The 72,089-nt window shown below is 44.3% G+C and overlaps 3 long non-coding RNA genes across 3 annotated transcripts; all 3 read left to right on the top strand.

Annotated features, from left to right (window-relative positions):
* Window positions 1–46,841: 46,841 nt before the first annotated feature.
* Window positions 46,842–48,257, top strand: LOC134943291 (uncharacterized). Its single transcript, XR_010181448.1, has 4 exons — window positions 46,842–46,873; window positions 46,998–47,027; window positions 47,163–47,192; window positions 48,208–48,257. It is a non-coding gene; the product is annotated as an uncharacterized LOC134943291 (long non-coding RNA).
* A 10,836-nt stretch (window positions 48,258–59,093) lies between these two features.
* Window positions 59,094–59,767, top strand: LOC134943290 (uncharacterized). Its single transcript, XR_010181447.1, has 5 exons — window positions 59,094–59,125; window positions 59,263–59,292; window positions 59,420–59,449; window positions 59,573–59,602; window positions 59,738–59,767. It is a non-coding gene; the product is annotated as an uncharacterized LOC134943290 (long non-coding RNA).
* Window positions 59,768–63,950: 4,183 nt separating this feature from the next.
* Window positions 63,951–64,295, top strand: LOC134943289 (uncharacterized). Its single transcript, XR_010181446.1, has 3 exons — window positions 63,951–63,987; window positions 64,109–64,138; window positions 64,266–64,295. It is a non-coding gene; the product is annotated as an uncharacterized LOC134943289 (long non-coding RNA).
* The last annotated feature ends 7,794 nt before the right edge of the window (window positions 64,296–72,089 follow it).

The raw sequence follows: 72,089 nt of genomic DNA, 5'->3' as shown, positions 1-72,089 counted from the left end.
AATTTAGATCTGAGCTAGGATACGCCTTTAAGTATAGGCATTGTATGTGCCAGAGTTCGTTTTATTGATAACAAAGGTTTAGAGAACGGAGGACATTTTATATGGCTGTAGTGACATAAAATTATGAATAGCAGGCTGAATGAAGCAGCTGTGATAAGTGGAGGTATCCATGGTAACAGTGGGCCTATGAGTTGACTGAGGAGTCTGGTGATGGGAGGGGCTTAGCCCTTATAAGCAGAGGACTGAATAGGTTCTCCCCCTTTTCCTCAGTGAAAATTGAACAGTGAAGTGCTCTGCATTTGTTTTGTATTGAACTGTGTATTATTTGTGATTTTGTGGTATTTTTCTTCTTATTTCCTTTCCATCTTTACTAATCTCTAATCTTTTCAACCCTCTTTTATTCTTTGCCTTTTTCTTAGCTATCTTTCCTATCTTCTAACATGCCGAGGCCTAGTCGTGCGGTGCGTCCCCCTGTTCGTTTTATTGACAGCGGGGAAAGTGATGCTGCTGTCTTAGTGTCAGGGAGGGGGCAGCAGCGGTCATTACAAACAAGAAGTCAGGCTAGGAACAATGTTGGTAAGGTCGCCGCCTGAGAGGGTTTTGGCGGGCGAAGCTGCGTCACGCAGAGGCCGGGTCAGTAGCGCGTCTGTGACGCGAGCTGCTGTTTTGACTAGTACTTTAGGAAATTATTCTGAAGAACCGGTTACCGTGAACACCATGTCGCGAAGTGTTGGGGCTATGGCGGCGTCGTCGAGAGGGGTGTTGAGGAGAATGGTAACATCCCGGGGAGTCACCTCAGGAGTGCATGTGCCTGAGGTACGACGCGGTCGCCCCGTGGGCCCACGGGGGTCCGTGGCTGCCAGAGGTGGTCGACGCAGTTCTGTTCTTACTAGAGGTGAGCACAATGGGAGAGGTACAAGGGTACAAGAGTCGGTGCAAGGAGAGGGGGCACCTAACAATGGTAATGGCGTTGACACGGTTGGAGCGGGCCAGGGCGCGAGCACATCGGGTATTAGAATGGCTGGAAGGCAGCAAGGAAGGCCCGCCACGTGTAATATTAGGGGTAAAAGAGGAGCACCAGAGGTACACTGTATGAGGGGCACAGTACCAGGGAAGTCATATGCTGATGCGGTGCGTTTTGGAAGTTATGGAGCTGGATTCAACTCGTCTGAGGTAGCGTCTATATGCACCTCAGTTATATCAGCGCTGGTCCCGGTGCTGAATGCTAATAACACTGAAAGGAATTTTTTGAGGGAACAGAATCCTGACGGTTTGCAGGGGAATGGCGTTGGTGAATTAGGGACGGCTGTTTTACAGCCCAGATCGGGTGGAAGTAATAGGGGCAATAGGAATATTAATGAGTTGTTGGTAGATGTTTCTCCTTGCATTTCTACAGAAGAGTTCTTTGCAGCCCCTGAAGTGCAGGACGATTCTGGGGAATCAGCGGCGGTGGTGGAGTCTGCACTGGACGAGGGAGATCTTTATTGTGAGTCGGTTGTGCACCCTGGAGCGCGCCAAAATGATGCAGTAGTTGGGTCAGGTAACAGGGGCGCAGTTACAGAGAAAGGATGTGGGAAGAAAGCGTCACAAAAGCGTAAGCATAGGCGCAGAGGTCACAGGGACTCATCTACTTCTTTCTCTGAGTCCTCAGTTTCATGTGATAGCAGATGCAGGGGTTACAATGCAAGACATAAAAGAAGGCGTAGACATAGTACATCCAGCATGTCCTCGGAGGAGGGTCCTGAGGATTCTTTGCAATGCGCTAATACTGCAGTTTTGAGAGGAATACGACCCAGAATTAGGGAACGGATTAGACAAGGAAAATTTGTGAATATGTTTGCTTTAACTAGCAAAGGGAGAAAAGCATTTGAAGCGGCTAAAAAGAAATCAGGTATAGGTGAGGAGGCTTTATAAGTCTTACTCTAACTGGCAGAAGGGCATGCTTATTTTTGCAGCTTGTTATTTGGAATCCAGGCCTCAGGAGCACATGAACATAATTAAATATATGTATTTGTTACACGAATTGGCCAGATCCGGGCGCGGAACAGCATGGAGGTCCTATGATGAAGAGTTTCGTAGAAAACAAAATGGGAAGGAGATCATGGATTTTGGTAAAAAAGATGTGGAGATTTTTGTAGATGTTACTCAACCTCTTAAGAGTGGTTTAGAGGGTCTGGCGGATAAACGAGGTAATTCCAGTAACAGATGGATGGTGGGTAAGAATTGGTCAGGCAAATGCTATGCCTTCAATAATAGTCAATGCACCCTAGGGTTCAAGTGTAGTTTTCGGCATGTTTGTATCCGCTGTGAAGGAACCCATCCCATTAAAAACTGCCAGCAAACGGCTAGTGGGAGAGGTAGTTGGCACAAGCAGCAACAACAACGAATCCCAGCAACGGGTGTGTCTAAGTAGGGCACCTACTCCAGTTAAGTTGAACAAATTATTGCATTGGTTGGATCACTATCCAAATAGAGACGATTCTGAGTTTATAAGGTTAGGTTTCTCAAAAGGTTTTCCGTTGCCTATAAAAAGCCAAGTTAAATGTGGTCGGATTGGCAATTTACGTTCGGCTCGGGAGTTCCCAGTTATGTTAAAAGAAAAAGTTGATAAGGAAGTTGCTTTGGGTAGGATGGTAGGTCCTTTTAGTTGCCCCCCATTGCCTGATTTAATTTTGTCCCCAGTTGGGGTTGTTCCAAAAAAGACTCCGGGTAATTCAGGCTAATACAGCATTTATTATTTCCAAGAGGGTCTTCAGTGAATGATGCAATTCCTGAGAGTTTGTCCATGGTAGTGTATCAGTCCTTTGAGGACGCTTTAGACAAGGTGAGATCATTCGGTAGTGGGGCTCTTATGAGTAAAATTGATATAGAATCGGCTTTTCGGCTGTTGCCCATTGACCCGGAATGCTTGTCGAGTTATACCCATGGGTAAAGTTTTTAGCAGGAAGTTGGAGAGATCCACAGCGGGTGTTAAAAAACCCAGTCATTTTATAAGATTATCCAAAGAAATTCGCAGGGATTTACACATTTGGGAAGAGTTCCTGGCCACCTTTAATGGTGTTCTTATTTGGCAGTCCATACCCATTTCCAATGTTGAGTTGCAATTATTCACCGATGCAGCAGGTTCTACGGGGTTTGGAGCATTTTTGGAGGGCAGGTGGTGTGCTTCCCCATGGCCAAAATCTTGGGTTGAAGAGGGACTCACTAGCAACTTGTTATTATTAGAATTATTCCCTATCATGGTGGCTCTGGAGTTATGGCATGAGGTTTTAGCCAACTTGTCAGTAGTTTTTTGGTGTGATAACTTGGGGGTGGTTTCAGGCGGTTAACAGTCAGAGAGCTTCCGGCATGCCAGTACTGCGGTTGTTGGCACAAATAGTGTTGCGCTGCCTTCAATCAAATATAAGTTTTCGCGCTAAACATGTTCCGGGCATTGAAAACGGCGTTGCGGATGCGCTATCGCGTTCGAGTGGCGCAGGTTTAGGGTGCTAGCTCCGGATGCAAATGTATCTGGTGACCCTTGCCCATCTTATGCCTGGCAGGTGATACGCCCGGATTGGAGGGCTTAGCTCTGCGATCCTTGGCTCCCTCCACCCTTCGAGGGTACAGAAATGCTCTCGGAGAGAGGGAAAGATATGTTCGCTTGCATCAGGAGCAAGGTAAGACCGATTATGCAATGTTATTGGATTACGTGTGGGAATGTTTTAGAGCAGGCAGATCAAGAGGGTTTGTAACACGTTTATTGTCTGCTCTTTCTTATTTCTTGAGACTTGATGGCCGGCATGATTTTACTAAGTCTTTCTTTCTAGCAAAGATTCTAAAAGGTTGGGCTCGAGTTATGCCCCCTGTACAAGATGCACGTAGACCAATAACCATTCCAATATTGCGGCACATGGCGGTCGTGTTGCATGATGTCTGTGCATCTGATTACGAAGCACTTTTATTTACATTGTGTTTCGTTATGGCCTTTTTTGGGGCCTTTAGAGTCAGTGAACTGGTGGCAGCTTCAAAATCAGCAATGTCACCTATGCTTTGTGAACATGTGTCATTGGAAGAAGGAGGCTTATGGTGCAAAGTACAACGTTCCAAAACGGACCAATTGGGCAAAGGTTGTTGGGTTGTTTTGAGATGTGTGGACGACAAAGAGATTTGTCCTGTGTCCTTGGCGAGGGTTTATGTGAAAACAAGGACTGATATTCCAGGTCCATGGTTGCAGCATTTGGTTGGTATGCCGGTGACTCAATTTCAATTTAGATGGGTGTTGGAACGTTGTATTTGCACGATGGGTTTGCCGGTATCGAGATATGGTACTCATTCGTTTCGGATAGGTGCGGCGACAGCAGCAGCCGCTGAAGGCTGTTCGAGCGGGCAAATTAGAGCTCTGGGGAGGTGGAAGTCTGATGTATTTCGGAAATATATCAGGTTTTGACCTGTTTAAAAAAAATAAATAAATAAATCAGACTTGAGGTTTCAGCCACTCGCCATATTTGGGGGTCTTGAGGAATTTTTTATCCTGTCAGGTGCCTTAAGCCTTGGGGTTCATACCCGTCTGGCAGGTGTGTTTTTCGCCTCTCGTCAAGTCTGATCCCCCTTACCTAACCTCCCTCCCTCTTTTTGTAATGAAAGGTAATTCCCGTTTCAAAAATTCTCACATTAGAGGCCAAATTAAACTATTTGATAAATTAATAATAAAACCATTTTAGCAAGTTTATAATGGGATGTTTTTGGGGTAATGTTGTTGCAAGATTTTGGTGTTAGGGGTTTTTTGTTCGATAAGTTTCTGTGAATGCTTTTGTATTTTCAGATTTGCGCTTGGATGAGTGTCCGATTTGGATTATGGGGCACTCATACGTGTATTATGGTGAAAGATCGGGTGTGGAGTGCCTTCAGTCCCCGGAAGCTAATCTGGTCAGATGGATCGGAGTGAGGGGACTTCGGTGGGAGCAAGTCATCCCGCTTTTTTGGCAGCAGTTGGAGAGGTCGGGATACCCCTTGAGGGTGGTGTTTCATGTTGCCGGAAATGATTTGACCAGAAGGTCTGGTTTAGATCTTCGTAAAACTATAGTTAGGGACTTCGTTAATCTGCAGAATAGGTTGTGCTTTTTGAGTGTAGGATGGTCGGACATTATCCCTCGTTTGGTGTGGAGAGGTGCGGACAGATCTGCTGCCATTGAGTTGATCCGGCGCCGGATCAATTCTGTGGTGGGCAGAGCTGTTAGCGAAAATTGGGGGTTTGTGGTCCCACATCCCTCAATTTCAGTTTCTGCTCCTCATCTTTATATGGCCGATGGTGTCCATCTGAATTTGAGGGGTATGGAAATTTTTATGGAGGATTTATTGTTAGCAGTTCTTACTCAGGAATTTTATTGATAGGTTGGAGGATTTTAGGAGTAGTTAAGGATAGGTTTAAGGTAGAGGTATGGTGGCGGGGGTTTCGTTGAAACTGTGGCGGGTTGGGACGGCCTGAAATTGTGGCTGTAATTTAAAGAGTTTTATAGGTGCTCAGGAGATGTGAAGGTGGTGGAGTTTGATACATTACGGGGCCGGAGTTCCATCGGACCAGGTGGGCTTCGGTCTCCGGTGGAGTTGGTACACACCTGAGCACCTTTGGGTGGGAGTTGGGGAATACCTTGAGTGGAGAGTTGGCCATGGTATTCCCGATAAAGAGCAAGTAACACAAGGGGTGGCAAATGGCCTATGATAGCCCCTTGTGATCAGTGGGGGGCTGGGCTGAAATTGGGCCCCTTAAAAGCCTCCCCTTGGGATGTATGGGGGCTGGGCTGAAATTGGGCCCTTAAAACCCCCTCCTTGTGATGCGATGGAGGCCGGGCTGAAGTTGGGCCCTTGCCTCCTCTTGTGTTGTGGTCAGCCACAGTTAAAAGGAAAGGTTAGAATAAATAGGGACATTTAAATAGGCCGTCCCTCCTTGCCACCATACCATTTGTTTTAATAAAAGCTGACAATTCTATTGGCAAACATATCCTGGTGTCAGTGTCAGTTATTTCTTTATGGATGTTGGTGTATGCGGATGGATGAAGAACAGTCTATGATAGACATTTTAATTGTGTGTAAGAGTCATATCTATCTATCTATCTATCTATCTATCTATCTATCTATCTATCTATCTATCTATCTATCTATCTATTGCTTTCTCTATCAATCTAACAGCATTTTGTAGGTCTGGCACTCTCAGAACTTGGTAGTAACTGCAGCCGGTGCCCTCGTAGTTACAGTATATAGACAAGCAAGGACGCGGCACTCGGAGCTTAAATGATTGCACGAATAGTTTGCAGTGTTTAATGTTTCAGTATTAGTGTATATATATATATATATATATATATATATATATATATATATACACGTGTACACACACACACACACACACACACACACACACACACACACACACACACACACACACAGTGAAACACTGTGGTCATTGTAACCATATGATCATAGCTGTATAATGGATTCTTGCCGGAGTTGTATTAAATACTGTTGCAGAGAAGTACATACCTTGGTCATTTAAACATGGAGGAGAGAAGACCATCCAGGTAACGGCCGATACTCCTGTAAAAGAACATCACAAGGAACAGAGATAATGGTATAATATCCAGAAGAGTCACCACATTTTGTACACAAGGTGACCCTAAATCCACAGATCACCCTCCCTAGGACATAAATGCTTGGGTGGAGGCACCTGTCATACTGTAGTATACTCATAGTAACATTGATAGATGTAATACGGGTTACACAGGGATAACAGTACATCTGTGGAATGTATATATACCTATATGTATACCAATGTATAGGAGACAGTGATTTATAGGCCTAATTCCCAAATAGATGCAAAGATGTGAAAATTAATCTGCAAAACATTGAGAACTATTTTATTACTTTTTCTACCAGCTGATCTTTAGTTAAAAACAAAACCCTGAATGTGTCACGACCCCCATTTATCCTGGCCTGTATCCCACACTGTAATCATGTCTCAGGAGCTGCTACAGCAGCTGACCATGAATGGTGATGATGTCACAGACACAGGAATCCGAGCGCTTGGTTCAGAATCTTCACTTCTCAGTACGAGTTGACGGAGTGAGGTAGGTTTTATTTCAGCTCTCTCATTTCTTTTATTTTCAGACTATTTTCCTGAATCTAAACTATTTTCTGTTACCGTCAAAGTCTTTTTAACACAACCCTGCTATTCAGCAAAGGGTTAACGGAGAAAGTAATGGAATTATATTCTCCATTCATACCCATCTGGCTGAATATCACACAGTAGGGATCACTCCATTCACCTCTACTGTGGTTTAACGTTTTATGTAATTCAGCAAGCATAAAAACGTTATTCTTCCTGAAAAATCCTTACTTTATATAACGCCATTTCAGAATGTCCTTATATAAGGAAGGATTTCATTTTGATGTAAATATTCCCATCAGCCCCTGCAGCATTATTATACTCTGTCCTTTTCTCTCATCTTCTCTGTACTGCGATATGTTCAGCTCTATCTCACTGACAGGGGCGTAGCCAGAACTTTGTGGGCCCCATAGCAATATCTTGAAGGGACCCCCATCGCAATGCTTCTAGAGAGACGCTTGGCTGCAGCAGTTGTTAATTTTATGCCCTATAATGTCCTAGTTCATTCTCTGACCCATGGTAGAGCCTTATTTAATGTTATACCCCATAGTAGCGCCCTAATTTTTTTTATGAATCGTAGTAGTGATTAAGTTTCCCCTATGTCACATTTCAGAGCTGGCAGTACACATTATGCCACACAGTACCCACAATTCACATTATTATATATAGTGCTCCCCGTTCATATTGTACCTCATTACAGAGCCCCAGTTCATATTATAAATCATTAAATTGCCCACCAGTTCATTTTATACCACCATACAATGAGTAGGTCCAGGGGCATACCTAGATATATAGCAGGCCCCAAGCAAAAGGTTTGAAAGGATCCCTATGTACCACCAAATGGCGAAAAATGTATATAACACATGTAACTGTGACAGGGAAGGTGGCCCCTCTCGGCTCTGGGCCCCATAGCAGCTGCACTCCCTGCACCTATGGTAGCTACACCCTGTATATAACACATGTAACTGTGACAGGGAAGGTGGCCCCATAGCAGCTGCACTCCCTGCACTTATGGTAGCTACACCCTGTATATCACATATAACTGTGACAGGGAAGGTGGCCCCTCTCAGCTCTGGAACCCATAGCAGCTGCACTGCCTGCACCTATGGTAGCTACACCCTGTATATAACACATGTAACTGTGACAGGGAAGGTGGCCCCTCAGCTCTGGGCCGCATAGCAGCTGCACTGCCTGCACCTATGGTAGCTACACCCCTGTATATAACACATGTAACTGTGACAGGGAAGGTGGCCCCTCTCAGCTCTGGCCCCATAGCAGCTGCTCTCCCTGCACCTATGGTAGCTACACCCTGTATATAACACATGTAACTGTGACAGGGAAGGTGGCCCCTCTCAGCTCTGGGCCGCATAGCAGCTGCACTCCCTGCACCTATGGTAACTACACCCTGTATATAACACATGTAACTGTGACAGGGAAGGTGGCCTCTCTCAGCTCTGGACCCCATAACAGCTGCACTCCCTGCACCTATGGTAGCTACAACCCTGTATATAACACATGTAACTGTGACAGGGAAGGTGGCTCCTCTCAGCTCTGGGCCCCATAGCAGCTGCACTCCCTGCACCTATGGTAGCTATACCCTGTATATAACACATGTAACTGTGACAGGGAAAGTGGCCCCTCTCAGCTCTGAGCCCCATAGCAGCTGCTCTCCCTGCACCTATGGTAGCTACGCCCTGTATATAACACATGTAACTGTGACAGGGAAAGTGACCCCTCTCAGCTCTGGCCCCATAGCAGCTGCACTCCCTGCACCTATGGTAGCTACGCCCTTGCTCACTGATGTATTATATTGTTTTCTCTGACGTCCTAAGTGGATGCTGGGGACTCCGTCAGGACCATGGGGAATAGCGGCTCCGCAGGAGACAGGGCACAAAAGTAAAAGCTTTAGGATCAGGTGGTGTGCACTGGCTCCTCCCCCTATGACCCTCCTCCAAGCCTCAGTTAGGTTTTTGTGCCCGGCCGAGAAGGGTGCAATCTAGGTGGCTCTCCTAAAGAGCTGCTTAGAGTAAAAGTTTTATTAGGTTTTTTATTTTCAGTGAGTCCTGCTGGCAACAGGCTCACTGCAACGAGGGACTTAGGGGAGAAGAAGTGAACTCACCTGCGTGCAGGATGGATTGGCTTCTTAGGCTACTGGACACTAGCTCCAGAGGGACGATCACAGGTACAGCCTGGATGGGTCACCGGAGCCGCGCCGCCGACCCCCTTGCAGATGCTGAAGAGAGAAGAGGTCCAGAAATCGGCGGCTGAAGACTTCTCAGTCTTCATGAGGTAGCGCACAGCACTGCAGCTGTGCGCCATTGCTCTCAGCACACTTCACACCAACGGTCACTGAGGGTGCAGGGCGCTGGGGGGGGGGCGCCCTGGGCAGCAATGAAAGTACCTATACTGGCTAAAAATACATCACATATAGCCTCTGGGGCTATATGGATGTATTTAACCCCTGCCAGGTTGTCAGAAAAACGGGAGAAGAAGCCCGCCGAAAAGGGGGCGGGGCCTATTCTCCTCAGCACACAGCGCCATTTTCCCTCACAGAACTGCTGGTGGGAAGGCTCCCAGGCTCTCCCCTGCACTGCACTACAGAAACAGGGTTAAAACAGAGAGGGGGGGCACTTATTTGGCGATATGATTATATATTAAGATGCTATAAGGGGAAAACACTTATATAAAGGTTGTCCCTGTATAATTATAGCGTTTTGGTGTGTGCTGGCAAACTCTCCCTCTGTCTCCCCAAAGGGCTAGTGGGGTCCTGTCCTCTATCAGAGCATTCCCTGTGTGTGTGCTGGGTGTCGGTACGTGTGTGTCGACATGTATGAGGACGATGTTGGTGAGGAGGCGGAGCAATTGCCTGTAATGGTGATGTCACTCTCTAGGGAGTCGACACCGGAATGGATGGCGTATTTAGGGAATTACGTGATAATGTCAACACGCTGCAAGGTCGGTTGACGACATGAGACGGCCGGCAAACAAATTAGTACCTGTCCAGGCGTCTCAAACACCGTCAGGGGCTTTAAAACGCCCATTTACCTCAGTCGGTCGACACAGACACAGACAGGGACACTGACTCCAGTGTCGACGGTGAAGAAACAAACGTATTTTCCTTTAGGGCCACACGTTACATGTTAAGGGCAATGAAGGAGGTGTTACATATTTCTGATACTACAAGTACCACAAAAAAGGGTATTATGTGGGGTGTGAAAAAACTACCTGGAGTTTTTCCTGAATCAGATAAATTAAATGAAGTGTGTGATGATGCGTGGGTTTCCCCCGATAGAAAATTATTGGCGGTATACCCTTTCCCGCCAGAAGTTATGGCGCGTTGGGAAACATCCCTTAGGGTGGATAAGGCGCTCACATGCTTATCAAAACAAGTGGCGTTACCGTCTCCAGATACGGCCGCCCTCAAAGAGCCAACTGATAGGAGGCTGGAAAATATCCTAAACAGTATATACACACATACTGGTGTTATACTGCGACCAGCGATCACCTCAGCCTGGATGGGCAGCGCTGGGGTGGCTTGGTCGGATTCCCTGACTGAAAATATTGATACCCTTGACAGGGACAGTATTTTATTGACTATAGAGCATTTAAAGGGCAAGCGGGCAAAAGGCCAGTCATATCTGCCCAGGGATAGAGGAAAGAAGACTGCAGCAGGCAGCCCATTCCCAGGAACAGAAGCCCTCCACCGCTTCTGCCAAGTCCTCAGCATGACGCTGGGGCCGTACAAACAGGTGCGGTGGGGGGTCGTCTCGAGTTTCAGCACGCAGTGGGCTCACTCGCAAGTGGACCCCTGGATCCTACAAGTAGTATCCCAGGGGTACAAATTGGAAATTCGAGACGTCTCCCCCTCGCAGGTTCCTGAAGTTTGCTTTACCAACGTCTCCCTCCGACAGGGAGGCAGTATTGGAAACAATTCACAAGCTGTATTCCCAGCAGGTAATAATCAAAGTACCCCTCCTACAACAAGGAAAGGGGTATTATTCCACACTATATTGTGGTACTGAAGCCAGATGGCTCGGTGAGACCTATTCTAAATCTGAAATATTTGAACACTTACATACAAAGGTTCAAATCAAGATGGAGTCACTCAGAGCAGTGATAGCGAACCAGGAAGAAGGGGACTATATGGTGTCCCTGGACATCAGGGATGCTTACCTCCATGTCCCAATTTGCCCTTCTCACCAAGGGTACCTCAGGTTCGTGGTACAGAACTGTCACTATCAGTTTCAGACGCTGCCGTTTGGATTGTCCACGGCACCCCGGGTCTTTACCAAGGTAATGGCCGAAATGATGATTCTTCTTCAAAGAAAATGGACGATCGCCTGATAAGGGCAAGGTCCAGAGAACAGTTGGAGGTCGGAGTAGCACTATCTCAAGTAGTTCTACGACAGCACGGGTGGATTCTAAATATTCCAAAATCGCAGCTGTTTCCGACGACACGTCTACTGTTCCTAGGGATGATTCTGGACACAGTCCAGAAAAGGGTGTTTCTCCCGGAGAAGAAAGCCAGGGAGTTATCCGAGCTAGTCAGGAACCTCCTAAAACCAGGAAAAGTGTCAGTGCATCATTGCACAAGGGTCCTGGGAAAAATGGTGGCTTCTTACGAAGCGATTCCATTCGGCAGATTTCACGCAAGAACTTTTCAGTGGGATCTGCTGGAAAAATGGTCCGGATCGCATCTTCAGATGCATCAGCGGATAACCCTGTCTCCAAGGACAAGGGTGTTTCTTCTGCGGTGGCTGCAGAGTGCTCATCTACTAAAGGGCCGCAGATTCGGCATTCAGGACTGGGTCCTGGTAACCACGGATGCCAGCCTGAGAGGCTGGGGAGCAGTCACACAGGGAAAAAATTTCCAGGGAGTGTGATCAAGTCTGGAGAATTCTCTCCACATAAATATACTGGAGCTAAGGACAATTTACAATGCTCTAAGCTTAGCAAGACCTCTGCTTCAAGGTCAGCCGGTATTGATCCAGTGGGACAACATCACGGCAGTCGCCCACGTAAACAGACAGGGCGGCACAAGAAGCAGGAGGGCAATGGCAGAAACTGCAAGGATTCTTCGCTGGGCGGAAAATCATGTGATAGCACTGTCAGCAGTGTTCATTCCGGGAGTGGACAACTGGGAAGCAAACTTCCTCAGCATGTTCCCTCCTCTGCTTCTCATACCCAAGGTACTGAGAATTATAAGACGTAGAGGAGTAAGAACTATACTCGTGGCTCCGGATTGGCCAAGAAGGACTTGGTACCCGGAACTTCAAGAAATGCTCACAGAGGACTCATGGCCTCTGCCGCTAAGAAGGGACTTGTTTCAGCAAGTACCATGTCTGTTTCCAAGACTTACCGCGGCTGCGTTTGACGGCATGGCGGTGGAACGCCGGATCCTAAGGGAAAAAGGCATTCCGGAAGAGGTCATTCCTACCCTGGTCAAAGCCAGGAAGGAGGTGACCGCACAACATTATCACCACATGTGGCGAAGATATGTTGCATGGTGTGAGGCCAGGAAGGCCCCCACGGAGGAATTTCAACTCGGTCGATTCCTGCATTTCCTACAAACAGGAGTGTCTATGGGCCTCAAATTGGGGTCCATTAAGGTTCAAATTTCGGCCCTGTCGATTTTCTTCCAAAAAGAATTGGCTTCAGTTCCTGAAGTCCAGAAGTTTGTCAAGGGAGTACTGCATAGACAACCCCCTTTTGTGCCTCCAGTGGCACTGTGGGATCTCAACGTAGTTCTGGGATTCCTCAAATCACATTGGTTTAAACCGCTCAAATCTGTGGATTTGAAATATCTCACATGGAAAGTGACCATGCTGTTGGCCCTGGCCTTGGCCAGGCGAGTGTCAGAATTGGCGGCTTTGTCTCACAAAAGCCCATATCTGATTGTCCATTCGGACAGGGCAGAGCTGCGGACTCGTCCCCAGTTTCTCCCTAAGGTGGTGTCAGCGTTTCACCTGAACCAGCTTATTGTGGTACCTGCGGCTACTAGGGACTTGGAGGACTCCAAGTTGCTAGATGTTGTCAGGGCCCTGAAAATATAGGTTTCCAGGACGGCTGGAGTCAGGAAAACTGACTTGCTGTTATCCTGTATGCACCCAACAAACTGGGTGCTCTTGCTTCTAAGCAGACGATTGCTAGTTGGATGTGTAGTACAATTCAGCTTGCACATTCTGTGGCAGGCCTGCCACAGCCAAAATATGTAAATGCCCATTCCACAAGGAAGGTGGGCTCATCTTGGGCGGCTGCCCGAGGGGTCTCGGCTTTACAACTTTGCCGAGCTGCTACTTGGTCAGGGGCAAACACGTTGAAAAATTCTACAAATTTGATACCCTGGCTGAGGAGGACCTGGAGTTCTCTCATTCGGTGCTGCAGAGTCATCCGCACTCTCCCGCCCGTTTGGGAGCTTTGGTATAATCCCCATGGTCCTGACGGAGTCCCCAGCATCCACTTAGGACGTCAGAGAAAATAAGAATTTACTTACCGATAATTCTATTTCTCGTAGTCCGTAGTGGATGCTGGGCGCCCATCCCAAGTGCGGATTGTCTGCAATACTTGTACATAGTTATTGTTACAAAAATCGGGTTATTATTGTTGTGAGCCATCTTTTCAGAGGCTCCGCTGTTATCATGCTGTTAACTGGGTTCAGATCACAGGTTGTACAGTGTGATTGGTGTGGCTGGTATGAGTCTTACCCGGGATTCAAAATCCTTCCTTATTGTGTACGCTCGTCCGGGCACAGTATCCTAACTGAGGCTTGGAGGAGGGTCATAGGGGGAGGAGCCAGTGCACACCACCTGATCCTAAAGCTTTTACTTTTGTGCCCTGTCTCCTGCGGAGCCGCTATTCCCCATGGTCCTGACGGAGTCCCCAGCATCCACTACGGACTACGAGAAATAGAATTATCGGTAAGTAAATTCTTATTATTTCATGTAATTAGGATAAATTCATATAAAAAATTTGAGGCTATTTATATTTAAATATATAGAATATTTAAAAAAAAATATATATTTTATTTGTCTATATCTACATAGGTTTATGTTCTAAATAGATATATAAATATTTATTTAACTATATATAAATGAGGCAGCACACATAGGAACTTATTATTCATGAATAAATGACATAAGAGCCACAGTGTGTGCTGCATATACATATATATTTATAGCTCTAGATAGCTATATAGCTATTTATCTCTCATATATACAGTATATAACATGCTCAAAAAAATAAAGGGAACACTAAAATAACACATCCTAGATCTGAATGAATGAAATATTCTTATGAAATACTTTGTTCTTTACATAGTTGAATGTGCTAACCACAAAATCACACAAAAATTATAAATGGAAATCAAATTTATTAACCCATGGAGGTCTGGATTTGGAGTCACCCTCAAAATTAAAGTGGAACAACACACAACAGGCTGATCCAACTTTGATGTAATGTCCTTAAAACAAGTCAAAATGAGGCTCAGTAGTGTGTGTGGCCTCCACGTGCCTGTATGACCTCCCTACAACCCACACAAGTAGCTCAGGTAGTGCAGCTCATCCAGGATGGCACATCAATGCGAGCTGTGGCAAGAAGGTTTGCTGTGTCTGTCAGCGTAGTGTCCAGAGCATGGAGGCGCTACCAGGAGACAGGCCAGTACATCAGGAGACGTGGAGGAGGCCGTAGGAGGTCAACAACCCAGCAGCAGGGCCGCTACCTCCGCCTTTGTGCAAGGAGGAACAGGAAGAGCACTGCCAGAGCCCTGCAAAATGACCTCCAGCAAGCCACAAATGGGCATGTGTCTACTCAAACAATCAGAAACAGATTCCATGAGGGTGGTATGAGGGCCTGATGTCCACAGGTGGGGGTTGTGCTTACAGCCCAACACCGTACAGGATGTTTGGCATTTGCCAGAGAACACCAAGATTGACAAATTCGCCACTGGCGCCCTGTGCTCTTCACAGAGGAAAGCAGGTTCTCACTGAGCACATGTGACAGATGTGAGAGTCTGGAGACGCCAAGGAGAACGTTCTGCTGCCTGCAACATCCTCCAGCATGACCGGTTTGGCAGTGGGTCAGTAATGGTATGGGGTGGCATTTATTTTGGGGGCTGCACAGCCCTCCATGTGCTCGCCAGAGGTAGCCTGACTGCCATTAGGTACTGAGAAGAGATCCTCACACCCCTTGTGAGACCATATGCTGATGCGGTTGGCCCTGGGTTCCTCCTAATGCAAGACAATGCTAGACCTCATGTGGCTGGAGTGTGTCAGCAGTTCCTGCAAGACGAAGGCATTGATGCTATGGACTGGCCCGCCCGTTCCCCAGACCTGAATCCAATTGAGCACATCTGGGACATCATGTCTCGCTCCATCCACCAACGCCACGTTGCACCACAGACTGTCTAGGAGTTGGCGGATACTTTAGTCCAGGTCTGGGAGGAGATCCCTCAGGAGACCATCCACCACCTCATCAGGAGCATGCCCAGGCGTTGTATGGAGGTCATACAGGCATGTGGAGGCCACACAAACTACTGAGCCTCATTTTGACTTGTTTTAAGGACATTACATCAAAGTTGGATCAGCCTGTAGTGTGTTTTTCCACTTTAATTTTGAGGGTGACTCCAAATCCAGACCTCCATGGGTTAATAAATTTGATTTCCATTGATAATTTATGTGTGATTTTGTTGTCAGCACATTCAACTATGTAAAGAACAAAGTATTTAATAAGAATATTTCATTCATTCAGATCTAGGATGTGTTATTTTAGTGTTCCCTTTATTTTTTTGAGCAGTGTATATATATATATATCCCAATTATAAAAGCGCAACTAAATTTGCTGCGCTATATGAGAAACTGTTAGTGAAGAGCGAGATAGAGTGATCTCTACACACGTCTTACTCGGCACTGCGATCTCCATAGCAGGTAACTTGCTCCGGTGTCCTCCTTGTGGGTGCTTGCCCCCAGTAATATGCAATCCAGAACACAGACAGCACTCGGAGACTGATGAAACCGTGAAACCCCTGATGATGTGTTTTATTTAAGTGACGTTTCCTCAAAGGAAGGGGAAACATCACTTAAATAAAACACACCCTAGAGGGTTTTTCCTCACGGTTTCATCAATCAGTCTCTGAGTGTCGTCTGTGTTCTGGATTGTGTGTGTGTATGTATATATATATATATATATATATATATATATACACACACACATACATACATACATACATACATACATACATACACATATACACACACACACACACACACACACACACACACACACCTACCCACACTATATAAGAAAGACTGCGGCACACAAAAGACTGTACATGCGGTGAATCTGTATAAAAAGCTCACATCATGTAGAACATCGATGTTTCAGTGCCCGGCGACCATTTTCTTCTTGTGTACATGAGAAAACTCATAGGGAAATGCTTACCTTAAGTAGCTTACATCCAGCTATCTGGTGATGCGCCGAGTGTGTCCTGGCTGCCGCGAGGGAGCCGCTGCGTTTGTTGATGATGACGTCTTCAAGCCGCGCCCCCATCGCCATGGTGATGTGTACACTGCCCAGACCCCCGTCTCCCTGACATATTGCTGTTTGGAACAGAAACGTTACAATAACAGTATGCAGCATATTACTGAAATCAGTGAGACGCTATAGAAAGTTCAATATCAACATAATCAGTTCAACTTAACATGATTTCTCATATCTAGTTCCCGCTGGTTGTGCAAACACTAGATGGTCACAAGAGTGATCTATTGTGACAGGAGTGTGCAAACACTAGATGGTCACAAGAGAGATCTATTGTGACAGGAGTGTGCAAACACTAGATGGTCACAAGAGAGATCTATTGTGACAGGAGTGTGCAAACACTAGATGGTCACAAGAGAGATCTATTGTGACAGGAGTGTGCAAACACTAGATGGTCACAAGAGTGATCTATTGTGACAGGAGTGATCAATTCTTTTGCTGTGAAACACGTGTTTTACTGGGTTGCAAAATGCCGGCTGTCGGGATCCCAGCATTCAGGAAACAGACGCCGGAATCCCGGTGCACCAGGGCTATTCCCACTCGTTGGTGTCCACGGCACCCATAGAGTGGGAATGGATCCTGTGGCAAGAACAGCGAGGCCGCAGCGTGGCATACAAGGGACTCTTACCGTTTGCCCCACTGCCGGCATTCTTGCGGTTGGGATGCCGCTGTCAGGATATGGACAGCTGGCATCCCGCTCGCCGGTAAAACATATGTAATCCGTTTTATCTATTGTATCTTATTAAGCTTAACTATAGGAATGCTGATTAGACAAAATACACATATGGTATGTATTCATACATATATATAATTGTCTGGTCCAGTGTTCCAAGGGTGCTTTACACAAACACACTCCAGCTGAACTTCTCACTAAGCCCATGTGGTTGGACCATATAATATATATATATACACACACACACACACACACACACACACACACACACACACACACACACACACACACACACACACACACACACACACACACACACACACACACACACACACACACACACTCTCCTTTTCTGCAGCAGGGTACATTGTGTTCCCCAGGGGAACATTGGGGATTTCCTAAAGTAGTTCCTCAAGGGATGGGATGCGCCTTAGCTGGTATAAGAACCCGGTGTCCAAAGGAAGCATCCTGGGAGGCAAAAGTATCAAAGGCATAGAACCTAATAAACGTGTTCACTGAAGACCACGTAGCCACCTTGCACAATTATTCTGCAGATGCGCCACAGCGGGCTGCCCAAAAAGGTCCAACAGACTGAGTAGAATGGGCTTTAATAGCAGCAGGAGCTGGGAGTCCAGGCTGTACATAAACTTGTGCAATCACCAGTCTAATCCACCTGAACAGGGTTAGCTTATTCGCAGGCCAGTTATGTTTGTGCAAACCAAACAGGACAAAAAGAGTATCTGACCTCCTGATAGAGGCAGTCCTCCCCACATACATATGGAGAATCTGTACTACATCCAAAGACCGCTCTTTGGAGGACAAATCAGAAGAGATAAAGGCTGGAACCACAATCTCTTAGTTAAGGTGAAAAGATAACATCACCTTAGGCAAAGAACTGCTCGGTCACAATGAAATATCAGAAAGGGTGGGCGACAGGATAAAGCGCCTAAGTCCGACACCCTTCTAGTAGAGGCAATAGCCAGTAAAATCAAGACCTTGGCCGTTAGCCATTTAAGGTCCACCGTCTCAAGAGGTTCAAATGGAGACTCTTGCAGGGCATTCAGGACAACAGACAGATCCCATGGAGCCACAGGAGGGACATTGGGAAGCTGAATCCGTAAGACACCCTAAGCGAGAAAGTAGAAGAGGATGCTTTGTTGATAGACCCTGCAGGTCTGAGAACCAATGCCATCTGGGCCACGCTGGAGCAACTGGAGGTAGAAATCCTCCTTCTTGTTTGAACTACTGCAGCACCCTGGGCAGGAGGGTATCCGGTTGATAGATAGACAGTGTCTAGTTAGACAGTCAATAGATAGACACCATATGTTAGACAGACATTAGGTCGACAGGGTCAAAAGGTCGACATAAAAGGTAGACAGTACAAAAGGTCGACAGGTCAAAAGGTCGACATGGTCAAAAGGTCGACATGACAATGGTCGACATGAAAAAGATAGACAAATGTTTTTTTTGAAAATGTAACATGTTTTTGTACTATTTCATACTTTCTCTATCCATGTCGGCATAGAGTTGGTTATAAACCTTGTGGCGAGCACAGAGAGCCACCGAGACTGAAGCGTGGCGAGCAAAGCAAGCCCCGCGAGGGTATGCCTTTCTACAATTGGGGTTCCCAGATGACAAAACTATCCACACAAACCACAAAAATGCAAAAAACATGGTGTCTACCTTTTTCATGTCGGCCATTTTCATGTCGACCTTTTGACCCTGTCAACCTTTTGACCTGTCGACCTTTTGCCCTGTCTACCTTTTTCATGTTGACCTTTTGACCCTGTCGACCTAATGTCTGTCTAACATATGGTGTCTATCTATTGACTGTCTAACTAGACACTGTCTATCTTTTATACCGGAACCGGGCAGGAGTGACACTGGAGGGAACACATAGGGCGGCTGAAAGTTCCATGGAATTGCCAGTGCATCCACGAACGCTGCTTGAGGATCCCTGGTCCTTGATACAAAAACTGGAACCTTGTGATTGCGTCAAGACGCCTTCAGGTCTACATCTGCTAGGCCCCACTTGTCCACTAGGAGTTGAAAGACTTCTGGATGAAGACTCCACTCTCTGACATGCACGTCCTGGCGACTGAGGAAGTCTGCTTCCCAGTTTAGGACACCAGGAATGAACACTGACGATATTGCTGGCAGATGGCTTTCCGCCTAACAAAGGATTTTTGACACTTCCGTCATAGCCATGCGGCTTCGAGCACCACCTTGATGGTTGATGTATGCCACCGTAGTGGTATTGTCTGACCGTACTTGAACCGGCCTGTTCTGTACCAGAGGCAGGGCGAGAGTCAATGCATTGAACACCGCCTGCAACTCCAGAATGTTTATAGAGAGGAGTGACTCTCCCTTGGTCCAGCAACTCTGAAAAGAGTGTTGCTCCAACACTGCACCCCATCCCCTCAGACTGGCGTTTGTTGTCAGCAGACCTCAGTCGGGAGCCGGAAAGGATGGCCCCTGCTCAATTGCTGGTAATGTAGCCCACCAGGTCGGTGACAGACGAACCTCCGGAGTCAAAGTGATCATGTGAGATCTTATCCGATGAGGTAGGCCATCCCACTTGGAAAGGATTAAGCTCTGTAGAGGTCGGGAATTAAATTGAGCCTACTCCACCATGTCAAATGCCGACACCATCAGGCCATGTACTTGCATTGCCGAGTGTATCGACACTCTGGGGCAACAAAGGAAGCATCTTATCCTGTCCTGAAGCCTCAGGACTTTCTCTGGAGACAGAAACAGTCGTTGACTGTGTGTGTCCAGGAGTGTTCCCAGGTGCACCATGCTCTGAGCTGGGACCAGCGAGGATTTTTACCAATTGATGAGCCACCCATAGGCTTGTAGGAAGCTTACCGTCAGTTGCAGATGACTGAGGACATCGCGGAAGTTTGCCAGGATCAGAAAGTCGTCCAGATACGGCAGGATCCTGACTCCCTGGCAAAGGAGATGGGCCATCATTACGTCCATGACCTTGATGAAGATCCGAGGAGCCGTAGCTAGTCCAAATGGCAGAGCCTGGAACTGATAGTGGATTGAATATCCTTCTGGGAGTGTGAGTAGCTATCTTCTTTTTAACTTGGATTAAATCCTGACCTGTTTTTATGTTCTGATTTTTACATTGCATATTGGTCTCGTTTTGGGGCTAATAAATTTTTTATTATTTTTTTGTATTTTTGTACACTCCGCGGCCGGAGTTGATGGAAAGTGTTGTGTAGCTGAATAAAAATCAGTTTTTAAGAAAAATTGTGGTGCGGATTTGAAGCTTGTGACACGCAGTATAAAGATACCTTTATGGGAACATCATCTCACTTATATATGTGAGTCAGGGTACGCTATATATGGAGATCACCAAATTTCTGTAAAGATACCTTGATTTTCTGTCACCACGTGTGCTGTTTTCATTCACATCGGGAAGAAGGGCTGACTAAAAGATACCTTTATAGGATTCACCTTGTATCACCCAGTGTGAGTTGGGGTACGCTATACACGGCAACTACTATACCTTTGTAAAGATATCTTGAAACATTCACCACGCGTCGTTTCCTTTACATCGGGAAGAAAGGTTCACTGAAAGATACCTCTATAGGATTCACCTTATATTATTGAGTGTGAGTTGGGGTACGCTATCTTTTGTGGAACCATATATTTTAAGGATTTTCTGGTGTGTCTGTTATATCACCCCTTTTTACGAGGCTAAACTTAAACGAAACGTGGATATCTTACATCTTACATACTACACATTGGTCTTTTTCTTCTTTTTTTCTTGTTCTTTTTCATATCACACTGAGGCTATATGAGATCCATTTAACGTTCATGTTTATGGAAAAGGAAGACCAACTAAAGATACCTTTATAGGATTTAACCTGCACCATCAAGTGCGAGTCTGGGTACGCTGTATATGGAAAACTGTATGCCTTAAAGATACCTTGATGTGTCCTGTACACCACTCTCTTCTGTGAGTTTTGGGGTACGCTCCACATTGAAATAGTCATTCATCCACATTGAACTTGAACTTGAGACTGAAACAAATTTTTGTGTGAAATACTACACATTGGTTTTTGTGTTCTTTATTTCCATATTTCTTATTGGGACACTCACATTGAACATCATTCATTTGAGAAATCCGAGAAAGAAGTACCCGACCCTACGTTTTCAAAACAGGGACGTGTATGTTTTTTCCTTGCGCTGAATGTACTAAGGAGGTTTATATTTCTTGTTTCGATTGTATATGTTAAATGTGGCGACATTTATTTTTAAATCTCTAAGTACTGCAGCAGCATTGCGCCATTTAGGTATACTATCCTTCCATTTTTCGATATCTTGATAGTGGATGTTGCTAATAGCAAACCGCAGATACTGCTGATGCGACATGGTAATAGGTATATGCAGGCACGCATCCTGTATATCTAGGGATACCATATAGTCTCCGGGTTCCATAGCCAGTACAATTGTGTGCAGTGTTTCCATGCGGAACTTGGACACTCTCACAAACTTGTTCAATGATTTAAGGTTGAGTATAGGCCGGAAAGACCCATTGGGTTTCGGAACTAGAAACAGGATCGAGTAGTAACCTCTGCCTCTCTGGGACAGAGGAACCGGCACTACCACTCCTGTATTCAGGAGAGAACTCACAACTTTTTGCAGAGCTTGCACTTTTAACGGCTCCGAAGAGATAGCCGTGGAGTAAAACTGTCGAGGGGGACGTCTCTTGAAAGAGACTGCATACCTGTGAGAGACAACTTCTACCACCCCTGCGTCTGGAGTGGTCTTTAACCAGACCTGGGTGAACTATAGAAGTTGGCCTCCCACCCTGAGGTCCCCCAGGGGGAGGTCCGCCATGTCATGTGGCAGGCTTGTCTTGTTTAGAAGCAGGCTGACGGGCCACCCAGGACTGCTTTGCCTTGGGCTTAGTCGTTTTGGAAGCACGAGCCTGTCTCGGGTATGCCTGACCTTTTGCTTTCCCCAGAGGCTGAAATAGAACGAAAAGTGGTACCTTTAGCTTCTGTGCAGAGGGATTAGTATTTGGGAGAAAGGCAGTCTTAGCACTAGCAGTCACTAATTCAGACACAATTTTGTTTAGTTCTTCCCTAAACAAAATGTCCCCCTTAAAGGGGAGTACCTCCAAGGTCTTTTTGGAGTCAAGGTCCAACTTCCATGAACTCAACTACAGAACACGGCGAGCCAAAATAGACGTAGTTGACGCCTTGGCTGCCAACACACCCACCTCAGAGGACGCCTCCTGAATGTAATAGGCGACGGTGATAATGTGAGACAGGTATTGTCTGGCATTGTCAGAGATATCCTCAGGCAGCTCTTCCTCTAATGCTTGAACCCATACTTCAATACATTTTGCGGTCCAGGAGGCTGCAATAGTGGATCTATGTACAGACATCCCTCCACACACTTATCTGTTGGTTCCTTCAGTGAAGTGACAATGGTGACAGGCAGAGTGGACGACACCACTAAGCGGGTGACATGAGAATCCACCGGCGGTGAATTTTCTCACTTGTTACATAAATCTGCAGGGAGAGGATAGCAAGTCAAGGCCCGATTAGACAGAGGGTATATCTTCCCTGCATTAGACCAGGCCTCCTGCCCAGTGGCGGATCTAGACTTAACTTTTAGGGGGGTGGTTTAAGAATTATAACTCCTCACCCTAATCATAGCCCCTCCCACTTAGTAATACCCTTCCCGTTCGCTTCTAAAATTTCCTATTGTTGCCATTACTAATAAAATGTTGCCAGTTAGTGGAGAGAACCCTGCGCACTGGTGATACAGACTGGCGAATCGCCATTCCTTCCATCAGAGGTGGTAGAGGCTAAGACACTAGGGCAATTTAAATATGCATGGGATAGACATAAGGATATTCTTACAAAGAAATAAGGATCACATAAGGTTAGAGATAAAAATAATGTAAAAAAAAAAAAGGGGCAGACTAGATGGGCCAAGTGGTTCTTATCTGCCGACAAATACTGTTTCAACAGCACACAGATTGAGCCGAAATTCACATTATAGCACACTGAATGAGCCGAAATTCACATTATAGCACAGTGAATGAGCCGAAATTCACATCATAGCACACTGAATGAGCCGAAATTCACATCGTAGCACACTGAATGAGCTGAAATTCACATTGTAGCACACTGAATAAGCTGAAATTCACATTGTAGCACACTGAATGAGCCGAAATTCACATCGTAGCACACTGAATGAGCCAAAATTCACATTATAGCAAGCAGAATGAGCCAAAATTCACATTATAGAACGCTGAATGAGCCAAAATTCACAATATAGCAAGCAGAATGAGCCAAAATTCACATTATAGAACGCTGAATGAGCCAAAATTCACAATATAGCAAGCAGAATGAGCCAAAATTCACATTATAGAACGCTGAATGAGCCAAAATTCACAATATAGCAAGCAGAATGAGCCAAAATTCACATTATAGAACGCTGAATGAGCCAAAATTCACAATATAGCAAGCAGAATGAACCAAAATTCACATTATAGAACGCTGAATGAGCCAAAATTCACAATATAGCAAGCAGAATGAGCCAAAATTCACATTATAGAACGCTGAATGAGCCAAAATTCACAATATAGCAAGCAGAATGAGCCAAAATTCACAATATAGCACACTGAATTAGGCAAAATAATGCAGGGACATAATGCAGGGAGAAGAGGGGGGAGAAATGGGACACAGGGGACACCCCCCCCCCACCACCACACAGATACACACACACACACACACACACACACACACACACACACACACACACACACACACACGAGACACCTACTCATAGATGGCACACACTGGAGGCTGGGTCCCGCCGCGTTATTGGGAACTGGTAGAGAGCGGTGCAGCGCGGCGGGGGACGAGGAGAGAGAGAGCGTCCTAACGCGCCTACAGGGAGGAGGGGGCGTGGTCAGAACAGAAGCTACTGTACGCGCGTGAGGACGCTCTCTCTCTCCTCGTCCCCCGCCGCGCTGCACCGCTCTCCACCAGTTCCCAATACCGCGGCGGGACCCTGCCTCCATCCCGGTGGCGGTATATCTAGGTGGGGCGTTCGCCCTAATCGCCCCCCGCTAAATCCGCCACTGCTCCTGCCTAATGTCCACCAAAAGGTCAGAATGGGGTAATAGATTTTTAGCCACCTTCTGCCGTTTGAACATATCAGTTTTCTTAGCCACAGTAGTGGAATCCTCATCATCAGTGATTTGTAGGATCTGCTTAATAGCAACCACTAGGGCAGGGACATACATTTGCAAAGGAGAATCCTCATCAGAAACACCTGATTCAGTGTCTGTCAGGACAGTATGCTCCCCCTCCTCTTCAGATGAAACATCGGAGAGATTTGTGGATCGTGAGGAAGAAGCAGCCCGCTTAGATGACCCAGCAACATGGGAGTGACCTGGAGTAGATATTTGTCTGACCAAGGATTGATTTAATTGCTGTATCTGGATAGACAAATTTTCCGCTCAAGGCGGATTAAACATAGGGACAATTCGTGCCTGTAGTGGCACAGGTGGTCTCATAGGGGGCGTAAGGTGTTCGACCAGAGTACCCAGTAGGTTTGTGAACGCAGCCCAGGGTAGCTCCTGACTGGTTACAGGAGCTGCAGACTGACTGGGAGATGTATGATACAGTACAGAGACCATCAAACAAAACTTCCCCCTCTGGTAAATCTTTGGCGCATGCTCTGCATGTTACAGGAGCGTCCACAGAATTACTGCCCTTCTTGTTAGACATTGTACCCAAATGCAACAACAGAGCGGTTTAGTACGATAAAGCCAATACAATACACAGTACACAACACCTGCGAATAAATCCGGTATTATGTGACTGAGTACACAGTAGAATACACGTAATGGGTAAATACTCTGACGCACTATATATATATATATATATATATATATATATATATATATATATATATGACCCTGACGCACCTAGTCCCTTAGGGTACAGAATATAGTAATAGGTATATCTAGGAAACACTGAATATGAGATAATTATTATGACAATAAAACTGCACTGGACTAGTATATGTACAGATATATGTATATAACAGCACGGTCCTAGAACGGAGGTACAGTATATATCAGAATACTTATACAATATATCCTCTAATTGGTAGAGATGTGCACTTGAAATTTTTCGGGTTTTGTGTTTTGGTTTTGGGTTCGGTTCCGCGGCCGTGTTTTGGGTTCGACCGCGTTTTGGCAAAACCTCACCGAATTTTTTTTGTCGGATTCGGGTGTGTTTTGGATTCGGGTGTTTTTTTCAAAAAACACTAAAAAACAGCTTAAATCATAGAATTTGGGGGTCATTTTGATCCCAAAGTATTATTAACCTCAAAAACCATAATTTCCACTCATTTTCAGTCTATTCTGAATACCTCACAATATTATTTTTAGTCCTAAAATTTGCACCGAGGTCGCTGGATGACTAAGCTAAGTGACCCTAGTGGCCGACACAAACACCTGGCCCATCTAGGAGTGGCACTGCAGTGTCACGCAGGATGGCCCTTCCAAAAAACCCTCCCCAAACAGCACATGACGCAAAGAAAAAAAGAGGCGCAATGAGGTAGCTGTGTGAGTAAGATAAGCGACCCTAGTGGCCGACACAAACACCTGGCCCATCTAGGAGTGTCACTGCAGTGTCACGCAGGATGGCCCTTCCAAAAAGCCCTCCCCAAACAGCACATGACGCAAAGAAAAAAAGAGGCGCAATGAGGTAGCTGTGTGAGTAAGATAAGCGACCCTAGTGGCCGACACAAACACCGGGCCCATCTAGGAGTGGCACGGCAGTGTCACGCAGGATGGCCCTTCCAAAAAATACTCCCCAAACAGCACATGACGCAAAGAAAAATTAAAGAAAAAAGAGGTGCAAGATGGAATTGTCCTTGGGCCCTCCCACCCACCCTTATGTTGTATAAACAGGACATGCACACTTTAACCAACCCATCATTTCAGTGACAGGGTCTGCCACACGACTGTGACTGAAATGACGGGTTGGTTTGGACCCCCACCAAAAAAGAAGCAATTAATCTCTCCTTGCACAAACTGGCTCTACAGAGGCAAGATGTCCACCTCATCATCATCCTCCGATATATCACCGTGTACATCCCCCTCCTCACAGATTATCAATTCGTCCCCACTGGAATCCACCATCTCAGCTCCCTGTGTACTTTGTGGAGGCAATTGCTGCTGGTCAATGTCTCCACGGAGGAATTGATTATAATTCATTTTAATGAACATCATCTTCTCCACATTTTCTGGATGTAACCTCGTACGCCGATTGCTGACAAGGTGAGCGGCGGCACCAAACACTCTTTCGGAGTACACACTTGTGGGAGGGCAACTTAGGTAGAATAAAGCCAGTTTGTGCAAGGGCCTCCAAATTGCCTCTTTTTCCTGCCAGTATAAGTACGGACTGTGTGACGTGCCTACTTGGATGCGGTCACTCATATAATCCTCCACCATTCTTTCAATGGTGAGAGAATCATATGCAGTGACAGTAGACGACATGTCCGTAATCGTTGTCAGGTCCTTCAGTCCGGACCAGATGTCAGCATCAGCAGTCGCTCCAGACTGCCCTGCATCACCGCCAGCGGGTGGGCTCGGAATTCTGAGCCTTTTCCTCGCACCCCCAGTTGCGGGAGAATGTGAAGGAGGAGATGTTGACAGGTCGCGTTCCGCTTGACTTGACAATTTTCTCACCAGCAGGTCTTTGAACCCCAGCAGACTTGTGTCTGCCGGAAAGAGAGATCCAAGGTAGGCTTTAAATCTAGGATCGAGCATGGTGGCCAAAATGTAGTGCTCTGATTTCAACAGATTGACCACCCGTGAATCCTTGTTAAGCGAATTAAGGGCTCCATCCACAAGTCCCACATGCCTAGCGGAATCGCTCCGTGTTAGCTCCTCCTTCAATGTCTCCAGCTTCTTCTGCAAAAGCCTGATGAGGGGAATGACCTGACTCAGGCTGGCAGTGTCTGAACTGACTTCACGTGTGGCAAGTTCAAAGGGCATCAGAACCTTGCACAATGTTGAAATCATTCTCCACTGCGCTTGAGACAGGTGCATTCCACCTCCTATATCGTGCTGAATTGTATAGGCTTGAATGGCCTTTTGCTGCTCCTCCAACCTCTGAAGCATATAGAGGGTTGAATTCCACCTCGTTACCACTTCTTGCTTCAGATGATGGCAGGGCAGGTTCAGTTGTTTTTGGTGGTGCTCCAGTCTTCTGTACGTGGTGCCTGTACGCCGAAAGTGTCCCGCAATTCTTCTGGCCACCGACAGCATCTCTTGCACACCCCTGTCGTTTTTTAAAAAATTCTGCACCACCAAATTCAAGGTATGTGCAAAACATGGGACGTGCTGGAATTTGCCCAGATTTAATGCACACACAATATTGCTGGCGTTGTCCGATGCCACAAATCCACAGGAGAGTCCAATTGGGGTAAGCCATTCCGCGATGATCTTCCTCAGTTGCCGTAAGAGGTTTTCAGCTGTGTGCGTATTCTGGAAAGCGGTGATACAAAGCGTAGCCTGCCTAGGAAAGAGTTGGCGTTTGCGAGATGCTGCTACTGGTGCCGCCGCTGCTGTTCTTGCGGCGGGAGTCCATACATCTACCCAGTGGGCTGTCACAGTCATATAGTCCTGACCCTGCCCTGCTCCACTTGTCCACATGTCCGTGGTTAAGTGGACATTGGGTACAACTGCATTTTTTAGGACACTGGTGAGTCTTTTTCTGACGTCCGTGTACATTCTCGGTATCGCCTGCCTAGAGAAGTGGAACCTAGATGGTATTTGGTAACGGGGGCACACTACCTCAAGAAATTGTCTAGTTCCCTGTGAACTAACGGCGGATACCGGACGCACGTCTAACACCAACATAGTTGTCAAGGCCTCAGTTATCCGCTTTGCAGCAGGATGACTGCTGTGATATTTCATCTTCCTCGCAAAGGACTGTTGGACAGTCAATTGCTTACTGGAAGTAGTACAAGTGGGCTTACGACTTCCCCTCTGGGATGACGATCGACTCCCAGCAGCAACAACAGCAGCGCCAGCAGCAGTAGGCATTACACTCAAGGATGCATCGGAGGAATCCCAGGCAGGAGAGGACTCGTCAGAATTGCCAGTGACATGGCCTGCAGGACTATTGGCATTCCTGGGTAAGGAGGAAATTGACACTGAGGGAGTTGGTGGGGTGGTTTGCGTGAGCTTGGTTACAAGAGGAAGGGATTTACTGGTCAGTGGACTGCTTCCGCTGTCACCCAAAGTTTTTGAACTTGTCACTGACTTATTATGAATGCGCTGCAGGTGACGTATAAGGGAGGATGTTCCGAGGTGGTTAACGTCCTTACCCCTACTTATTACAGCTTGACAAAGGCAACACACGGCTTGACACCTGTTGTCCGCATTTCTGTTGAAATACTTCCACACCGAAGAGCTGATTTTTTTGGTATTTTCACCAGGCATGTCAATGGCCATATTCCTCCCACGGACAACAGGTGTCTCCCCGGGTGCCTGACTTAAACAAACCACCTCGCCATCAGAATCCTCCTGGTCAATTTCCTCCCCAGCGCCAGCAACACCCATATCCTCCTCATCCTGGTGTACTTCAACACTGACATCTTCAATCTGACTATCAGGAACTGGACTGCGGGTGCTCCTTCCAGCACTTGCAGGGGGCGTGCAAATGGTGGAAGGCGCATGCTCTTCACGTCCAGTGTTGGGAAGGTCAGGCATCGCAACCGACACAATTGGAGTCGGACTCTCCTTGTGGATTTGGGATTTCGAAGAACGCACAGTTCTTTGCGGTGCTACTGCTTTTGCCATCTTAAGTCTTTTCATTTTTCTAGCGAGAGGCTGAGTGCTTCCATCCTCATGTGAAGCTGAACCACTAGCCATGAACATAGGCCAGGGCCTCAGCCGTTCCTTGCCACTCCGTGTGGTAAATGGCATATTGGCAAGTTTACGCTTCTCCTCCGACAATTTTATTTTAGGTTTTGGAGTCCTTTTTTTACTGATATTTGGTGTTTTGGATTTTACATGCTCTGTACTATGACATTGGGCATCGGCCTTGGCAGACGACGTTGCTGGCATTTCATCGTCTCGGCCATGACTAGTGGCAGCAGCTTCAGCACGAGGTGGAAGTGGATCTTGAACTTTCCCTAATTTTGGAACCTCAACATTTTTGTTCTCCATATTTTAATAGGCACAACTAAAAGGCACCTCAGGTAAACAATGGAGATGGATGGATACTAGTATACTTATGGATGGACTGCCGAGTGCCGACACAGAGGTAGCTACAGCCGTGGACTACCGTACTGTGTCTGCTGCTAATATAGACTGGATGATAATGAGATGAAATCAATATATATGTATATATAATATCACTAGTACTGCAGCCTGACAGGTATATATATTTATTATGTAATGACTGATGACGGACCTGCTGGACACTGTCAGCTCAGCAGCACCGCAGACTGCTACAGTAAGCTACTATAGTAGTATGTATAAAGAAGAAAGAAAAAAAAAAAACACGGGTAGGTGGTATACAATTATGGATGGACTGCCGAGTGCCGACACAGAGGTAGCTACAGCCGTGGACTACCGTACTGTGTCTGCTGATAATATAGACTGGATGATAATGAGATGAAATCAATATATATGTATATATAATATCACTAGTACTGCAGCCTGACAGGTATATATATTTATTATGTAATGACTGATGACGGACCTGCTGGACACTGTCAGCTCAGCAGCACCGCAGACTGCTACAGTAAGCTACTATAGTAGTATGTATAAAGAAGAAAGAAAAAAAAAAACCACGGGTAGGTGGTATACAATTATGGATGGACTGCCGAGTGCCGACACAGAGGTAGCTACAGCCGTGGACTACCGTACTGTGTCTGCTGATAATATAGACTGGATGATAATGAGATGAAATCAATATATATGTATATATAATATCACTAGTACTGCAGCCGGACAGGTATATATATTTATTATGTAATGACTGATGACGGACCTGCTGGACACTGTCAGCTCAGCAGCACCGCAGACTGCTACAGTAAGCTACTATAGTAGTATGTATAAAGAAGAAAGAAAGAAAAAAAACCACGGGTAGGTGGTATACAATTATGGATGGACTGCCGAGTGCCGACACAGAGGTAGCTACAGCCGTGGACTAACGTACTGTGTCTGCTGATAATATAGACTGGATGATAATGAGATGAAATCAATATATATGTATATATAATATCACTAGTACTGCAGCCGGACAGGTATATATATTTATTATGTAATGACTGATGACGGACCTGCTGGACACTGTCAGCTCAGCAGCACCGCAGACTGCTACAGTAAGCTACTATAGTAGTATGTATAAAGAAGAAAGAAAAAAAAAAACCACGGGTAGGTGGTATACAATTATGGATGGACTGCCGAGTGCCGACACAGAGGTAGCTACAGCCGTGGACTAACGTACTGTGTCTGCTGATAATATAGACTGGATGATAATGAGATGAAATCAATATATATGTATATATAATATCACTAGTACTGCAGCCGGACAGGTATATATATTTATTATGTAATGACTGATGACGGACCTGCTGGACACTGTCAGCTCAGCAGCACCGCAGACTGCTACAGTAAGCTACTATAGTAGTATGTATAAAGAAGAAAGAAAAAAAAAAACCACGGGTAGGTGGTATACAATTATGGATGGACTGCCGAGTGCCGACACAGAGGTAGCTACAGCCGTGGACTAACGTACTGTGTCTGCTGATAATATAGACTGGATGATAATGAGATTAAATCAATATATATATATATATATATAATTATATAATATCACTAGTACTGCAGCCGGACAGGTATATATATTTATTATGTAATGACTGATGACGGACCTGCTGGACACTGTCAGCTCAGCAGCACCGCAGACTGCTACAGTAAGCTACTATAGTAGTATGTATAAAGAAGAAAGAAAAAAAAAAAAAAACCACGGGTAGGTGCTAGGTGGTATACAATATTATATATATATTATATACAATTATATATATATATATATATATATATATATATATATATATTAAACTCATAAACTGGTGGTGATTATTAAACTGGTGGTCAGGTCACTGGTCACACTATCAGCAACTTGCAAGTAGTACTCCTGAGTCCTAAGCAGACAATCACAATATATATTATACTGGTGGTCAGTGTGGTCACAAACAATGGCAGTGTGGCACTCTGGCAGCAAAAGTGTGCACTGTACGTTATATGTACTCCTGAGTCCTGCTCTCAGACTCTAACTGCTCCCCACTGTCAGTGTCTCCCCCACAAGTCAGATAATACAGTCACACTATCTCTATCACTTCAGCAAGTACTAGTAGTAGTAGTACTCCTCCTAATGCTCCCCAAAATTACTACTGTGTCTCTCTCTGTCTCACTCTCTTCTCAAATCTCTATAAACGGAGAGGACGCCAGCCACGTCCTCTCTCTATGAATCTCAATGCACGTGTGAAAATGGCGGCGACGCGCGGCTCCTTATATAGAATCCGAGTCTCGCGATAGAATCCGAGCCTCGCGAGAATCCGACAGCGTGATGATGACGTTCGGGCGCGCTCGGGTTAACCGAGCAAGGCGGGAAGATCCGAGTCGCTCGGACCCGTGTAAAAAAAACTGAAGTTCGGGCGGGTTCGGATTCCGAGGAACCGAACCCGCTCATCTCTACTAATTGGTACACTTTTCTTAACTAACGCTGTCTGTATAAAGACATGTAGAATACTCAAGTGTTTGTAAAGTCACTGTGCTGTATACAGGCGGCTTTACAAGGGAGACCTTGTCCTGCAGTCCCGTAGACCAGCCGCAGCTATGTTTAGAAGATGGCGCCCAGCATCTCAGTGAAGGAGTGAGGGAGAGTGTGATGCAGCTCTAGGGTGGGAAAACTTGCAGTAGATTGTGCCCTGAGCCGGGGGAGGGGCTACAGGTCAAGCGTCACCTCCCCTATGCTGTACTTCCACCCGGGTACTGTGAGCCTTATTAAATGGGGTGCTAGTGCATCTGACCTGTACTCAATATGGTTAATCTACAAAGGGGTAGTTCCGCAACAGGTTGTTTGTACAGATATTGACCAACGTCAGGTCTTTATCTGTGACCGACTTAGGAGTAATTATATGCACTATGAGTGCTGATCACTTGTCGGTGGTGCTCCCAGAGTCAATAAGTTGAAGTAATAGGAAAAGAGGGGAGAGAGACTCTTTGTTGGGGCACTCTTAGTCCAAAATGTTAGACACTAAAACATAACTTTTAATAGATAGAATAAAAATCTAGTGACTCAATAATAAAAATTAAATCTTGTGAACAAATATATTCATGCATATTATTCATGCATATCGCTCAATGCTTCTAATATAGGAATAAATATAAGAAATGCCTGGGTGAAAATTATTTATAGTTAATATTTTAATTGGGACAGAACTGTCTATAATTTGAGACAGGGTGTAGTTATGGTCCCTCAGGATTATTACCTATGTTCAGTTTCTCAATGTTGTACAATTTCTTAAAGAAAAAAGATTCAAGACAGTATGATCTTTAAATGTTGCCTTAGAAGGTCCTTAGACACCTGCTGCGCAAGATCTGGGCAGTGGTGTTGCTGGGAAGGCTTGTTACTCGATTAGACAGTGTATTATTCGACTCTATGCAATCAATAGAAGTCTGAAAACACGATGTGAGGATAAAGGCATTTACATACACATTAAATAGTGAGCAGTGTATTATTAGACTCTATGTAATCAGTTAAGGTCTGAAAACACAATGTAAAGATAAATGCATTTACATACTCGGTGGTAAAACAATATTGTGATTAATAAAGGTATGCAAAAGACAGTATTATGGGTTTTGCATGGAAATATGTTGGAAACCAAAGGATTTATTTGTATACGGTATATTTAGTAATAATACAGTGAGATACTCACACTTAAATCAACAGAAAAATAAAGTAATTGAAGAAAGAAAAAAAGGAGTGAGCAAGCCTATGGATAGGTGAAACGGGCCGTTTGGTTAATGGGACTTTGTGGGACTGCGCAACCCACCCCCGCACTAAGGGATCTACCGGTTCAGTAAGGACCCTTTTTAGGGTCACCAAAATTTATCATGTACTATTTCTATATCAAATATAATTCTTATTAATTCTTGCTCATAGTGATATAGCAATTTGCTACAATCTATGAATTGTGACTACATGCAAGTATTTGTAGCTTACTAAAAAATCTGATTTTTTGAGCATCTGTGTTACTCATATCATATAGCAGTGTGACCACATGCAACATCTGCATAGCAATCAAATGTCTGCAGTTCATCAATACCTCTGAATTTAGAATACCCTCTGACATTTATATTACATTTATGCAGTGTGATTACATGCAAAATCTGCACAAGAATTAAAATGCCCATAGCATTTTTTTTTCTCATATCATATTGCAATGTGACCATATGCAATATTTGCACAAGAATCAAGCTTTTGCACTTTTGTCAATATCCTTGACAGTTTATATACTCCTTAACTGTTGGAATGTCAGGGCACTCTCTGATACTAAGGCATTTATGGTTATCGATTGGAAGTATTTATATGCAATATTGGTACAAGAACCAAATGACCACAGTTTGTTAGTATCCTTTAGGGATCCTTTTCTTTCTCTCTCTCTCCTGTAATTAAGAAATATACCTTTAACTAGTGGAGAGCACTAAGCTCCGTTTTTTCTGATATATTTACCTCTATGTAGAACTCCATCTGGGCACACTACCAAATCTGGCATCAGTTTAGAGCCCACTGTATATAAAATATATCTCTTTCATGCTCTCTCATCCATTAATTTGGACAGCAGAAGCACTTTGGCAGTCATACTCTCTCATTCAGCAGATTACGGCCATACTCCACAGGATACGCCTGATCTCGTCTGATCTTGGAAGCAAATCTGTGGTAGGCCTGGTCAGTAACTGTGTGGGGGACCAACAGCGAACACCAGGTGCAGTAAACAACCCAGCTGAACAGCAGAAGTAAGACATACCCCTCCTTTTTTTCTTTCTTCAATTACTTTATTTTTCTGTTGATTTAAGTGTGAGTATCTCACTGTATTATTACTAAATATACCGTATACAAATAAATCCTTTGGTTTCCAACATATTTCCATGCAAAACCCATAATACTGTCTTTTGCATACCTTTATTAATCACAATATTGTTTTACCACCGAGTATGTAAATGCATTTATCTTTACATTGTGTTTTCAGACCTTAACTGATTACATAGAGTCTAATAATACACTGCTCACTATTTAATGTGTATGTAAATGCCTTTATCCTCACATCGTGTTTTCAGACTTCTATTGATTGCATAGAGTCGAATAATACACTGTCTAATCGAGTAACAAGCCTTCCCAGCAACACCACTGCCCAGATCTTGCGCAGCAGGTGTCTAAGGACCTTCTAAGGCAACATTTAAAGATCATACTGTCTTGAATCTTTTTTCTTTAAGAAATTGTACAACATTGAGAAACTGAACATAGGTAATAATCCTGAGGGACCATAACTACACCCTGTCTCAAATTATAGACAGTTCTGTCCCAATATTAACTATAAATAATTTTCACCCAGGCATTTCTTATATTTATTCCTATATTAGAAGCATTGAGCGATATGCATGAATAATATGCATGAATATATTTGTTCACAAGATTTAATTTTTATTATTGAGTCACTAGATTTTTATTCTATCTATTAAAAGTTATGTTTTAGTGTCTAACATTTTGGACTAAGAGTGCCCCAACAAAGAGTCTCTCTCCCCTCTTTTCCTATTACTGTACTCAATATGCCCCGGTGATCTAGTGGGGTCCCTGCTCGATGACAGTGTCCATACCAGCGTCGCGGCCCATCTCCCTAGTAGTCCACGACAGGAACACGATTTAATGGCAGGTCCCGCCTGGGGGACCCTCTTACCTCACACTGACATATCAGAGATGCGCCCCTTGAAGTCTTCTTAGAAAGCTTTTCAGGGCTGCCCAGTGAAGCCACCCTGTTAAGTGACCTGCTGCTGCAGGCACCAGCTCATAACTGGGCTCACAGTGCCTGGAGGCGGGGTTGCAGAGGAGGCCCCAGTGCATCGTGGGACAGCCTAAAGCTTTAGCCTGTTGGTGCCTCTGGATCAAGATCCACTCTACACCCCAATGTTTCCCTGTGGAACACAATGTACCCTGCTGCAGAAATATATATATATATATGGCATACTGTCTGCACCCATAGCAAGGCCATATAAAGGAGTGCCTGGTACATACCTCCATCTATAATCCAGAGAACCGGCACATGCCAGCATTATTTGCACAATAGATAAAAGCCATTAATCAATGGCAGCATATACAATACAGTGCACATTCAGCAAGGTACATTAGAATTCCATATAAGCCAGAGGCATGGCAGGAATAGAATAATGGATGTTAAAGCATGGTACATAGCAGCAGTGTACACAGTGTTAGGGTGGTCATTAGCAGCACGTCTTTCACACAATGCTGCAGCCGGAAACAGTATATATTTCATGCTATAGAAATGCACAGACAATCTATGCACAACAAAATATTACAGTAACAAGTTTTGCTTTGGACATAGCGTTCGTACTCGTTGTACTGATGTTTTGTTGTTTGACTTCATATCTTGTTTTCGCTGTGTTTTATTCTACGAAGTGCTCATTGTATTTTGTATTGTTGACTGATTATCAAGAAAAAATGATTTTTATAAAAAAAACCTCATTGCTGTAGTCGGGTACTAATGTGCCCTCCAGTGCCGTAACTAGGCATTTTAGCGCTGTGTGCAAGAAACGACATTGGCGCCCCCCATGCAAGATAGGGGCAGTGCGCGCCGTAGGCGCGCCAAAAATATATAGGGGCGTGGCTTCATGGGGAAGGGGCGTGGCCACAAAATAATAGCAATTCATACTACGGTGCACAGTAGTCTCCATTATTCAAATTACGCTGCACAGTAGCGCCACTACACCACGTAGAGCCCCTTTTATACATTACAGCAGACAGCGTCCCCCTTTTTACACATTACAGCAGACAGTCCCCCTTTTTACACATTGCGGCAGCCAGTCCCCCTTTTTACACATTGCGGCAGCCAGTCCCCCTTTTTACACATTGCGGCAGCCAGGACCCCTTTTTACACATTGCGGCAGCCAGGACCCCTTTTTACACATTGCGGCAGCCAGTCCCCCTTTTTACACATTACGGCAGGCAGGCCCCCTTTTTACACATTGCGGCAGCCAGGACCCCTTTTTACACATTGCGGCAGCCAGGACCCCTTTTTACACATTGCTGCAGCCAGGACCCCTTTTTACACATTGCGGCAGCCAGTCCCCCTTTTTACACATTGTGGCAGCCAGTCCCCCTTTTTACACATTGTGGCAGCCAGTCCCCCTTTTTACACATTGCGGCAGCCAGGACCCCTTTTTACACATTGCGGCAGCCAGGACCCCTTTTTACACATTATGGCAGACGGTGTCCCCCAGAGAGAGAGAGAGAGAGAAAGAGAGAGAGGGATATACTTACCTTCTCCCCGCTGACAGGCTCCTCGTGCTGGCATCTCCCTCTCTGTGCAGGTAGGTGAGAAGGAGGAGGAGGGAGGGGGAGCAGGGAGCTGCAGCAGCGCTGTGTCATTGGTAGTAAGCGCCGCTGCAGCATCCCCCTCTCCTTCCGTATTGGCTGCCCGGCGCTGCTGTGGATGCTGGGATGGAGGAACCGCATCCCAGCATCCACAGCAGCGCCGGGCAGCCTATACGGAAGGAGAGGGGGATGCTGCAGCGGCGCTTACTACCAATGAAATAGCGCTGCTGCGGCTTCCTGCTCCCCCTCCCTCCTCCTCCTTCTCACCTGCCCGGCGCTGCCCTCTCCTCCAGCGCGGCTGCGGCGCACACAGCAGAGACTTCAGAGGCGGCATGTAATGAGTCAATTTGACTCATTACATGCCGCTGGCCGCGCGCCCTCAGGGCAACTGCGCTGTGTGCCAAGCCCACTTGGCACACACGTAGTTACGGCCCTGGTGCCCTCCATCCACCACGTATTTGAGGTCACTAAGAGGGGTCTGGACCAGGGAGCCTAGGGACTCATCTGGTGGCACTCCCGGGTGCAGGGTGCCAAATGTAGGTACAGCGGTGAACCCACATCACCTGCCTTGTGCCCTGGCAGTGCCACTGCCCACAACCCCTAGTTACTGTCCTGCTTGTGCTCAGGTGTTCATACATACTGACAGACATCAACTAACTGTGCATAACACAAGGGAGTGGAAACCAAAGCTCTTGTTCTTTCTCTAACGTCCTAGTGGATGCTGGGGACTCCGTAAGGACCATGGGGAATAGACGGGCTCCGCAGGAGACTGGGCACTCTAAGAAAGATTTAGTACTACTGGTGTGCACTGGCTCCTCCCTCTATGCCCCTCCTCCAGACCTCAGTTAGAATCTGTGCCAGGACAGAGCTGGGTGCTACTTAGTGAGCTCTCCTGAGCTTGCTAATAAGAAAGTATTTTGTTAGGTTTTTTATTTTCAGAGAGATCTGCTGGCAACAGACTCTCTGCTACGTGGGACTGAGGGGAGAGAAGCAGCCCTACTCACCGAAGATAGGTCCTGCTTCTTAGGCTACTGGACACCATTAGCTCCAGAGGGATCAAACACAGGAACCTAACCTTAGTCGTCCGTTCCCGGAGCCGGGCCGCCGTCCCCCTCGCAGAGCCAGAAGACAGAAGCCGGCGGGTTGAAGCAAGAAGACGTCAAAATCGGTGGCAGAAGACTCCTGTCTTCATATGAGGTAGCGCACAGCACTGCAGCTGTGTGCCATTGCTCCCACACTAACCCACACACTCCGGTCACTGTAGGGTGCAGGGCGCAGGGGGGGGCGCCCTGGGCAGCAATTCAGTACCTCCTGGCAAAAGCAGCATATATACAGTTGGACACTGTTATATGCATGAGCCCCCGCCATTATTTTTACACAAAATCGCGGGACAGAAGCCCGCCGCTGAGGGGGTGCGGCCTTCTTCCTCAGCACTCACCAGCGCCATTTTCTCTCCACAGCACCGCTGAGAGGAAGCTCCCCAGGCTCTCCCCTGCAGAAGCACGATAGAGAGGGTGAAAAAGAGAGGGGGGGCACATAAATTTGGCGTAAAAACAATATATACAGCAGCTACTGGGTTAACACTAAGTTACTGTGTGATTCCTGGGTCATATAGCGCTGGGGTGTGTGCTGGCATACTCTCTCTCTGTCTCTCCAAAGGGCCTTGTGGGGGAACTGTCTTCAAATAGAGCATCCCCTGTGTGTGTGGTGTGTCGGTACGTGTGTGTCGACATGTCTGAGGTAAAAGGCTCCCCTAAGGAGCAGATAGAGCAAATATGTGTGTGAGAGGGTGTCTCCGTCGACAACGCCGACACCTGTTTGGATATGTGTAAGTGCTAAGGTGAATTTATTGCACAAAAGATTAGAGAACAGACAGGAAATCTACCCATGTCTGTCACTATGTCGCAGAGACCTTCAGAGTCTCACAATGCTCACTATCCAAAATAATAAACACTGATATCGACACAGAGTTTGACTCCAGTGTCGACTACGATAATGCAAAGTTACAGCCAAAATGGCAGAAAGGTATTCAATATATGATTATTGTAATAAAAGATGATTTGCATATCACTGATGACTCATCTGTCCCTGACACAAGGGTACACATGTTTAAGGGGAAGAAAGCTGAGGTAAATTTCCCTCCTCTCATGATGAAAAAGAGCGGGAATCTCCAGACAAGAGACTGCAGCTTCCCACAAAGAATTCTCAGGCAGTATCCTTTCCCCACTAGGGCCAGGATATGATGGGAATCTTCCCCTAGGGTGTCACATTTGCCCAAAAGGTAGCCCTGATAATCTCAGGGATCCTGAAGATAGCGTGCACATTCTGGTACACTACTCAGACCAGCGATTGCGTCGGCATGGGTTTATAGCGCTGTGGCAGCGTGGACAGGTACCTTATCAGCAGAGATTGAGACCCTAGTATGCATATAGATTATATATATATATATATATATATATATATAGAGAGAGATATATAGAGAGATATATATATATATATATTAAAGATGCTGTCTTAAGAGATATGTATATATATATAAATCATGCCCAAAGAGACATGAGTATACTGGGTCCTAGAGTCAAAGCTTGACGTGTCCTGTAGAATATGCAATGGACAGATGATGCCGACTTAAGAGGCATATGGAAGGCTGAGGATTGTGTGGAGAAGGGTTCTCGGACCTGGTCTCCACAGCTATTGCTGATAATTCTGATATTTTGCCTTATATTCCTGCACAGCCTAGGAAAGCACGACATTATCAAATGCAGCCTTTCAAATAAAGAAACAAGAAAGTCCGTGGTGCGTCCTTTCTTGCCAGAGGCGGGGGCAGAGGAAAGAAGCTGCACAACACAGCTAGTTCCCAGGAACAGAAGTCCTCCCCAGCCTCTACAAAAATCCACCGCATGTCGCTGGGGCTCCACAGGCGGAGCTGGGCCCGGTGGGGGCACGCCTTCGTAAGTTCATCCACAAGTGGGTTCACTCCCTGTTAGATCCCTGGGCAATAGATATTGTGTCTCAGGGATACAAGCTGGATTTTGAGAAGATGCCCCCTCACCGACGGCCCTGCCGGCTTCCCCCCACGAGAGGGAAACAGTGTTAACTGCAATTCACAAATTGTATCTTCAACAGGTGGTGGCCAAGGTTCCCCTCCTTCAACAAGGAGGGGGTTATTATTCGACCATGTTGTAGTCCCGAAACCAGACGGTTCGGTCGGACCCATATTGAATTTAAAATCCCTGAACATATACCTGAAAAGGTTCAAGTTCAAGATGGAATCGCTAAGAGCGGTCATTGCAAGCCTGAAAGGGGGAGATTTTATGGTGACTCGGGACATAAAGGATGCATACCTTCATGTCCCCATTTATCCACCTCATCAGGCGTACCTCAGAATTGCGGTACGGGATTGTCATTAGCAATTTCAGACGTTGCCGTTTGGTCTCTCCACGGCCTCGAGAATATTCACCAAGGTAATGGCGGAAATGATGGTGCTCCTGCGGAAGCAAGGTGTCACTATTATCACGTACTTGGACGATCTCCTCATAAAAGCGAGATCAAGAGAGCAGTTGTTGAACAGCGTATCACTTTCTCTGGAAGTGTAACGGCAACACGGCTGGATTCTATATACTCCAAAGTCGCAGTTGGTTCTTACAGCTCAGCTGCCTCTCCTAGGCATGATCCTAGACACAGACCAGAAAAGGGTTTATCTCCCGATAGAGAGAGCTCAGGAGCTCGTGACACTGGTCAGGAATCTATTAAAACCAAAACAGGTGTCAGTGCATCACTGCACTCGAGTCCTGGGAAGGAGGGTGGCATCATACGAGGCCATTCCCTTCGGCAGATTCCATACGAGAACCTTCCAATGGGACTTACTGGACAAGTGGTCCGGATCACATCTTCAGATGCATCGGTTAATCACCCTATCCCCCAGAGCCAGGGTGTCTCTCCTGTGGTGGCTGCAGAGTGCTCACCTTCTCGAAGGTCGCAGATTCGGCATTCAGGAATGGGTCCTGGTGACCACGGATGCAAGCCTCCGAGGGTGGAGGGCAGTCACACAGGGAAGAAATTTCCAAGGGCTGTGGTCAAGGCAGGAGACTTGCCTTCACATCATTATTCTGGAACTAAGGGCCATATACAACGCCCTAAGTCAAGCGGAGACCCTGCTTCGCGACCAACCGGTTCTGATTCAGTCAGACAATATCACCGCAGTGGCTCCTGTAAACCGCCAAGGCGGCACAAGGAGCAGGGTGGCGATGGTACAAGACACCAGAATTCTTCGCTGGGCGGTGAATCACGTAAGCGCACTGTCAGCAGTGTTCATTCCCGGGAATGGACAACTGGGAAGCAGACTTCCTCAGCAGGCACGACCTCCACCCGGGAGAGTGGGGACTTCATCAAGAAGTCTTCGCGCAGATTGTAGGCCGGTGGGAACTGCCACAGGGGGACATGATGGCATCCCGCCGCAACAAAAAGCTACAGAGGTATTGCGTCAGGTCAAGAGACTCTCAGGCGATAGCTGTAGACGCACTGGTGACACCGTGGATGTTCCAGTCGGTTTATGTGTTTCCTCCTTTTCCTCTCTTACCCAGGGTGCTGAGAATCATAAGGAAAAGAGGAGTGAGAACAATACTCATTGTTCCGGATTAGCCAAGATGGACTTGGTATCCAGAGCTGCAAGAAATGCTCACAGAGGACCCATGGCCTCTGCCTCTAGGGCAGGATCTGTTGCAGCAGGGACCTTGTATGTTCCAAGACTTACCGCAGCTGCGTTTGACGGCATGGCGGTTGGACGCCGGATCCTAGTAGAAAGGAGGGATTCCGGATGAGGTTATTCCTACGCTGATAAGGACTAGGAAGGAACGTGACGGCTAAACATTATCACCGTATACGGCGAAAATATGTTGCTGGGTGTGAGGCCAGGAATGCCTCTACAGAGGAATTCCAGCTGGGCCGTTACCTTCACTTCCTACAGTCGGGAGTGACTTTGGGCCTAGAATTGGGGTCCATTAAGGTCCAGATTTCGGCCCTATCCATTTTCTTTCATACAAAAACTAGCTTCTCTACCTGAAGTTCAGACGTTTGTAAAGGGAGTGCTGTATATTCAGCCCCTTTTTTGTGCCACCAGTGGCACCTTGGGATCTTAACGTGGTGTTGAGTTTTCTGAAATCTAACTGGTTTGAGCCGCTTAAGACCGTGGAGTTAAAAAATCTCGCGTGGAAAGTGGTCAAGAATTGGCGGCTTTGTCATGTAAAAGCCCCTATCTGGTTTTCCATATGGACAGGGCAGAATTACAGACTCGTCCGCAATTTCTGCCAAAGGTGGTGTCATCTTTTCATTTGAACCAACCTATTGTGGTGCCAGCGGCTACTCGTGACTTGGAGGATTCCAAGTTACTAGATGTGGTCAGGGCTTTGAAGATTTATGTAGCCAGAACAACTGGAGTCAGGAAACCTGACTCGCTGTTTATCCTGTATGCATCCAACAAGCTGGGTGCTCCTGCTTCAAAGCAAACTATTGCTCGCTGGATCTGTAACACGATTCAGCAGGCTCTTTCTGCGGCTGGCTTGCCGCCTCCAAAATCAGTAAAAGCCCATTCCACAAGGAAGGTGGGTTCTTCTTGGGTGGCTGCCCGAGGGGTCTCGGCATTACAGCTTTGCCGAGCAGCTACTTGGTCGGGTTCAAACACTTGTGCAAAGTTCTACAAGTTTGATACCCTGGCTGAGGAGGACCTTGTGTTTGCTCATTCGGTGCTGCAGAGTCATCTGCACTCTCCCGCCCGTTTGGGAGCTTTGGTATAATCCCCATGGTCCTTACGGAGTCCCCAACATTTACTAGGACGTTAGAGAAAATAAGATTTTACTCACCGGTAAATCTATTTCTCGTAGTCCGTAGTGGATGCTAGGCGCCCGTCCCAAGTGCGGACTTCTTCTGCAATACTTGTATATAGTTATTGCTTAAATAAGGGTTATGTTATGGTTGCATCAGGTTTGTCTGATGCTCTGTTGTTGTTCATACTGTTGACTGGGTATGTTATCACAAGTTATACGGTGTGATTGGTGTGGCTGGTATGAGTCTTACCCTGGATTCCAAAATCCTTTCCTTGTAATGTCAGCTCTTCCGGGCACAGTTTCCTTAACTGAGGTCTGGAGGAGGGGCATAGAGGGAGGAGCCAGTGCACACCAGTAGTACTAAATCTTTCTTAGAGTGCCCAGTCTTCTGCGGAGCCTGTCTATTCCCCATGGTCCTTACGGAGTCCCCATCATCCACTACGGACTACGAGAAATAGATTTACCGGTGAGTAAAATCTTATTTTTTCTGTAATAAACTGCGCTGATCCTTCTCTTCCACAGGGAGATGTTTAGTTTTAGTTAAGAAAAAATGTTTACCTTTTTTCTTTCCATCTATAGGGTTTAGGACACAGGTTCTCAAACTCGGTCCTCAGGACCCCACACAGTGCATGTTTTGCAGGTCTCCTCACAGAATCACAAGTGAAATAATTAGCTCCACCTGCGGACCTTTTACAATGTGTCAGTGAGTAATTAATACACCTGTGCACCTGCTGGGTTACCTGCAAAACATGCACTGTGTGGGGTCCTGAGGACCGAGTTTGAGAACCACTGGTTTAGGAGATTACTGCTATTGCAGAAAGCGTAAGTGATGTTTTCTTCTTCTCATTTGTAGAATTGTGTAATGTCAGATGGCATAGCAGTATCAGTAGTCCCTCCTTAGCAGGGAATAGCAGTGCTGTAACTATCTCCCAATCAGCTATAACAACCCTCAGGGCACCCATATACTGTATGTGATATGTAATATATGTTGTGGGTTTCTGTGTGCCATAATATTCTGTATTTTCTGCTTGTAGGGATTTCTATAAACGACTGAATTTTTTGGCAGCTGGTGATGTAAGTTATTTTATAATATATATACATTTACACACACAGGAATGGTGAAATGTATTATACATATTTAAAGGTTTATATTGTAAACTTATCTTTTTTCCCCTTCTATAGCAAGGCTTTGATACACCAGGTATGTCCTAAGATGTTATGTGGCTGTTACACTCTCATGCCAGCCAGAATACTGTATGTTTTATTATATGCAAATGTCTAAAAAAATGTAATAAATCTAAAATTACTCCTTATATTTTTCAGACATGTTGCCACAGGAGGAGGAAGGGTAATTATATTATTTTATTTTAAAGTTTGGACAATTTAGGTTTGGTAGAACCGCATTAATATGAGCGCAGAACTAAACATGATTGTTATGAAAAAATACTGGGGAAGTGATAAAGCAGTGATAAGTGCAAGGTGATAACGCACCAGCCAGTCAGCTCCTAACTGGCATTTTCAAATCCATAATAATTGGCTGGTGCATTATCACCTTGCACTTATCACTGTTTTAACCACTTCTTTATCCTTTCTCCAGGTTAATACATCTGCCCCATTGTTAGATATCCTTTTATAAACTGTGATGAGGTTACTTGAATAAAAATTGCATGCTCTGTAACATCTTAACAACATTCTGGCAGTGTCATACTGGTACATGAAGGGCCCTCAGGGAAAATACAATGGTAGGGGTCCACTAAAGGACGGGTGGTTAGCTGATTGAAGGGATGTGACAGAGTATCACAATGCCTGCCCTTATAATACAGAGAGCAAATGCAATGACACCATATAATATAGATAGCAGCACAGTGACTGTAATATAAAGAGACAACACAGTGACCGCCTAATACAGACAAAACAAACACTCCATCACATAAGCCTGCACGTACCAGTTTATTTCTCTCTGAAGTCCTTCGGTCCAAGGGGATCCACTTTGCTTAACTTAGTCATCCTGTTAAAAAAAAAAAGGGAAAAAGGGGGAAAAAAGCATTATACAGCAAGTTTATTCCCACAGGCTGAGGTCAGACCATGGTCTAAATACACAGTACTATGCAGTGGCTTTTGCCAGCTACCAATTCTCCGCAGAGTTGGCCCTGAAATAAAAAAAAAAACATAACTGGTTTTAATCTTAATATTGATGCTGTTTTGAAATTCAGGGTAGAACCCGTTGAGAATAAGCGGTTTACATAAACCCCCTCTATATTTCTTCTGTATAGTCAGGTAGTGTTAAGGCCCATATAGACGGGCCGATGCAGGAGAGATGTGTGCTGAGCGAACCGCTCAGCACACATCTCTCCAGCCGCTCAGCACAGCGCGATCTGTGCTGAGCGTGCAGGGGGAGACAGGGGGCGCTCACTTCACCCAGCGGGTGAAGTGAGCGACCCGCTAGATTGGCCTGCATGCAGGCCAATCTAGCAGCAGCGATAGCGATGTGCGGGGCCGCGCATTGCTATCGCTGAGGGGGGCTACACACGGAGCGATCATGCTGATATTCTAAGCAATCTAGTCAGATTGCTTAGAATATCTCTCCGTGAGTACCCCCCTTTACATTACTTTTTTGCTTTAGATTGCAATACTGCTCCGTTGTGCTTTGTGCATCTGATATAGTTTCCTTTTTTTATCACTATTCTTTTCTTCTTTGTCTAGCGTACCATCTGCGTCCTCCATGCTGGAGAGGTATGTATATCATTATAACATATTATAGAATATAGAGAAACCGTATCAACATATATATGTGCAAATAGACTTATATATGCAAATAGACTTATATATAGACTACTAATATAGTTAAAACATTTGATAATTATTTTTTTTCCTCTTTGTAGTATAACATCAGATGCTGTCCAGCTGGAGATGTATGTATACCATTATAACATCTCATATTATAGAATATAGAAAAAGCGTTTCTACATATCTATGTATACATTTTGTGCTTGTTCATCAGATATAGTTTAAACATTTGATAATTCTTCTTCTTTTCCTGTTTAGTATAACAATTTATGCTGCCCTGCCGGAGATGTAAGTATACATCTTATATCATATTATAGAATTTAGAAAAAGCATATTTGCAAATCTATATACAAGTGTTAAGCTGGAGCATCAGATATAGGTGTAACTTTTTACTATTATTATCCTTTTCCTCTATGTCTAGTACACCATCTGCGTACTCCGAGCAGGAGAGGTATGTACATCACTATAACATATTATATTATAGAATATAGAAAAGCATATCTACGTTTCTAAGTAAAAATGTTGTGCTTGTGCATCCGATAAAATTTAAACTTTTTATTATTATTCTTTTCCGCTGTGTAGTTAAACATCTGACGCCGTCCTGCCGGAGAGGTATGTATATCATTGTAACATACCATATTATAGAATATAAAAAAGTGTTTCTACTGGTCTATGTAGAAATGTCATGCTTGTGCATCAAATATATTTAAACTTTTTATTATTATTCTTTTCCTCCATGTCTAGTACACCATCTGTGTCCTCCATGCAGGAGAGGTATGTATATCATTATAACATATTGTATCATAGAATATAGAAAAAGCATATCTACATAGCTATGCACAAATGAGATTAAGCATCAGATATAGTTTAAACTTTTTATTGTTATTCTTCTTTTCCTCGGTGTAGTATAACATCTGACCCCACCCTGCCGGAGAGGTATGTATATCATTATAACATATCATATTCTAGAATATAGAAAAAGCGCATCTGTAAATCTATGTACCAAGGTTATGCTTCAGCATCAGATATAGTTGTAACTTTTTATTATTATTCTGTTCCTCTATAGTACACCATATGTATCCTCCGAGCAGAAGAGGTATGTATATCATTATAACATGTATTATAGAATATAGAAAAAGTGTAAATGTGCTTGTGCATCAGATAGAGTTTAAACATTTGATAATTATTCTTCTTTTCCTCTGCTTAGTATAACATTTTATGCTGCCCTGCCAGACATGTAAGTATACCATTATATTATATTATAGAATATAGAAAAAGTGTATCTACATATCTATGTACAAATGTGCTTGGGCTTTAGATATAGGTTAAACTTTATATTATTTTTATTTTCCTCTGTGTAGACCACCATCTGCGTCATCTGTGCAGGAGGGGTATGTATACCATTATAAAATATCATATTATAGAATATAGATCAAGTGTATCTATATATCTGTGTGTGAATGTTGTGCTTGTGCATCAGCTATAGTTTAAACATTTGATAATTATTATTCTTTCCCTCTGTATAGTATAACAACTGACGCTGCCCAGCCGGAGAGGTATGTATATCATTATAACATCATATTATGTAATATAGAAAAAGCTACAACTACTATAGCAATACATCAAGTTTAAAATGTTACCCTTAGAAATGAAAATATGCCCCCTCACTGATTATGTGCAGAATGAACATGCTCCCACATACCGCAGACCTCAGCACATGTCACCACCAGTAGCTTATCTAGCAGCCTTACATCTGGCTCTGCTTAGCAGCATTACTACATATATTGGTAAGGGATTATGGGCCAAATGTATCAATGGTTAAAAAACCAATTGCTGATAATTTGGTGTCTTACTGGTGATCGGGCACTTTATTTCCCAAATGCAAAAAGGCTCTATGCTGTAAATGGCACGTTTTAGCTGCATGTAGTTATTGCTACACCAATACTATACCAGTACGTTTACTAGCAGAATATAATGGATGTAGCAGCAAAATTAAGAACATAAATGCTCCGTGACTGTCCAGGTTAAGATAAGGAGCAAAGGTCACATAAATACAATATTTGCCATTGGTGACTGACAGTACTGCAGGATGAAAATCCCTATTACCGGGGAAAATAGGTGTTTTCTTCCATGATAGAGCTTTGTTTTACCCTATCCAATAAAGTTTAGGTTTTCAAACTCGGTCCTCAAGACCCCAACCAGTGAATGTTTTCCAGGTCTTCACAGAACCACTAGTGAAATAATTAGCTTCACCTGTGGGTCTTATAAAATGTGTCAGTTAGTAACGAGTACACCTGTGATCCTGTTGGGTGACCTGTAAAATGTGACCTGTGTGGGATGACTGAGTTTGAAAACCATCGCAATAAAGGGTTAATGGTAACACTGATCTCACTACTGAGAAAACCTGTTGTTCTGAATATTATTTAAAACATGCTTTGTTTTTTATTGGACCAAAGTATCTTCCATTGTTTCTGTTAAAAAAATATATTTTTATGTATTACCTTATTTATTTATTTATTTGAAGCAGTCAGTCCCACGCACCAGAATTTAGTGGTTGTTTTTTTTCCTCAGAAAGCCTGGGCGATTCTCAAGCCGCTGTTGGCAAAAACAGTGCCTCAAGTGAGTAGTAACCCAGATTATAATCCCTTCTCATTTCACCATTACACTATTTTAAGGGTTAATTTATATTGAATTGGTGGAGACTGGAACGTTACCACAGATTCCCCCTAATATAAGATATAAAAGTAGATGTGAATGAGGGATCAAGGATCTCTGACAATGCCTCAAAGTAACTGTTACTCTGCATGTGATGATATCTAAATGCTCATTCTTTTCCATTGTAGGTACTTCTGCTGTTGCAGCACATGGAAGTTATGGCCAATATGGTAAGTAAACAGGAGGATAACAGGGCTTGGCCACACTACAGGCCAGTGGGGAACTGGCGCTCATTACCACACACCACAGTAGTGTCAGGGACGTTGTAGAGTTGGTGCCATCTCCTCAGATTGTCTTTAGGGATATTTATGGTGTTCCGGCAAGTTAGGGACTTTACATTCATGGCATGAAGCCATTACACAGTGAGACAGAATAATGGGGGCTGCGGTATGCAGCGTCACTTTTCTTCCAGTCCCCTTAATAATAAGAATGAAAACTACACCAGTTTATTCCAATGTTACACATACAGCAAAACTATATTCATAATCAGTACTTACACGTTGTCTATCTACAACATCACGTTCCCCCTTTCCCCATGCTACTGGAGATAAGAATGTATTCAGTAATAATCACTGGCGGATTTCCCACTAGGGACCTGAGGCCTGGAGGGCACCCCCTGCTGGGAATGACATAACAGGCCACTACCCCCTTCACATGTCATTTATTCATTGGCAGAGGCAGTCTGGGGAACAGGGCTCACTGTGTCTGGATCTATTCTATTACAAGCTAGCCCCTGACAGTCATTTTCTTGTTTCTTAGGTACCCTTTTACCTGTCCCCCTCCTCTTTCCTGTTACTTACCTCCCTCTTATTTCAACCCCTCTCCAAACTCAGTCCCGCCCCACCCCACCTGCATTTGCAGACCCCCCTCCCCCATGCTGGTTCCTCTTTCCTGCTCTCCCTTCTCATCTCCAAATTTCCACATTTAGGAGGATTTGGAGCTATGACGAGAGAGAGCAGGAAAGGGGAACCAACCCCCTCCCCCATTCTGGTTAATTTTTCCTGCTCTCTCCCTTCTCTCTCCAAACTTCCCCACATGTATTAAGCCTGGAGAAGTGATAAAAAAGTGATAATGCAGTGATAAGTGCATGGTGATAACACGCCAGCCAGTCAGCTCCTAACTGGCATGTTTCAAATCCATAATAATTGGCTGGTGCATTATGACTTTGCACTTATCACTGCTTTATCACTTCTTTATCCATTCTCCAGGTTAATACATCTGCCCCATTATTAGATATCCTTTTATAAACTGGGATGAGGTTACTTGAATAATATTAGCATGCTCTGTAACATCTAAACAACATTCTGGCAGTTTCATACTGGTACATAGAAGGGGAAATGCAATGGTAGGGGTCCACTAAAGGAGGTGTGGTCAGCTGATTGAAGGGGTGTGACAGGGTATCACAATGCCTGCCCTTATAAAACAGAGAGCAATGCAGTGACAGCCATATAAGAGAAAGCAATGCAGTGATGGCAATATCATACAGAGAGCAATGCAATGGTACCATATAATATAGAGCAATGTATTGATTTATGGAATCATATTTATGAATTTTAATATATCATATATGGTATTTAATATATGGATATATTTTCATTAATATGCGTTTATCATATATATCTGCAAATATATTATGTCAGGCTTACTAAGTGGCTGATAAATATATGCAGTCCTTATATATATGACTTATGAAATGATGAAGTTAAGATTCCTTAAAGAGAGTTCAAGCTTGAATATTACCGCTCTTTTTATGATTATTTATTTACAGGCAGATCAAATCATACAGAATAAGATATACACAGTAGTGATATATATACTAATTATTTACCTATGCTTCCTTAGTTATATAACATACAACATGACATAAGTTTCACAAACAGTTTCAATTACTATCATAGTTTATACTTGCAAGTTACATGGTTGCCATCCCAAGGCTCATGTCTCCTTCTCCTCCTGCTCCTTCTCTCTTTCTGACTGACTTCCTTCTCCTCCTGACTAACTTCCCTAGACCTGCCTCTTTTTATGCCATATTTTACCAATTCAAACTAGCATATTCTCACAGTTTCCAATGGAATAGATCACAGGTTCTCAAACTCGGTCCTCAGGACCCCACACAGTGCATGTTTTGCAGGTCTCCTCCTAGAATCACAAGTTAAATAATTTGCTCCACCTGTGGACCTTTTAAAATGTGTCAGTGAATAATGAATACACCTGTGCACTTGCTGGGTTACCTGCAAAACATGCACTGTGTGGGGTCCTGAGGACCGAGTTTGAGAACCACTGAAATAGATAATTATAGGTATATTGTCAGATTCCAAGGTGTAATAAAACGTTCTCTACTCCAGGTTGGATATTCTGCTCAAGCAGGTATGGTGCCATAAAACGTGTCCTTTCCTTATACTGTACATCAAAGACCTTCCTTTGGTTATTTGAAGTGTAACAATATTTGTTTGCCTGAAGCATGTTTTATCAATGGATGTGATCTCTTTTTGTAGTAGTTAATTTATGGTCCCTAGCTTTAACCTCTACTGGACAATTGACCAGACTTTCCGGCATTTGAAGAAAGTAGATAATAATCGTCTGACGAAACCGCCTGCCAGTTTAGCGGAGAAACGCGTAAGGAAGGCACCAGCACCTGCATCTTGCTGCCCGTTATTATCTACTTTCTTCAAATGCCGGAAAGTCTACAAACAGGGTAAAGGCTACAGCGGGACCGAGCTAAGGAGGTCCGCACCCTGTATATTCTGAAGCCGCTACAGCCGTGAGTAACCTGTGACATTTACCGTTGCCAGACAGCACAGGGGTGGAGTGTATCGCTGCAGCCAATATCTAATACAGCGGACTCCCCCTGTCAGCAACAAGAAAGCTCATAAGTGAGTGAAGCTATCCTCCTATACTTTTATTCCGGCTAAAGAGATCTAGTATGGCAGTATATAAATTGGGGTCGTAGCATACCGCTGTGGACAGCTGAATACACAGCGCTCTCCCCCTGATAAATTCTATCAATCGGAACAAGTGGCCAAAAATTAATGACTGCACCTTACATTCCGGCATTTTTAAAGAAACGGCTGTCCATGTAACAATAACAATTGCTACCAAGTATACGTATATATACAAAAGATACTCCATGGACACCTTTTACAAATGAATGTAAAGGGCAATTTTATATGAGTTATTGTACCTGGATATTGTATGTGGATTTTAGTATATTTTACATATGAATTTACACCTACATATGGTTTTATGTTTTATGTTGTAACAAGAATACGAATAAAATAAATATATTTAAAATCCAATATGATTCAAGCGCTCCCTTGATAGTGTATACTATTTTTCCTATATAGATTATTTTTGGTGGCACAGTATCACCGGTGGGAGACGCAGGAATCTTTTGTGGATATAATAAGAATTTACTTACCGATAATTCTATTTCTCGGAGTCCGTAGTGGATGCTGGGGTTCCTGAAAGGACCATGGGGAATAGCGGCTCCGCAGGAGACAGGGCACAAAAAGTAAAGCTTTAGGATCAGGTGGTGTGCACTGGCTCCTCCCCCTATGACCCTCCTCCAAGCCTCAGTTAGGTACTGTGCCCGGACGAGCGTACACAATAAGGAAGGATTTATGAATCCCGGGTAAGACTCATACCAGCCACACCAATCACACTGTACAACCTGTGATCTGAACCCAGTTAACAGTATGATAACAGCGGAGCCTCTGAAAAGATGGCTCACAACAATAATAACCCGATTTTTGTAACTATGTACAAGTAATGCAGATAATCCGCACTTGGGATGGGCGCCCAGCATCCACTACGGACTCCGAGAAATAGAATTATCGGTAAGTAAATTCTTATTTTCTCTATCGTCCTAGTGGATGCTGGGGTTCCTGAAAGGACCATGGGGATTATACCAAAGCTCCCAAACGGGCGGGAGAGTGCGGATGACTCTGCAGCACCGAATGAGAGAACTCCAGGTCCTCCTTAGCCAGGGTATCAAATTTGTAGGATTTTACAAACGTGTTTGCCCCTGACTAAATAGCCGCTCGGCAAAGTTTTAAAGCCGAGACCCCTCGGGCAGCCGCCCAAGATGAGCCCACCTTCCTTGTGGAATGGGCATTTACATATTTTGGCTGTGGCAGGCCTGCCACAGAATGTGCAAGCTGAATTGTATTACACATCCAACTAGCAAAAGTCTGCTTAAAAGCAAGAGCACCCAGTTTGTTGGGTGCATACAGGATAACAGCAAGTCAGTTTTCCTGACTCCAGCCGTCCTGGAACCTATATTTTCAGGGCCCTGACCACATCTAGCAACTTGGAGTCCTCCAAGTCCCTAGTAGGCGCAAGACACCACAATAAGCTGGTTCAGGTGAAACACTGACACCACCTTAGGGAGAGAACTGGGGACGAGTCCGCAGCTCTGCCCTGTCCGAATGGACAAACAGATATGGGCTTTTTTGAGAAAAAAACCCACCAATTTGACACTCGCCTGGTCCAGGCCAGGTCCAAGAGCATGTTCACTTTTCATGTGAGATGCTTCAAATCCACAGATTTGACTGGTTTTAAACCAATGTGTTTTGAGGAATCCCAGAACTACGTTGAGATCCCACAGTGCCACTGGAGGCACAAAAGGGGGTTGTATATGCAATACTCCCTTGACAAACTTCTGGACTTCAGGAACTGAAGCCAATTCTTTCTGGAAGAAAAATCGACAGGGCCGAAATTTGAACCTTAATGGACCCCAATTTGAGGCCCATAGACACTCCTGTTTGCAAGAACTGCAGGAATCGACCGAGTTGAAATTTCTTCGTGGGGCCTTCCTGGCCTCACACCACGCAACATATTTTCGCCACATGTGGTGATAATGTTGTGCGGTCACCTCCTTTCTGGCTTTGACCAGGGTAGGAATGACCTCTTCCTGAATGCCTTTTCCCTTAGGATCCGGCGTTCCACCGCCATGCCGTCAAACGCAGCTGCGGTAAGTCTTGGAACAGACATGGTACTTGCTGAAACAAGTCCCTTCTTAGCGGCAGAGGCCATAAGTCCTCTGTGAGCATCTCTTGAAGTTCCGGGTACCAAGTCCTTCTTGGCCAATCCGGAGCCATGAGTATAGTTCTTACTCCTCTACGTCTTATAATTCTCAGTACCTTAGGTATGAAAAGCAGAGGATGGAACACATACACCGACTGGTACACCCACGGTGTTACCAGAACGTCCACAGCTATTGCCTGAGGGTCTCTTAACCTGGCGCAATACCTGTCCCGTTTTTTGTTCAGACGGGACGCCATCATGTCCACCTTTGGTAATTCCCAACGGTTTACAATTATGTGGAAAACTTCCCCATGAAGTTCCCACTCTGCCGGGTGGAGGTCGTGCCTACTGAGGAAGTCTGCTTCCCAGTTTCCATTCCCGGAATGAAACACTGCTGACAGTGCTATCACATGATTTTCCGCCCAGCGAAAAGTCCTTGCAGTTTTTGCCACTGCCCTCCTGCTTCTTGTGCCGCCCTGTCTATTTACGTGGGCGACTGCCGTGATGTTTTATCCCACTGGATCAATACCGGCTGACCTTGAAGCAGAGGTCTTGCTAAGCTTAGAGCATTATAAATTTACCCTTAGCTATATTTATGTGGAGAAAAATCTCCAGACTTGATCACACTCCCTGGAAATTTTTTCCTTGTGTGACTGCTCCCCAGCCTCTCGGGCTGGCCTCCGTGGTCACCAACATCCAAAACTGAATGCCGAATCTGCGGCCCTCTAGAAGATGAGCACTCTGTAACCACCACAGGAGAGACACCCTTGTCCTTGGATATAGGGTTATCCGCTGATGCATCTGAAGATGCGATCCGGACCATTTGTCCAGCAGATCCCACTGAAAAGTTCTTGCATGAAATCTGCCGACTGGAATTGCTTCGAAGGAAGTCACCATTTTTTTACCATGGCCCTTGTGCAATGATGCACTGATTTTAGGAGGTTCCTGACTAGCTCGGATAACTCCCTGGCTTTCTCTTCCGGGAGAAACACCTTTTTCTGGACTGTGTCCAGAATCATCCCTAAGCACAGGAGACTTGTTGTCGGGATCAGCTGCGATTTTGGAATATTTAGAATCCACCCCTGCTGTTGTAACAGTATCCTAGATAGTGCTACTCCGACCTCCAACTGTTCCCTGGACTTTGCCCTTATCAGGAGATCGTCCAAGTAAGGGATAATTAAGACGCCTTTTCTTCGAAGAAGAACCATCATTTCGGCCATTACCTTGGTAAAGACCCGGGGTGCCGTAGACAATCCAAACGGCAGCGTCTGAAACTGATAGTGACAGTTCTGTACCACGAACCTGAGGTACCCTTAGTGATAAGGGCAAATTTGGGACATGGATCCCGGTTCGTTATCACTGCTCTGAGTGACTCCATCTTGATTTGAACCTTTGTAAGTGTTCAAATTTTTTTAGATTTAGAATAAGTCTCACCTAGCCTTCTGGCTTCAGTACCACAATATAGTGTGGAATAATACCCCTTTTCTTGTTGTAGAAGGGGTAATTTAATTATCACCTGCTGGGAATACAGCTCGTGAATTTTTTCCCATACTGCCTCCTTGTCGGAGGGAGACCTTGGTAAAGCAGACTTCAGGAGCCTGCGCAGGGGAAACGTCTCGACATTCCAAACTGTACCCCTGGGATACTACTTGTAGGATCCAGGGGTCCTGTACGGTCTCAGCGTCATGCTGAGAGCTTGTCAGAAGCGGTGGAACGCTTCTGCTCCTGGGAATGGGCTGCCTGCTGCAGTCTTCTTCCCTTTCCTCTATCCCTGGGCAGATATGACTCTTATAGGGACGAAAGGACTGAAGCTGAAAAGACGGTGTCTTTTTCTGCAGAGATGTGACTTAGGGTAAAAACGGTGGATTTTCCAGCAGTTGCCGTGGCCACCAGGTCCGATGGACCGACCCCAAATAACTCCTTTTCCTTTATACGGCAATACACCTTTGTGCCGTTTGGAATCTGCATCACCTGACCACTGTCGTGTCCATAAACATCTTCTGGCAGATATGGACATCACACTTACTCTTGATGCCAGAGTGCAAATATCCCTTTGTGCATCTCGCATATATAGAAATACATCCTTTAAATGCTCTATAGTCAATAAAATACTGTCCCTGTCAAGGGTATCAATATTTTTAGTCAGGGAATCCGACCAAGCCACCCCAGCTCTGCACATCCAGGCTGAGGCGATCGCTGGTCGCAGTATAACACCAGTATGTGTGTATATACTTTTTATGATATTTTTCCAGCCTCCTGTCAGCTGGCTCCTTGAGGACGGCCCTATCTATAGACGGTACCGCCACTTGTTCTGATAAGCGTGTGAGCGCCTTATCCACCCTAAGGGGTGTTTCCCAACGCGCCCTAACTTCTGGCGGGAAAGGGTATACCGCCCATATTTTCTATCGGGGGGAACCCACGCATCATCACACACTTCATTTAATTTATCTGATTCAGGAAAAACTACGGTAGTTTTTTCACATCCCACATAATACCCTCTTTTGTGGTACTTGTAGTATCAGAAATATGTAACACCTCCTTCATTGCCCTTAACGTGTGGCCCTAATAAGGAATACGTTTGTTTATTCACCGTCGACACTGGATTCAGTGTCCCTGTCTGTGTCTGTGTCGACCGACTAAAGTAAACGGGCGTTTTAAAAACCCCTGACGGTGTTTTTGAGACGTCTGGACCGGTACTAATTGTTTGTCGGCCGTCTCATGTCGTCAACCGACCTTGGCGCGTGTTGACATTATCACGTAATTCCCTAAATAAGCCATCCATTCCGGTGTCGACTCCCTAGAGAGTGACATCACCATTACAGGCAATTGCTCCGCCTCCTCACCAACATCGTCCTCATACATGTCGACACACACGTACCGACACACAGCACACACACAGGGAATGCTCTGATAGAGGACAGGACCTACTAGCCCTTTGGAGAGACAGAGGGAGAGTTTGCCAGCACACACCAAAAACGCTATAATTATATAGGGACAACCTTATATAAGTGTTTTCCCTTATAGCATCTTTTTTATATATTTCTAACGCCAAATTAGTGCCCCCCCTCTCTGTTTTAACCCTGTTTCTGTAGTGCAGTGCAGGGGAGAGCCTGGGAGCCTTCCCTCCAGCCTTTCTGTGAGGGAAAATGGCGCTGTGTGCTGAGGAGATAGGCCCCGCCCCTTTTTCGGCGGCCTCGTCTCCCGCTCTTAACGGATTCTGGCAGGGGTTAAATATCTCCATATAGCCCCCGGAGGCTATATGTGAGGTATTTTTAGCCAAAAAAGGTTTTCATTTGCCTCCCAGGGCGCCCCCCTCCCAGCGCCCTGCACCCTCAGTGACTGCCGTGTGAAGTGTGCTGAGAGGAAAATGGCGCACAGCTGCAGTGCTGTGCGCTACCTTAAGAAGACTGAGGAGTCTTCTGCCGCCGATTCTGGACCTCTTCTCGTTTCAGCATCTGCAAGGGGGCCGGCGGCGAGGCTCCGGTGACCATCCAGGCTGTACCTGTGATCGTCCCTCTGGAGCTAATGTCCAGTAGCCAAGAAGCCAATCCATCCTGCACGCAGGTGAGTTCACTTCTTCTCCCCTAAGTCCCTCGTTGCAGTGATCCTGTTGCCAGCAGGACTCACTGTAAAATAAAAAACCTAAGCTAAACTTTTCTAAGCAGCTCTTTAGGAGAGCCACCTAGATTGCACCCTTCTCGGCCGGGCACAAAAATCTAACTGAGGCTTGGAGGAGGGTCATAGGGGGAGGAGCCAGTGCACACCACCTGATCCTAAAGCTTTACTTTTTGTGCCCTGTCTCCTGCGGAGCCGCTATTCCCCATGGTCCTTTCAGGAACCCCAGCATCCACTAGGACGATAGAGAAATTTATATATTTTTATATATATAAAATTAAACATTTTTGGTGGTTAGCGAGCGCTGGGTTTTAGTAAAATATAATATAAAACAGTGACTGCCAAATACAGACAAAACAAACACTCCCTCACATACGTCTTTATTTACCAGTTTATTTCTCTCTGAAGTCCTGCGGTCCAGGGGGTTCCACTTTGGTTAACTTAGTCATCCTGTTAAAAATGAGGAAAAAAGGGGAAAAAAAAGCATCAACTATACAGCAAGTTTATTCCCACAAGCTGAGGTCAGACCATGGTCTAGATATACAGTACTATGCAGCGGCTTTTGCCAGCTACCAGTTCTCTGCAGAGATGGCCCTGAAATTTAAAAAAACACAACTGGTTTTAAACTTAATATTGATGCTGTTTTGAATTTCAGGGTAAAACCTGTTGAGAATAAGCAGTTTACATAAACCCCCCATATGTTTATTCTGTATAGTCAGGTAGTGTTGTATTACTTTTTTGCTTTAGATTGCAATACTGCTCTGTTGTGCTTTGTGCATCTGATATAGCATATTTTTTATTACTACTCTTTTCTTCTTTGTCTGGCTTACCATCTGCGTCCTCCGTGCAGGAAAGGTATTTAGATTATTATAACATATATTATAGAATACAGATAAAGCATATCTACATATCTATGTACACATGTTGTGATTAAGCATCAGATATAGTTTAAACTTTTTATTACTATTCTTTTCCTCTGTGTAGTATAACATCTGACGCCGCCCTGCCAGGGAGGTATGTATATCATTATTACATATCATATTATAGAATATAGAAAAAGCATAGCTGCATATCTATGCACAAATGGTATGCTTGAGCATCAGATATAGGTGTACATTTTTATTATTATTATCTTTTCCTCTATGTCTAGTACACCATCTGCATCCTCCGAGCAGGAGAGGTATGTATATCATTATAACATATCATATTATAGAATATAGAAAAAGCATATCTACGTTTGTAAGTAAAAAAGTGCTTGTGCATCCGATAAAGTTGAAACTTTTTATTGTTATTATTCTTTTCCTCTGTATAGTACAACATCTGACGCCGCCCTGCCGGAGAGGTATGTATATCATTATAACATACCATATTATAGAATATAAAAAAGTGTTTCTTCTTATCTATGTAGAAATGTTGTGCATCAATAGTTTAAACTTTTTATTATTCTTTACCTCTATGTCTAGTACACCATCTGTGTCCTCTGAGCTGGAGAGGTATGTATATCATTATAACAGGTTGTATTAAAGAATATAGAAAAGGTATATCTATGTATCTGTATACAAATGTGATTAAGCATCAGATATAGTTTAAACTTTTTATTATTATTCTTTTAGATTGTTTATGTTAATACCTGATGCCACCCTGCCGGAGAGGTATGTATATCATTATTACATATCATATTATAGAATATAGAAAAAGCGTATCTGCTAATCTATATACAAATTATATGCTTGAGCATCAGATATAGTTGTAACTTTGTATTATTCTTTTTCTTTTAGGATAACATCTGAGGTCGCCCTGCAGGAGAGGTATGTATATCATTATAACATACCATATTATATAATATAAAAAAAGTATTTCTACTTATTTATGCATAAAAGTTGCACTTGTGCATCAAATAAAGTTTAAACTGTTTATTATTATTCTTTTCCTCTATCTCTAGTACACCATCTGCATTCTCTGAGCAGGAGAGGTATGTATATCATTATAATATATCGTCTAATAGAATATAGAAAATGCATATATATGTAGCTATGCACAAATGTGGTTCAGCATCAGATATAGTTCAAACTTTTTATTATTGTTATTCTTTTCCTATGTGTAGTACAACATCTGATGCTGCCCTGCCGGAGAGGTATGTATATCATTATAATATATCGTATTATAGAATATACAAAAAGCGCATCTGCAAATCTATGCACAAATATTATGCTTGAACATCAGATATATTTGTAACTTTTTATTATTATTATTCTTTTCCTCTATGTCTAGTACACCATCTGCATCCTCCGAGCAGGAGAGGTATGTATATAATAATAACATATGTTATAGAAAATAGAAAAATCGTATCTACATATATATGTGCAAATGTGCTTGTGCATCAGATAGTTTAAACATTTGATAATTATTCTTCTTTTCCTCTGTTTAGTATAACATTTTATGCTGCCCTGCCAGACATGTAAGTATACCACTATATTATATCATAGAATATAGTAAAGTGTATCTACATATCAATGTACAAATGTGCTTGTGCTTCAGATATAGGTTAAACTTTATATTATTATTCTTTTCCTCTGTGTAGCCCACCATCTGCATCATCTGTGCAGGAGGGGTATGTATACCATTATAACATATCATATTATAGAATATAGATCAAGTGTATCTACATATATATGTGCGAATGTTGTGTTTGTGCATCAGATATAGTTAAAACATTTGATAATTATTATTCTGTTCCTCTGTATAGTATAACATCTGACACTGCCCAGCCGGAGAGGTATGTATATTATTATAACTTTATATTATAGAATATAGAAAAAGCTACAGCTAATATAGCAATACGTCAAGTTTAAAAGGTTACCCTTAGAAATGAAAATATGCCCCCCACTGATTATGATCAGAATGAACATGCCCCCACATACTGCAGACCTCAGCACATGTCACCACCAGCAGCTAATCTAGCAGCCTTACATCTGGCTCTGCTTAGCAGCATTACTACATATATTGGTAAGGGATTATGGGCCAAATGTATCAATGGTTAAAAGACCAATTGCTGATAATTTGGTGTCTTACTGGTGATCGGCACTTTATTTCCCAAATGCAAAAAAGGCTCTATGCTGTAAATGGCACGTTTTAGCTGCATGTAGTTAATGCTACACCATTACTACACCAGTACGTTTACTAGCAGAATATAATGGATGTAGCAGCAAAGTGAGGATCATAAATGCTCCATGACTGTCTAGTTTAAGATAAGCAGCAAAGGTCACATAAATACAATAATTGCCATTGGTGATTGACAGTACTGCAGCATGAAGAGCCCTATTACCGGGGAAAATAGGTGTTTTCTTCCATGATAGAGCTTTTTTTTACTCTATCCAATAAAGCTTAGGGTTTAGAACTCGGTCCTCAAGACCCCAACCAGTGCATGTTTTCCAGGTCTTCACAGAACCACTAGTGAAATAATTAGCTTCACCTGTGGGTCTTATTAAATGTGTCAGTTAGTAATGAGTACACCTGTGCTCCTGATGGGTGACCCGGAAAATGTGACCTGTGTGGGGTGATTTAGTCTGAGAACCACCGCAATAAAGGGTTAATGGTAACACTGCTCTCACTACTGATAATACCTATTGTTGTTCTGAATATTATTTAAAACCAGCTTTTTTTATTGGACCAAAGTATCTTTCATTGTCTCTGTTAAAATATATTTTTACATTTTATATCTATTTTTATGTATTACCTTCTTTATTTACATGAAGCAGTCAGTCCCATGTGTGTTTTTTTTCCAGAAAGCCTAGGCGATTCTCACGCCGCTGGTGGCACAGACAGTGCCTCAAGTGAGTAGTAACCCAGATTATAATCCCTTCTCATTTCACCATTACACTATTTTAAGGGTTAATTTAAGTGTTGGCGACTGGAGCATTACGACAGATTTCGCCCTGATAAACTGTAAAAGAAGACGTGAATGAGGGATCAGCGATCAATGCCTCAAAATGACTGTCTCTTGGCATGTGATGGTATCTAAATGCAAACTCTTTCCCATTGTAGATACTTCTGCTGCTGTATTACAGCACGTGGAAATTCTGGCCAATAAGGTAAGTACACAGGAGGATCACAGGGGTAGGTCACATTACAGGCCAGTGGGCTACTAGCGCTTGTTACCACAGCACCACAGTAGTGTCAGGGACGTTGTAGAGTTGGTGCCATCTCCTCAGATTGTCTTTAGGGATATTTATGGTGTTCCGGCAAGTTAGGGACTTTACATTCATGGCATGAAGCCATTACACAGTGAGAGCCCGAATAATGGGGACTGCGGTCTGCAGCGTCACTTTTCTTCCCAGTCCCCTTAATAATAAGAATGATAACTGCAACAGTTCCTTCCAATGTTACACATACAGCAAAACTAAATTCATGACCAGTACTTACACGCCGTCTATCTACAACATCACATTTCCCTCCCCCTTTCCCCATGTTACTGGAGATAAGAATGTATTCCGTAATAATCACTGGCGGATTTCCCACTAGGGACCTGAGGTCTGGTGGGCGCCACCTGCTAGGAATGACATAACAGGCCACTACCCCTTCACATGTCATTTATTAATTGACAGAGGCAGTCTGGGGAACAGGGCTCACTGTGTCTGGATCTATTCTATTACAAGCTAGCTCCCTGACAGTCATTTACTTGTTTCTTAGGTACCCTTTTACCTGTCCCCCTCCTCTTTCCTGTTACTTACCTCCCTCTTCTTTCAACCCCTCTCCAAACTCAGTCCCACCCCACCCCACCTGCATTTGCAGACCCCCATCACCCATGCTGGTTCCTCTTTCCTGCTCTCCCTTCTCATCTCCAAATTTCCACATTTAGGAGGATTTGGAGCTATGACGGGAGAGAGCAGGAAAGGGGAACCAACCCCCTCCCCCATTCTGGTTCATTTTTCCTGCTCTCTCCATTCTCTCTACAAACTTCCCCACATGTATTAAGCCTGGAGAAGTGATAAAAAAGTGATAATGCAGTGATAAGTGCAAGGTGATAACACACCAGCCAGTCAGCTCCTAACTGGCATGTTTCAAATCCATAATAATTGGCTGGTGCATTATGACTTTGCACTTATCACTGCTTTATCACTTCTTTATCCATTCTCCAGGTTAATACATCTGCCCTATTGTTAGATATCCTTTTATAAACTGTGATGAAGTACTTGAATAATGGGGGTCATTCCGAGTTGTTCGCTCGTTATTTTTTTTCGCAACGGAGCGATTAGTCGCGAATGCGCATGCGCAATGTCCGCAGTGCAACTGCGCCAAGTAAATTTGCTATGCAGTTAGGAATTTTACTCACGGTTTTTTCTTCGTTCTGGTGATCGTAATGTGATTGACAGGAAGTGGGTGTTTCTGGGCGGAAACAGGCCGTTTTATGGGTGTGTGCGAAAAAACGCTACCGTTTCCGGGAAAAACGCGGGAGTGGCTGGAGAAACGGGGGAGTGTCTGGGCGAACGCTGGGTGTGTTTGTGACGTCAAACCAGGAACGACAAGCACTGAACTGATCGCAGATGCCGAGTAAGTTTGAAGCTACTCAGAAACTGCTAAGAGGTGTGTAATAGCAATTTTGAGAATCTTTCGTTCGCAATTTTACTATGCTAAGATTCACTCCCAGTAGGCGGCGGCTTAGCGTGTGCAAAGCTGCTAAAAGCAGCTTGCGAGCGAACAACTCGGAATGAGGGCCAATATTAGCATGCTCTGTAACATCTAAACAACATTCTGGCAGTTTCATACTGGTACATAGAAGGGGAAATGCAATGGCAGGGGTCTACTAAAGGAGGTGTGGTCAGCTGATTGAAGGGGTGTGACAGAGTATCACAATGCCTGCCCTTATAAAACAGAGAGCAATGCAGTGACAGCCATATAAGAGAAAGCAATGCAGTGATGGCAATATCATACAGAGAGCAATGCAATGGTACCATATAATATAGAGCAATGCAAGGGGCTGTAATAATATAAAACATTGACTGCCAAATACAGACAAAACAAACACTCCCTCACATAAGTCTTTATTTACCAGTTTATTTCTCTCTGAAGTCCTGCGGTCCAGGGGGTTCCACTTTGGTTAACTTAGTCATCCTGTTAAAAAAAAGGAAAAAAGAAAAAAAAGCATCAACTATACAGCAAGTTTATTCCCACAGGCTGATGTCAGACCATGGTCTAGATATACAGTACTATGCAGCGGCTTTTGCCAGCTACCAGTTCTCTGCAGAGATGGCCCTGAAATTTAAAAAAACACAACTGGTTTTAAACTTAATATTGATGCTGTTTTGAATTTCAGGGTAGAACCTGTTGAGAATAAGTGGTTTACATAAACCCCCCATATGTTTATTCTGTAGTCAGATAGTGTTGTATTCCTTTTTTGCTTTAGATTGCAATACTGCTCTGTTGTGCTTTGTGCATCTGATATAGCATATTTTTATCACTACTCTTTTCTTCTTTGTCTAGCTTACCATCTGCGTCCTCCGTGCAGGAAAGGTATTTAGATTATTATAACATATATTATAGAATACAGATAAAGCATATCTACATATCTATGTACACATGTTGTGATTAAGCATCAGATATAGTTTAAACTTTTTATTACTATTCTTTTCCTCTGTATAGTATAACATCTGACGCCGCCCTGCCAGAGAGGTATGTATATAATTATTATATATCATATTATAGAATATAAAAAAATCATATCTGCATATCTATGCACAAATGGTATGCTTGAGCATCAGATATAGGTGTACATTTTTATTATTATTATTCTTTTCCTCTATGTCTAGTACACCATCTGCATCCTCCGAGCAGGAGAGGTATGTATATCATTATAACATCATATTATAGAATATAGAAAAAGCATATCTACGTTTGTAAGTGAAAATGTGCTTGTGCATCCGATAAAGTTGAAACTTTTTATTATTATTATTCTTTTCCTCTGTATAGTACAACATCTGATGCCGCCCTGCCGGAGAGGTATGTATATCATTATAACATACCATATTATAGAATATAAAAAAGTGTTTCTTCTTATCTATGTAGAAATGTTGTGCATCAATAGTTTAAACTTTTTATTATTCTTTACCTCTATGTCTAGTACACTATCTGCGTCCTCCGAGCAGGAGAGGTATGTATAAAATAATAACATATATTATAGAAAATAGAAAAATCGTATCTACATATATATGTGCAAATGTGCTTATGCATCAGATAGTTTAAACATTTGATAATTATTCTTCTTTTCCTCGGTTTAGTATAACATTTTATGCTGCCCTGCAAGACATGTAAGTATACCATTACATTATAACATAGAATATAGTAAAGTGTATCTACATATCAATGTACAAATGTGCTTGTGCTTCAGATATAGGTTAAACTTTATATTATTATTCTTTTCCTCTGTGTAGCCCACCATCTGCATCATCTGTGCAGGAAGGGTATGTATACCATTATAACATATCATATTATAGAATATAGATCAAGTGTATCTACATATATATGTGCAAATGTTGTGTTTGTGCATCAGATATAGTTTAAACATTTGATAATTATTATTCTGTTCCTCTGTATAATATAACATCTGACGCTGCCCAGCCGGAGAGGTATGTATATTATTATAACTTCATATTATAAAATATAGAAACAGCTACAGCTAATATAGCAATACATCAAGTTTAAAAGGTTACCCTTAGAAATGAAAATATGCCCCCTCACTGATTATGTGCAGAATGAACATGCCCCCACATACTGCAGACCACAGCACATGTCACCACCAGCAGCTAATCTAGCAGCCTTACATCTGGCTCTGCTTAGCAGCATTACTACATATATTGGTAAGGGATTATGGGCCAAATGTATCAATGGTTAAAAGACCAATTGCTGATAATTTGGTGTCTTACTGGTGATCGGGCACTTTATTTCCCAAATGCAAAAAAGGCTCTATGCTGTAAATGGCACGTTTTAGCTGCATGTAGTTATTGCTACACTATTACTATACCAGTACGTTTACTAGCAGAATATAATGGATATAGCAGCAAACTGAGGATCATAAATGCTCCATGACTGTCTAGTTTAAGATAAGGAGCAAAGGTCACATAAATACAATAATTGCCATTGGTGACTGACAGTACTGCAGCATGAAGAGCCCTATTACCGGGGAAAATAGGTGTTTTCTTCCATGATAGAGCTTTGTTTTACTCTATCCAATAAAGCTTAGGTTTTCAAACTCAGTCCTCAAGACCCCAACCAGTGCATGTTTTCCAGGTCTTCACAGAACCACTAGTAAAATAATTATCATCATCTGTGGGTCTTATTAAATGTGTCAGTTAGTAATGAGTACACCTGTGCTCCTGATGGGTGACCCGGAAAATGTGACCTGTGTGGGGTGATTTAGTCTGAGTACCACCGCAATAAAGGGTTAATGGTAACACTGCTCTCACTACTGATAATACCTGTTGTTGTTCTGAATATTATTTAAAACATGCTTTTTTTATTGGACCAAAGTATCTTTCATTGTCTCTGTATCAAAAATAGGATTTTGGTACTTACCAGGTAAATCCTTTTCTTTGAATCCATAGGGGGCACTGGAGTACTCTTTGGATATGGACGGTTCCACAGGAACTAGGCACTGAATAAATTAAAATTTGAGACTACTTCTCCCCTCCATATCCCAGAGTACCTCAGTGTTTTTTTACTGAGCCAAACAGGAGCTAAAGAGGTTGACAATGGAGAATTACATATAAAAACGGACAACAATAAAATTGACACATAACGTTACTGACAACTAACAGTTGTCACCAACCCGATAAATTTGCTAATTTGAACTAGTCGGTGACAGTGTGTTACCATAAGATCCCCTGAACTTACCACAAGCTAGGTAAAACTGCTCTGGGTGGGCGTCCAGTGCCCCCTATGGATTCAAAGAAAAGGATTTAAGGTGTGTACACATGGTGAGATTTATCTGTCCAATCTGTCTAGTGAGAACAAAAATCTGGTAATGGATGAGAGCAAATTATAGTAGACCATTTGCTCCCAACCACTGGAAAATAGACAATGGTTGTTAAAACAAATAGGTTAAATCAGTTTGTTTGGAAAAATGTGTTAAATCAATAGTTTTAATCCATTTTCCAGTTTTTGGGAGAAAATGGTTGATTGTAATTTGCTCTCATCCATTGCCAGATTTTTGTTCTCACCAGACAGATTGGACAGATAAATCTCACCATGTGTACACGCCTTTACCTGGTAAGTACCAAAATCCTATTTTCTTTTTCATCCACTAGGGGTCACTGGAGTACTCTTGGGACGTACCAAAGTTTCCCCCATGGGCGGGAGAGCTGTTTGGCACCTGTAACACTAGACGGCCAAAGCTAGATGCTGATGCCGCAAAAGTATCAAACTTGTAAAAGCGCACAAATGTGTGCACTGAAGACCATGTAAGCGCATTGCAAAGCTGTGTCGTAGAAACTCCACGACCAGCTGCCCATGACATTCCCGGAGAATGTGTGGAATGAGCTGTTACTGATGTAGGCGGCTGTAACCTAGCATGAAGGTAAGCCTGACGTATGGCCAGTTTTATCCATCTGGATAAGGTCTGCTTAGAAGGTGGCCAACCCATCTTGGCCACATCATAGAGGATAACAACGTATCCGTCCTAGGAACTGTAGACGTTCGGAATACATAAACGCGTAATGCGCGTACCACAACCAAGATTCCAGAATCTCCTGTTAACACAGGAACTACTATTGAGGACACTACTTTTGGTAGGAAAGCGGGATTCGTCCAAAGTTCCGCTCTGTCATTATGAAACACTAAATACGGTGGCTTGCATGACAAGGCAGCCAAATCTGAAACCCGCCCTGCCGAAGCTAAAGCTAGGAGAGAAATTGTTTTCCAAGTGAGAAACTTAATATCCACTTGTTGTAAGGGTTCGAAATAAAAAGACTATAAGAAATCTAAAACCAGATTCAAGTCCCATGGCGCAGTAAGTGGAGTGAAATGGAGGCTGTACTTTGAGGACACCCAGCATAAAGGTGTGTACCGACGGCAATAGAGCCAATCTTCTTTGAAAATAAATTGACAACGCACCTTTAGCGGGGGGACCTCCATCTAACCCCATCTGAAGACACAACAAAAGATGGAATAACTTGAAAGATGATGTCGGAAACTTCCGATCTTCCCACCAACCTATATAGGCACGCCAAATTCTGTAATAATGAGCTGCCGTAACCGGCTTCCTAGCTCGTAACATGGTTGGTATAACCTATTCTGGAATGCCCTCTCTTTTTAAGAGGGCTGTCTCAACAGCCACTCCATCAAACGCAGCCGCGCTAAATCGGAGAAAAAGAACGGATCCTGTTGTAACAGGTCCGGACGCAGTGGGATCGGCCAAGGAACATCCGCGAGTAGACCGCGGAGATCCAAAAACCAAGCTCTCCGAGGCCAATGAGGCGCCACTAGTATGACTGTGACTGACTCTCTTTTGATCCGTTTTAGCAACAGAGGGAGCAGCGGAAACGGTGGAAAAAGATACACGAGACTGAATGGCCACGTGATTGTGAGAGCATCCACCGCCCCTGCCTTTGGATCTCTCGTTCTGGACACGTACTGGGGCGTTTGATAATTGTGGCGAGATGCCATCAGGTCCACTTGCGGGTAACCCTACTTCTGGACCAGCATGTGAAACACTTCTGGATTTAATGCACATCCTGGATGAAAATCCCGACATCTGAGATAATCCGCCTCCCAGTTGTCCACTCCCGGAATTAATACTGCCGACAAAATCACCTCGGCCCAATTGAGGACTCGAGCTACTTCCCGCATTGCCATGCGACTTTTCGTTCCTCCTTGTTAGTTGATGTATGCAACAACCGTCGCATTGTCTGACTGCACCTGAACAGCCTGAGCCTGCAGCATGTGCACTGCTTGTCGTAGCGCATTGTAAATTGCCCGGAGTTCCAGGACATTTATAGACAGCAATCTTTTGTGATCCACCCAGAGACCCTGGAGCTGAAAATTTTGAACTACAGCTCCCCAACCTCTGAGACTCGCGTCCGCCATGAGAATGATCCAATTCCAGGCGCCGAATCGTTTCCCTGCGGTTAGATTCTGTACTTTTAGCCACCAGAGAAGAGACACCCTGGCCCTTGGAGACCACCTCACCCTGCGGTGAATCTGCAGAAGCGAGCCCGACCACTGTACGAGCACATCCAGTTGAAAAGGACGTGAGTGAAGTCTTCCGAACTGAAGCGCTTCGAAAGCCGCCACCATTGTGTCTAATAATCGAATGCACAAATGAACCGAGACTGTGCGTGGCTTGAGCACTAATTGTACCAGATGACGAATGACCTGTACTTTCTGTTCGGGTAGGTCTTTGATTTACTGTATCGGGAATCATACTTAGGAATTGAAGTCGTTGAGACGTAATCATTCAGGAATTTGCGTAGAGAATGGTAGGAAATCAGATCCCCCCCCCCCCCCCACTTGGTCTGCGATTTATTCTCGCTTGGAACGTAGCCAAAGTGGACGTTGTGCGCCACTAGCGAAGCTGAAAACGCAAGAACCAACTGCCAATGTCCACAGAAGCTGTAGGCAGCAAGAAGTGTCTGGTGGTCTTTATTTAGGGCAAACCTGAACTGGAGTGCCCTGCCACTACAGCCTTGTTACCTCAAACCCTTACCAAAGCAGGGCGAAGCAACAGTCCTACTGCTGTGTAGGGTACACTCCGATAGGTAAACGCCCAATAATTGTAATTGTCTCTCATTGGAAATTGTTCAGCCTTCGCTGAGAACCTGACGTACTGGCCTGGTGCTATGAGGGCTGGCGGCGAATCGACCGCAACAATCTAGCTGAAACAGTAAATTTTTTTCCCTCAGGCAGTACATGCGCCCGCCTTCCCCCCAAAGAGGACCGGTAAGGGTCTGTCTGTGCAGTCGTATTTGTCCAACACACTGTGTGACCGACTCTGCAGCGAAGCTACTTGTTTGATTATGCATTAGACTTAGTGATCATGTACCCCGACCAGTAAGTACACCACGGAAGTAACGTGTGTATAAACCTGCATTACCGTGCATGTGGTTACCAGCAATAGTGAATCTTCCTGTAGAGTCATGCTGTCAAAAACAATTAATAAATTAAATTCCTAACAACACCCCGCTCCTCAAGAGGCTGAGTGTTGTAAGGCAGCAACCTCCGGCAAAGAACCAGGAAGTAATGTTAAAAATTATGTCCTACCATGTTTTTTTTGTTTTTTTTTACACCTGTTAAACCAGGATCTGAACCAGTGTCCATGCAATCACAATGTTCACTGTGGGTGGGAAGCCTAACCACTTGGCTACAGAGCCACCTGTAAAAATAATAAGCAAAGCTGCTGTTTAAACATCAACTCTGGTGATGAAATGGTTGCTGTAGTGACTTGCAATCCAGATGGTACAGTACCTGAACCCACAATCCCTGGTTTAGGAGGGCAGTGTCCTATCCATTAGGCCACTGGGGATCTGGGGAGGTGAGGCCTGAACTCACAATGTTTGCAGTGCTCAACAGATACTATTTAATAAGCACTGTGTGCCGACCAACTGCGCCACTGTAGTCTTGCTTATTGCAAAATAGATTTTTAATGTCAGCATATTATATATATATTATATATATATATATATATATACACACATATATACAACAATGTATATTCACACATACTCAGACCTTTATAAATATATATATATTTCATATATGCATACATACACACATACATACATATTATATACCCATATACATATATCCAGATATATCCTGATTCAGAGGTATGATAATTCTTAGAAGTCTGAAACTAAATGTGACCACTCACAGGCTTAAAAACCTGAGATGTCTGCTGCTTAACCGCAGCTTAGTTAATGGGTCCCGAATCCAGTGTGGTGTGGCTGTAGATTAAAAATACCTACAGCACCTTGTATTCCCAGGTGGCAAACCAGGCCCAACACTGCTCAGCTTCCAAGATCAGATGAGATTGGGCGTATCCAATTGTGGTGTGGCTAAGTGAATTAAGCAAAGCTGCTGCAGGTGAGACCTGAACTCACAATGCTTGCAGTGCTCCACAGATACTGTTTTATAATCACCATGTGCTGACCAATTGTATAACACATCTTACTTTACAACAGTGAACAAAGCCAGTATTTGGCTGACCACACCATGATTCAGATTTGCAGTCTTTGGGATAATATCATTATAAACAGTTATGATAAAAAATAATAGTGCAGACAGACAATACAAAATACAAAGACAGACAACTTGCGCGACTCAGTAAATAGCACTAAGGTGTCTCTATAAATATATATCTGGCCAAGTGCAGTGCACGCCAGCAATATGCCTGTTCCCAAATTCCCCTTAACATCCCTGCGCCTTCAATGGAGGAGAGATGTAATACAGGAAATTCTGGAAATACAACAGGAAAAACAACAGGAAGCATGGATAAATATGTCCCCATGCTCACAGTATAATTATGTAAGCAGATTTAATAAACATCTTATGTTGCATTCAAACCTGCACATATAACTTGTATCCTGTTTAACAAAGACTTAATAGCCTATTGTAATACATATGCAGCGCCGCTGTATTCTAGTAAACATACTTTCTTTTATCAACAAGAGTTGAACATGAGATTTTATCCAGTGACCCAGACATTTCTGTGTGCAGGGAACATCACTGTGGCAGCAAAGTTACTCACTAGGCTATGGAGCCTGCTTTTTGCAAAACTCTCATTTGTGTGCCCTCCCCCATCCCCCCCCCCATGCTCCGTGTACCGTTCTCTATACACAGAGCCGGGCTATGGTGGAGAGGGAGCTGGTAGCGGCATCAAGGGCCGGGGAGCGCGCTGCATAGAGCCGTGGAGCGGCCTATGCATAAATCAACGTGGCCGGCGCGGCTCAGAGCGGCGGGGGAGACAGCATAAACAGCGGCGCTGGAAGCAGCGGTCGGGCAGCTGAAGGCAGCGGCGGGCGGCCACACACACACACACAGTATCCCACACAGCGGGGCGGCAGCGTGAGCTGACCGCCCCGTTCAACATACCTGGACCCTGTGGTGAGGGCTATGACGGGGCTTCTCAGTAAATTCCGTCCAGCCTTTACTGCAGGTTTTAGTCCTGCACGTGGTGGTGAGGGAGCTCTTTCAGAGAGGTCCGACACCAACAGCTGCTTCAGCAGCTTCCACTATCCCGGACCCTCGCCTTTCTGGAAGGGGGGAAGTGATGTGGAACATTGAAAAATCAAAAATAAATCCAATAATTGTGGACAAACTCCACAGGCCTAGTTGCTCGGTGAGCACCGAAAAAACACTGAGGTACTCTGGGATATGGAAGGGAGAAGTAGTCTCAAATTTTAATTTATTCAGTGCCTAGTTCCTGTGGAACCGTCCATATCCCAAGAGTACTCCAGTGACCCCTAGTGGATGAAAAATAAATATATATGTTTTTTTTTCCAGAAAGCCTAGGCGATTCTCACGCCGCTGGTGGCACAGACAGTGCCTCAAGTGAGTAGTAACCCAGATTATAATCCCTACTGATTTCACCATTACACTATTTTAAGGGTTAATTTGTATTGAAGTGGTGGCGACTGGAGCATTACGACACATTTTGCCCTGATAAACTGTAAAAGGAGACGTGAATGAGGGATCAGGGATCAATGCCTCAAAATGACTGTCTCTTGGCATGTGATGGTATCTAAATGCAAACTCTTTCCCATTGTAGATACTTCTGCTGCTGCTGTGTTACAGCACGTGGAAATTCTGGCCAATAAGGTAAGTACACAGGAGGATCACAGGGGTAGGTCACATTACAGGCCAGTGGGGTACTGGCGCTCGTTACCACAGCACCACAGTAGTGTCAGGGACGTTGTAGAGTTGGTGCCATCTCCTCAGATTGTCTTTAGGGATATTTATGGTGTTCCGGCAAGTTAGGGACTTTACATTCATGGCATGAAGCCATTACAGAGTGAGAGTCAGAATAATGGGGGCTGCGGTCTGCAGCGTCACTTTTCTTCCCAGTCCCCTTAATAATATTGATAACTGCACCAGTTCATTCCAATGTTACA

The sequence above is a fragment of the Pseudophryne corroboree genome, chromosome 7 (genome assembly GCF_028390025.1).
Source record: "Pseudophryne corroboree isolate aPseCor3 chromosome 7, aPseCor3.hap2, whole genome shotgun sequence".
In the NCBI taxonomy this organism is placed as follows: domain Eukaryota; kingdom Metazoa; phylum Chordata; class Amphibia; order Anura; family Myobatrachidae; genus Pseudophryne; species Pseudophryne corroboree.
Note: the sequence above shows the minus strand (reverse complement) of the source record. Positions and strands in the feature narration are given on the sequence as shown.